Raw genomic sequence first — 72,089 nt, forward strand, 5'->3', positions numbered from 1 at the left:
TTGCAAAGTTGTGAATTTTTTTAGGCACTTTAAACAAATTGTATAATGGCACTCATCTGGAGAATCACGTCATCATTTCATTTTTACTGCTCGATAAATGCTGTTTTTTTCCCCCATTTACCAATGAATGGTAAAATGAACAGTGTCAATCAGAACTACAGCGAGCCTCACATGGCGACACAGACGAGAAAATATATGAAAGCTATGGCTCGAGGGAAGAAGAGAGAAAAACCAAAGTGCTGAAATGAAAAAGGTCTCCGTCCTTGAAGGGGGATTCCCAGCGCCAAGATCCTTTTCAATGTCTAGTAGATATAGTAATAATAATATTAGCAAATACCTCCAATTAGAAATGTCGTATAGTTCTTCTGATTATTATGCCTCTTACCTCATGTGCAGGGCATTGCAGTAGCTTAGGCTGGTTTTACACTTGCCATGTTTTTGAAGGCCATTTTTGAGCCCCAAATACATTCCTATGGGGCTGCAAAAATTAGGAGGGCCGTGCTCCGTATGGCCGATATTTTTCACAGCTTACAGACATGGACGCAATGCATTTCAATGGTACAGCAAAAACGTTAGCTTGTTTTTGCGTTACACTGTATTTGCGGATCGCCGTTTTTTCCCATCAACTTGTTGTAACAGGGGAAAAAAGGTGATCCAAGGTGTTTTGCGGCCCGTTTTTGTGGAAGAACGTGGAAATTACGGCCATACGGCCCACAACAACCAGCCGTGTAAAACCAGCCTCAGGTGTCCATGGCTATGACCACTAACGGCTTACTGTCACTATACGTATATATATATATATGTGCTGCCTACCTGGCGCTCGAGTCCGACACATCGCTGATCGGGTTGACAGATTACTGGGAGGGGCTGGAGAGGATCCAGCGGTCATGGTGCACATTGGCACAAATGACAAAGTTAGAGGTAGGTGGAAGGTCCTTAAAGATGATTTCAGGGAATTAGGCTGTAAGCTTAAAGCAAGGACCTCCAAGGTGGTATTTTCGGAAATACTTCCTGTACCACGTGCCACGCCAGAGAGGCAACGGGAGATTAGGGAGGTTAATAAGTGGCTCAGGAATTGGTGTAGGAAGGAGGGGTTTGGGTTCCTGCAGAACTGGGCCGACTTCTCAGTTGGCTACAGGTTCTACGCTAGGGACGAGCTGCACCTCAATGGGGAGGGTGCAGCTGTGCTGGGGGAGAAAATGGCTAGAAGGTTGGAGGAGTGTTTAAACTAGGGACGGGGGGGGGGGGGAGGGTATTCCTTTTATAGGAGGGGAAGACAGTGCAGATAGAGACCTGGGCACAAATAATGACATTGGGGGTGGAGGTGGCATGGGGGGTGGGGTTAGAACAGTTAATAATTTTAGAAAGAATAGAGGTACAGAGAGACACATAAAGTGCATGTATACTAATGCCAGAAGTCTCGCCAACAAAATGGAGGAACTGGAGTTAATGTTGTTGGAACATAATTATGACATGGTGGGGATATCTGAGACATGGCCGGACGAGAGCCATGACTGGGCTGTTAATTTACAGGGCTATAGTCTGTTCAGAAATGACCGAACAAATAAGCGAGGGGGAGGCGTGTGTTTATATGTAAAATCATCCTTAAAACCCATCCTTCGTGATAATATATATGAATCTAATGAAAATGTAGAGTCCCTGTGGGTAGAGATAAGGGGAGGGGGGAAAAATAATAAACTACTGATAGGGGTTTGTTATAAATCTCCAAAAATAATGGAAGCAACAGAGAATATCCTCATAAAGCAAATAGATGAAGCAGCGACTCAAGGAGAAGTCATTATTATGGGGGACTTCAACTACCCTGAAATACATTGGGGAACCGAAACCTGCAGTTCCAGCAAAGGTAATAGGTTTCTGACAACTGTGAGAGACAATTACCTTTCACAACTGGTTCAGGACCCACAAGAGGGGGGGCACTGCTAGACCTAATATTAACCAACAGGCCAGACCGCATATCAAATGTAAGGGTTGAGGGTCACTTGGGTAATAGTGATCACAAATTAATAAGTTTTCATGTATCCTTTAATAAGATGTGTAGTAGAGGTGTTACAAGGACACTAAACTTCAGGAAGGCAAATTTCCAACGGATGAGAGATGATCTTGGTGCAATTAACTGGGACGATATCCTGAGACATAAAAATACACAAAGAAAATGGGAGACGTTTATTAGCATCCTGAATAGGACCTGTTCACAATATATACCGTATGGGAATAAATATGCGAGAAATAGGAGGAAACCACTATGGCTAAATAGAGCTGTAAGGGGCGCAATAAGAGATAAAAATAAAGCATTTAGAGAATTAAAGCAAGTAGGTAGTGATGAGGCATTAAATAAATACAGAAGATTAAATAAATTCTGTAAAAAGCAAATCAAGACAGCAAAGACTGAGACAGAGAGACTCATTGCCAGAGAAAGTAAAAATAATCCCAAAATATTCTTTAACTACATAAATAGTAAGAAACTAAAAAATGATAGTGTTGGTCCCCTTAAAAATAGTCTGGGTGAAATGGTGGATGAGGATGAGGAAAAAGCCAATATGCTAAATGACTTTTTTTCAACAGTATTTACACAAGAAAATCCCATGACAGATAACATGAACAGGGATAAAAATTCTCCATTAAATGTCACCTGCTTAACCCAGCAGGAAGTACGGCGGCGTCTACAAATCACTAAAATTGACAAATCCCCGGGCCCGGATGGGATACACCCCCGAGTACTGCAGGAACTAAGCACAGTCATAGATAGACCACTATTTTTAATCTTTAAAGATTCCATAATAACAGGGTCTGTACCACAGGACTGGCGTATAGCAAATGTGGTGCCAATATTCAAAAAGGGGACAAAAACTGAACTTGGAAATTATAGGCCAGTAAGTTTAACCTCAACTGTGGGTAAAATCCTGGAGGGTTTTCTAAGAGATACTATACTGGAGTATCTGGAGAAGAATAACCTTATGACCCAATATCAACATGGGTTTACAAGAGACCGTTCCTGTCAGACTAATCTGATAAGCTTTTATGAAGAGGTAAGTTCCGGACTGGACCAAGGGAATGCAGTGGACGTGGTGTACATGGACTTTTCAAAAGCTTTTGATACGGTGCCACACAAAAGGTTGATACATAAAATGAGAACAATGGGGATAGGGGAAAATATGTGTAGGTGGGTTAAGAGCTGGCTCAGGGATAGGAAACAAAGGGTGGTTATTAATGGAGCACACTCGGACTGGGTCACGGTTAGCAGTGGGGTACCACAGGGGTCAGTTTTGGGCCCGCTTCTTTTTAACATATTTATTAATGACCTTGTAGGGGGCATAGAGAGTAGAATTTCAATATTTGCAGATGACACTAAACTCTGCAGGGTAATTAATACAGAGGAGGACAATTTTATATTACAGGAGGATTTATGTAAACTAGAAGCTTGGGCTGATAAATGGCAAATGAGCTTTAATGGGGATAAATGTAAGGTCATGCACTTGGGTAGAACGAACAAGTTGTATAATTATGTGCTTAATTGTAAAACACTGGGCAAAACAGTCACTGAAAAAGACCTGGGTGTATGGGTGGACGACAAACTCACATTTAGTGGCCAGAGTCAAGCAGCTGCTGCAAAGGCAAATAAAATAATGGGATGCATTAAAAGAGGCATAGATGCTCATGAGGAGAACATAATGTTACCTCTATATAAGTCACTAGTGCGACCACACTTAGAATATTGTGTACAGTTCTGGTCTCCGGTGTATAAGAAAGACATAGCTGAACTGGAGCGGGTGCAGAGAAGAGCGACCAAGGTTATTAGGGAACTAGGGGGTCTGCAATACCAAGACAGGTTATTACACTTGGGGTTATTTAGTTTGGAGAATCGAAGGCTTAGGGGTGATCTTATTACAATGTATAAATATATGTGGGGACAATACAAAGACCTTTCTAATGATCTTTTTACTCTTAGACCTGTGACGGGGACAAGGGGGCATCCTCTACGTCTGGAGGAAAGAAGGTTTAAGCATACTCACAGACTCGGATTCTTTACTGTAAGAGCAGTGAGACTATGGAACTCTCTGCCGTATGATGTTGTAATGAGTGATTCCCTACTAACATGTAAGAAGGGACTGGATGCCTTTCTTGAAAAGTATAATATTACAGGGTATATACACTAGTCTCCTTAATATTGCGTTGATCCAGGGAGCTAGTCTGATTGCCGTATGTGGAGTCGGGAAGGAATTTTTTTCCCCAATGTGAAGCTTACTGTTGCCACATGGGTTTTTTTGCCTTCCTCTGGATCAACATGTTAGGGCAAGTTAGGATAGGATATGGGTTGAACTAGATGGACTTAAAGTCTCCCTTCAACCTTAATAACTATGTTACTATGTTACTATACGAGTGGTTGTAACCATGGATACCTAATACTGTAATGCCCTGCATATTGGGCAAGGGACATAACTAATCAGAACTATATTGCATTTCTAATTGGAGGTATTTGCTAATATTCTTAATGTTATACCTACTACATATTGGGAGAGGACCTTGGAGATGGGAACATCCCTGCAGGATTGTAAGTAAAAATAAAGTGTCAATGAACAGCTGAGGTTTCCTGGAGAGACCTGTGGCGCCCACTATCCTCTTTCCCTCCCAGATGCTGTGCTCGGACCCCCGGCTGATTACATCAGTGCTATAGACACTTACCACCACACAGGCTGCACAGGCCTCTGAGGAGTAGGCCCTTGTTGCCCCTGGTAACCAATCAAATTCAAGCTTTCATTTTCTGATTCTTGATGATCCCAATAATCAATCATTTTCCAGCTTTCGTACTAACCGTAACCAATCAGAGTTCAGCTTATATTGTAGAGTGCAATGTTGGGAAAAAAATCTGGTTATGTGAGAAATAAGAGGATGTCCGAGGACGGCGGCTGCTTCAGTCTGACTCATTAGACGTCTGAGCGCAGATGGTCGGGTTCTGTGTCTTGGTTTTCATTTTAGTGTCACCATGAAACTTGTTACTTTTTTCAGTTTTGTCATCATTTCCTTTAATGGCCATTTTACATGTATGTGGTATTGAGGCGGATGCATCCAATCCTGCCAAGTGTGATTGATACTGACTGCTAAGCCACGTATCTAATCCTCTCCTGTGTGATACTATCTGCTGAGCCGTGTATCTAATCCTCTCCTGTGTGATACTGACTGCTGAGCCATGTATCTAATCCTCTCTTGTGTGATACTGACTGCTGAGCCGTGTATCTAATCCTATCCTGTGTGATACTGACTGCTGAGCCGTGTATCTAATCCTCTCTTGTGTGATACTGACTGCTGAGCCGTGTATCTAATCCTCTCCTGTGTGATACTGACTGCTGAGCCGTGTATCTAATCCTCTCCTGTGTGATACTGTCTGCTGAGCCGTGTATCTAATCCTCTCCTGTGTGATACTGTCTGCTGAGCCGTGTATCTAATCCTCTCCTGTGTGATACTGTCTGCTGAGCCGTGTATCTAATCCTATCCTGTGTGATACTGACTGCTGAGCCGTGTATCTAATCCTCTCCTGTGTGATAATGTCTGCTGAGCCGTGTATCTAATCCTCTCCTGTGTGATAATGTCTGCTGAGCCGTGTATCTAATCCTCTCCTGTGTGATACTGTCTGCTGAGCCGTGTATCTAATCCTCTCCTGTGTGATACTGACTGCTGAGCCGTGTGTCTAATCCTCTCCTGTGTGATACTGTCTGCTGAGCCGTGTGTCTAATCCTATCCTGTGTGATACTGTCTGCTGAGCCGTGTATCTAATCCTATCCTGTGTGATACTGACTGCTGAGCCGTGTATATAATCCTCTCCTGTGTGATACTGTCTTCTGAGCCGTGTATCTAATCCTATCCTGTGTGATACTGACTGCTGAGCTGTGTATCTAATCCTCTCCTGTGTGATACTGTCTGCTGAGCCGTGTATATAATCCTCTCCTGTGTGATACTGTCTTCTGAGCCATGTATCTAATCTTATCCTGTGTGATACTGACTGCTGAGCCGTGTATCTAATCCTATGTGATACTGTCTGCTGAGCCGTGTATCTAACCCTATCCTGTGTGATACTGTCTGCCGAGCCGTGTATCTAATCCTATCCTGTGTGATACTGACTGCTGAGCCGTGTATCTAATCCTATCGTGTGTGATACTGACTGCTGAGCCGTGTATCTAATCCTATCCTGTGTGATACTGACTGCTGAGCTGTGTATCTAATCCTACCATGAGTGATACTGACTGCTGAGCCGTGTATATAATCCTCTCCTGTGTGATACTGAATGCTGAGCCGTGTATCTAATTATATCCAGTGTGATACTGACTGCTGAGCCGTGTATCTAATCCTATCCTGTGTGATACTGTCTGTTGAGCCGTGTATCTAATCCTATGTGATACTGACTGCTGAGCCGTGTATTTAATCCTCTCCAGTGTGATACTGTCTGCTGAACCGTGTATCTAATCCTATCCTGTGTGATACTGACTGCTGAACCGTGTATCTAATCCTCTCCAGTGTGATACTGACTGCTGAGCCGTGTATGTAATCATATCCTGTGTGATACTGACTGCTGAGCCGTGTATGTAATCCTATCCTGTGTGATACTGACTGCTGAGCCGTGTATCTAATCCTATCCTGTGTGATACCGTCTGCTGAGCCGTGTATCTAATCCTATCCTGTGTGATACTGTCTGCTGAGCCATTTATCTAATCCTATCCTGTGTGATACTGACTGCTGAGCCGTGTATCTAATCCTCTGCTGTGTGATACCGTCTGCTGAGCCATGTATCTAATCCTATTCTGTGTGATACTGACTGCTGAGCCGTGTATCTAATCCTATCCAGTGTGATACTGACTGCTGAGCCGTGTATCTAATCCTATCCTGTGTGATACTGACTGCTGAGCCGTGTATCTAATCCTATCCTGTGTGATACTGACTGCTGAGCCGTGTATCTAATCCTATCCTGTGTGATACTGACTGCTGAGCCGTGTATCTAAGCCATCATGCAGTGTTGCAGCTCTCCTTATGACGGATTCAGAGAATGGGTGTAATTATTTATTAAACTGTAACAAGCTATGAAATAATGTCTTCTGTCTATAACCACAAACTACACAGATTTTTATTACTCAGCGGTTTCTTTTGCGTCTAAGGGCAATGCAAAGAGTACCTGCAGTCCTATGTAACATTACACTGGGTACAGATAACAGATTGTGTGATAATGCAGTCCTATGTAACAGTACACTGGGTACAGACAAAATGTCAGGGGATACCCGGGGTTGAAGTGAAAAGCATCCTACCTTACATAGGACTGCAGGCGACATCTACCACTCTGTTCCTCCTTTCAACAAATTCAACTCTGCCAAAAGTTTTATGGACTCGTGCACATGTTTCTTCTGCAGACCTCCCACTAGTGGAAATGGTGGGGTAAGGCTACAGATTTCACACTCTGCATTGCAAAGCGTGACATCCACATCACATACACATGCCGATGGTTTCAGCTCCACAGCGATATTATGGGAGGTCATTTCCAGGATCACCTTCTCTGACTGGCCGAGAGGTTTGATCTTGCAGATCCTGCTGCATCTTACTGTTTTCCACTACCTGTGACACGGGAATCATGTCCGGTCTGTCGCTCTCTCGACCTTCCACCTGATGCCCCGGGATGTGTAGAAGTACGGCTATTTGTAGCCAAGTTCTTACTGTCCGTCCCTATCGTGAAGGATCGGGGGGAGCCGGACCTCTCAGAGTTATTTTGTACCATTTTGCCTCCAGTTCCTTTCCACTCCTGTAAAAAACGTAGAATTTCTTCGGAAGGGCCGATAATCTTCAGCGATCTGGGGGCTGTTTTATATGAACAGATGTTACGTTGGAGTAAATCGTCCTCTACTTTATTAATTTCTTCTTTCGAGTCAGTCACCAACTCAATGTTTTCTGCTCGAAGGAGATTTTGATAATTGTCAAAAATGGTTTTAATTTGATCACAAGCCATGTTAAAGTGTTCTGGTTTCTCTGGTGGCCGTGAGGTCAGCGTGATGCTGGTGAAGCCTTCGTAGTCCTCTTTCTTTATATCAACACTGTATTGTCTTAGGATCGGTTCAATCGTCTTTCGCTCGAATGCTTGTACATATCTGAAGACGGTGTCGTCTACATGGAAGCTAACGGGCTCGGAGAGCTTCTGACCATGTGTTGGCGATGTTGCTCCAGAACCTGCTGCATCCTGCTGTCTTCCTGTGACGTGGGTATCCTGTCCGGTCTCTCGCCTTTTCGACCTTCCACCTGATGCCTCGGGATGTGTAGACATCTCTTTAGTTGTAGCCAAGTTCTTACTGTCCATCCCTATGGCGGAGGATTGGGGGAAGCCGGACTTCTCAGAGTTACTTTGCACCACTTTGCCTCCAGCTACTTTCCACTCTTGCAAAAAGTTTAGAATTTCGTCTGAGAGGCCGATAATCGTCAGCGATCTTGGGGATGTTTGAAACAAACAGATATTACGTTTGAATAAACAGTCCTGTATTTTAATAATTTCTTCTTGCGAGTCCATTGACAACTCAATGTTTTCTGCTCGAAGGTATTTTTGATAATAATCAAAAATTGTTTTAATTTGATCACAAGCCAATTTAAAGCGTTCTGGCTTCTCTGGTGCCCGTGAGGTCAGAGTGATGCTGGTAAAGCCTTTGTGGTGTTCTTCATTTATATCAGTATCATGTTCTCTTAGAATCGTATTAATCATCTTTCCTTGGAATCTTCCTACATATCTGCAGACTGCACCGTCTGCAAGGAAGCTAACGGGCTCGGAGACTTTTCGGACAGGTGTTGGCGCCATCGCTGTCCTTGTAGGTGTCTCACGGGAACTCGTCGTTGTAGCGGAATGATGGGTTGGACTCTTTGTATTTCTTGTGACATTATCTTGTGCCAAGTGTCCTCTTTCTTCAGACTGTCGTGTGTTGAGACGGGATGATGATGATGACCCGCGTTCTGGGGTTAGAGGAACATTCTGGGGTGCTCTTCGGCCCATCTCTTCTGACAGATGTTTTCTTGCTGTAGGCTCCAGTGGGGAGAATTGTTTCTCTATAGGTTCCTCTCTAGAGAGGATTCCATACAGATCCATGCGACATCTTCCCAAATCACTGAAGTCCCCTTTGATGGTGAGTACTAAGCCTTTCTCTTTGTAAATACAAAGCCTGTGCCGCTCCAGGAGCCTCTTTACCTCGGACATATTGCGGAAATGTGACAAGTCCAAGAACGTTGTAATCGGCATGGAGAACTGCAGCGAAAGAAACAATGAAAAAAAGTGTAATATCAACTGAAAGGGTTAAAGATGATCGTCCTCTAAATAGAGAAAAGTTCGGCAAATTTCTCACATACTTTGCTTCAATTCCTCACTTGCTGTAAACGGATGAAAACATTCCTGTTTACAGTCAGAGGCTGCAACCAATCCTCACCTTGTCCTGATGACACAAGAGAAGCTTCGTTACAATGTATCAGTACAGGTAACATTGCAGCTTCTGAATGCACAAATCATTGACAGCAAGCAGGTGTTGGAAATGGTGAGAAGTATTGAAGCATACAGTTAGGTCCATATATATTTGGACAGAGACAACATTTTTCTAATTTTGGTTCTAGACATTACCACAATGAATTGTAAACAAAACAATTCAGATGCAGTTGAAGTTCAGACTTTCAGCTTTCATTTGAGGGTATCCACATTAAAACTGGATGAAGGGTTTAGGAGTTTCAGCTCCTTAACATGCGCCACCCTGTTTTTAAAGGGACCAAAAGTAATTGGACAATTGACTCCAAGGCCATTTCATGGACAGGTGTGGGCAATCCCTTCGTTATGTCATTCTCAATTAAGCAGATAAAAGGCCTGGAGTTGATCTGAGGTGTGGTGCTTGCATTTGGAAGGTTTTGCTATGAAGGAAACATGCGGTCAAAGGAGCTCTCCATGCAGGTGAAACAAGCCATCCTTAAGCTGCAAAAACAGAAAAAACCCATCCGAGAAATTGCCACAACATTAGGAGTGGCAAAATCTACAGTTTGGTACATCCTGAGAAAGAAAGAAAGCATTGGTGAACTCAATGCAAAAAGACCTGGGCGCCCACGGAAGACAACAGTGGTGGATGATCGCAGAATAATCTCCATGGTGAAGAGAAACCCCTTCACAACAGCCAACCAAGTGACCTACACTCTCCAGGAGGCAGGCGTATCAATATCCAAATCTACCATAAAGAGAAGACTGCAAGAACGTAAATACAGAGGGGTCACTGCACGGTGCAAGCCACTCATAAGCATCAAGAATCAAAAGGCTAGACTGGACTTTACTAAAAAACATCTAAAAAAGCCAGCACAGTTCTGGAAGAACATTCTTTGGACAGATGAAACCAAGATCAACCTCTACCAGAATGATGGAAAGAGAAAAGTATGGCGAAGGCGTGGTACAGCTCATGATCCAAAGCATACCAAATCATCTGTAAAACATGGCGGAGGCAGTGTGATGGCTTGGGCATGCACGGCTGCCAGTGGCACTGGGTCACTAGTGTTTATTGATGATGTGACACAGGACAGAAGCAGCCGGATGAATTCTGAGGTATTCAGAGCCATACTGTGTGCTCAGATCCAGCCAAATGCGGCCAAACTGATTGGTCGTCATTTCATACTACAGATGGACAATGACCCAAAACATAAAGCCAAAGCAACCCAGGAGTTTATTAAAGCAAAGAAGTGCAATATTCTTGAATGGCCAAGTCAGTCACCTGATCTCAATCCAATTGAGAATGCATTTCACTTGTTAAAGACTAAACCAGACAGAAAAGCCCACAAACAAACAGCAACTGAAAACCACCGCAGTGAAGGCCTGGCAGAGCATCAAAAAGGAGGAAACACAGCGTCTGGTGATGTCCATGAGATCAAGACTTCAGGCAGTCATTGCCAACAAAGGGTTTTCAACCAAGTACTAGAAATGAACATTTTATTTACAATGATTTAATCTGTCCAATTACTTTTGGTCCCTTTAAAAACAGGGTGGCACATGTTAAGGAGCTGAAACTCCTAAACCCTTCATCCAATTTTAATGTGGATAACCTCAAATGAAAGCTGAAAGTCTGAACTTCAACTGCATCTGAATTGTTTTGTTTAAAAATTCATTGTGGTAATGTCTAGAACCAAAATTAGAAAAATGTTGTCTCTGTCCAAATATATATATGGACCTACAGTTGTGGTCAAAAGTATTGACACCCCTGCAATTCTGTCAGATAATACTCCGTTTCTTCCTGAAAATTATTATTATTTATTGTTATAGCGCCATTTATTCCATGGCGCTTTACATGTAAGGAGGGGTATACATAATAGAAACAAGTACAATAATCTTAAACAATACAAGTCATGACTGGTACAGGAGGAGAGAGGACCCTGCCCGCGAAGGCTCACAATCTACAAGGGATGGGTGATAATACAGTAGGCGAGGGTAGAGCTGGTCGTGCAGCGGTTTGGTCGATCGGTGGTTACTGCAGGTTGTAGGCTTGTCGGAAGAGGTCGGTCTTCAGGCTCTTTTTGAAGGTTTCGATGGTAGGTGAGAGTCTGATATGTTGTGGCAGAGAGTTCCAGAGTAGAGGGGATGCGCGAGAGAAATCTTGTATGCGATTGTGGGAAGAGCAGATAAGAGGGGAGTAGAGAAGGAGATCTTGTGAGTATCGGAGGTTGCATGCAAGAAAGTACCGAGAGACGAGGTCACAGATGTATGGAGGAGACAGGTTGTGGATGGCTTTGTATGTCATGGTTAGGGTTTTGTAATGGAGTCTCTGGGCAATTGGGAGCCAGTGAAGGGATTGACAGAGGGGAGAAGCTGGGGAATAGCGGGGGGACAGGTGGATTAGTTGGGCAGCAGAGTTTAGAATAGATTGGAGGGGTGCGAGAGTGTTAGAGGGGAGGCCACAGAGCAGGAGGTTGCAGTAGTCAAGGCGAGAGATGATGAGGGCATGGACTAGGGTTTTTGCAGATTCTTGGGTGAGGAATGAACGGATTCGTGAAATATTTTTGAGTTGAAGTCGGCAGGAAGTGGAAAGGGCTTGGATATGTGGTTTGAAGGAGAGATCAGCGTCAAGGATTACTCCGAGGCAGCGAGCTTGTGGGACTGGGGAGAGTGGGCAGTCATTTACTGTAATTGATAGGTTCGTAGGGGGGGTCATGTGAGATGGGGGAAAGATGATGAATTCTGTTTTGTCCATGTTGAGTTTCAGAAATCTAGCGGAGAAGAAGGATGAAATAGTGGACAGTAGAGATGATACTGAAAGCCATGAGATTCTATGAGCTGTCCCAGGCCAAAGGTGTAAATAGAGAACAGCAGGGGCCCAAGGACTGAACCTTGTGGGACTCCGACAGATAGGGGGCGAGGTGAGGAGGTGGTGTGTGAGTGGGAGACGCTGAATGTCCGGTCTGTTAGGTATGATGAGATCCAGGATAGGGCCAAGTCTGTGATGCCAAGGGATGAGAGGGTCTGTAATAATAGGGAATGGTCCACTGTGTCAAAGGCAGCCGACAGGTCCAGGAGGAGGAGGATTGCAAACACAAATTCTTTGTTATTATTATCTTCATTTAATTTGTCTTAAATGAAAAACACAAAAAGAATTGTCCTAAAGCCAAATTGGATATAATTCCACACCAAACATAAAAAAGAGGGTGGACAAAAGTATTGGCACTGTTCGAAAAATCATGTGATGCTTCTCTAATTTGTGTAATTAACAGCACCTGTAACTTACCTGTGGCACCTAACAGGTGTTGGCAATAACTAAATCACACTTGCAGCCAGTTGACATGGATTAAAGTTGACTCAACCTCTGTCCTGTGTCCTTGTGTGTACCACATTGAGCATGGAGAAAAGAAAGAAGACCAAAGAACTGTCTGAGGACTTGAGAAACCAAATTGTGAGGAAGCATAAGCAATCTCAAGGCTACAAGTCCATCTCCAAAGACCTGAATTCCTGTGTCTACCGTGCGCAGTGTCATCAAGAAGTTTAAAGCCCATGGCACTGTGGCTAACCTCCCTAGATGTGGATGGAAAAGAAAAATTGACAAGAGATTTCAACGCAAGATTGTGCGGATGTTGGATAAAGAACCTCGACTAACATCCAAACAAGTTCAAGCTGCCCTGCAGTCCGAGGGTACAACAGTGTCGACCCGTACTATCCGTCGGCGTCTGAATGAAAAGGGACTGTATGGTAGGAGACCCAGGAAGACCCCACTTCTTACCCCGAGACATAAAAAAGCCAGGCTGGAGTTTGCCAAAACTTACCTGAAAAAGCCTAAAACGTTTTGGAAGAATGTTCTCTAGTCAGATGAGGCAAAAGTAGAGCTTTTTGGGCAAAAGCATCAACATAGAGTTTACAGGAGAAAAAAAGTGTCATTCAAAGAAAAAAACACGGCCCCTACAGTCAAACATGGCGGAGGTTCCCTGATGTTTTGGAGTTGCTTTGCTGCCTCTGGCACTGGACTGCTTGACCGTGTGCATGGCATTATGAAGTCTGAAGACTACCAACAAATTTTGCAGCATAATGTAGGGCCCAGTGTGAGAAAGCTGGGTCTCCCTCAGAGGTCATGGGTCTTCCAGCAGGACAATGACCCAAAACACACTTCAAAAAGCACTAGAAAATGGTTTGAGAGAAAGCACTGGAGACTTCTAAGGTGGCCAGAAATGAGTCCAGACCTGAATCCCATAGAACACCTGTGGAGAGATCTAAAAATGGCAGATTGGAGAAGGCACCCTTCTAATATCAGGGACCTGGAGCCGTTTGATGGAATTTTAGACCATTCTTCTTTGGCAGAACATTGTAAGAAACTCATTGATGGTTACCAGAAGCGGTTGGTCGCAGTTATTTTGGCTAAAGGTTGTGCAACCAAGTATTAGGCTGAGGGTGCCAATACTTTTGTCTGGCCCATTTTTGGAGTTTTGTGTGAAATGATCAATGTTTTGCTTTTTGCTTCATTCTCTTTTGTGTTTTTTCATTTAAGACAAATTAAATGAAGATAATAATACCAAAGAATTTGTGTTTGCAATCATTTTCAGGAAGAAACTGAGTATTATCTGACAGAATTTCAGGGGTGTCAATACTTTTGGTCACAACGGTAACTGTATTAGAAAATCTACATAACTTGCAATAAAAATCCAAATACTCAGCAAAGAAGTAGTAAGATCAAAAGGGTCACACGTAATGCTAGATGATTGGGGTCTTGGGATGTTATACATGATTCCCCCAGCGTCAGATTTCCCCTTCAGAAACTAGCAGAGTCTGGGAATTGGACCATACTGGCTCATTGAGAAGGTTACACTATATGTAAAGTTATTGTACCAACTATAAGATTCACCTGTGAAAGAAACAATTAGTGAGAAGGTGCATGGACACTTACCTGTGAGTCATGAGGTTGAGGACGCCTCACCTCCAGCGGGTGGCTGCAGTCATGTATTATCAGATTGTGGTGACGGCTCAAAACTCTCTTTGCCACTATAATTGAAAAAAAAATGTTAATACGTGCAGTGAAACAGAGTGGACACAGGAGAGCTAAATATAGTGAATGGATTGAGCTCTGTGTGTCTCTCCATGTAGTATACGGGCTTGATGTGAGCTCTGCATGTCTCTCCCAGTAATATAGGCTGGATGTGAGCTCTGCATGTCTCTCCCAGTAATATAGGCTGGAGATGAGCTTTGCATGTCTCTCCCAGTAATACTGGCTGGATGTGAGCGCTGCATGTCTCTCCCAGTAATACTGGCTGGATGTGAGCGCTGCATGTCTCTCCCAGTAATACTGGCTGGATGTGAGCGCTGCATGTCTCTCCCAGTAATACTGGCTGGATGTGAGCGCTGCATGTCTCTCCCAGTAATACTGGCTGGATGTGAGCGCTGCATGTCTCTCCCAGTAATATAGGCTGGAGATGAGCTTTGCATGTCTCTCCCAGTAATACTGGCTGGATGTGAGCTTTGTATCTATCTCCTGGTAATATAGGATGGATGTGAGCTCTGTGCGCCTCTCCCAGTAATATAGGCTGGGTGTGAGCTCTGCGTGTCCCTCCCAGTAATATAGGCTGAATATGAGCTCTGTGTGTCTCTCCCAGTAATATAGGCTGGATGTGAGCTCTGTGTCGCTCTCCTGGTATTATAAGCTTGATATGAGCTCTGTGCATCTCTCCCGATACTATAGACTGAATGTGAGCTCTGTGCAGCCCTCCCAGTAATATAGACTGGATGTGAGCTCTGCAATTCGCTCCCAGTAATATAGGCTGGATGTGAGCTCTATGTGTCCCTCCCATTAATATAGGCTGGATGTGAGCTCTGAGTGTCCCTCCCATTAATATAGGCTGGATGTGAGCTCTGAGTGTCCCTCCCAGGAAAATAGGCTGGATGTGAGCTCTGTGGCTCTCTCCCAGTAATATAGGTTGGATGTGAGGTGTATATCTCTCCTATTAATATAGGCTGGACTTGAGGTGTATGTCGATTCCAGTAATATATGCTAGATGTGAGGTGTGTGTCTCTCCAAGTAATAAAGGATGCATGTGAGTTCTGTGTTTTTTTCCAGTAATACAGGTTGGATATGATCTCTGTGCAGCCACTGAGATTAGTGTAGCTGCGATCTGTAGTGCTGTTTAGGACAGGGTCACCCTTGAGAGTGCAATGTGAGAAACTCGTGTGACTCTCTCACTTCAATACTCGGGACCGGACTGTGCGGCTGAATGTATTTCTATGCAGCTGAACGCTCTGGTCCTTAGTGCCAGGTATTGAAGTGCGAGTTTCTCGCATTGCACTCGCAAGTGTAACCCTGGCAGTAAATGAGTGTGTGTGTTGTCCAGCTGGCGAATTCAGCTCCCCACTTTGGACTGGACCACACCCCACTAGACTTCCCAGGTTACTGCTAATAGCTGCCAGACATAGTTTTTACTCTGGTTTGCTGTGGCTTCTCAATCCTGTTTTGTCTGTTGGATTCTTGTTCTACCAGCTGCCCATTTACTGACTATTTTTCTGCCTTCTGATTTTGTACCTTGTCTGTTCTCTTCATTCTGACACTGCTGCAAGCCACCTCCACAGGCAAGCAGCCCACTCTGTGGCCCCAATCCTGGAGCCCCTGTTCAGGTGTTAAAGGGTGAAGGCCAGGACAACTCCTGGGATCCATTAGACTAATGGCTAGTGCTAAGCCATTTTTTTGAGATGCCAGACGACCACTGACAGAGCCCCATTAAAAGGAGGTGCAAGTAATTTAAATACAACCCACTTCCACTCCATGCAAAACTTATTTTTGGGTTCTAAAAACTGACACATAACAGAATCCAGACAAACCCCATAATAATATTAAATAATTAAAGGAGTCCTTCTGCTTATGTTTGCCACAGTCATGCAATAGATTCATTTTGGACATTAATCCCTTTTGTATGTTTTTAAATCGGAACAGACAAATTGGCTTTGAGAGCACAGGTGTGAACAGAGCGTAACAGACACTTGGCATCAGCAGAAAATGATATAACATTGTTAATAAAGATAATTTGGAATGTTGCCTAAGTTTGCATTTAGGAAGCAATGAAAAAATAAACTTCTATGCAAAGGTGAATATAAAAATTAAATTTAAAATATTTTAATTTATGAGAATTTAGGGATATTCCATCTACAAACTGAAAAAAATTTCAATATTCTCCATTTTCATACGTGTAAAGACGTCAGCAAAATAATAGACAGAGAGCGCCACCTTTGTGTACAGGTTGTGTGCAGTATTGCAGTTCAGTTCTATTCACTTCCATGGAGCTGAGCTGTAATACTAGATACAATCCACGGACAGCTGTGGCGCTGTTTCTTGGGTGGAAGCAATTATATCAGGTCTGCTGTTACTCCTCCTCGAGGCAGCCCTAATGCCTCTCCTCCACCCCCGTTAGGTCTAGGAGACGGACATGCTGGATACTGTGAGGGGTCTCAGTACAGAGAAGCTCGTATAACTGGTAATGATTGGAATCTTACTGGAACTCGGGCTACGTGAGCCCGGACACAAAGTACAAGATTGTGCGGAAAAATGAATGAAGTGAAGGAATGAATGGGGCCATGTGAAGCTTGGAGTCATTGTACTTGATGTAGGAGTCATTTTTTGTACATTATTGCATTCAATGCAGCTAAAATAAAACATAATGCAACTTAATAAATAGCACGGATTAAATAAAAAAAAAAAATGTCCGTTTGCTGTATACAGCTCCAGTGCAGACCTATGCTTACATCCAGCACACAAACCCTGTGGAAAGCAGTCAATTTCCCTTCCATCCAATCCCCACTTCTTAGTAATATACATTCAAGAGGATAGAGAAGGACGACTACAGCGGGAATATCTGCTGTTACCACAGAGACACATGAGTCTGCAGAGGAGCTGCATACATAAAACCAGAGGAGACTTGTAATCAAAGCCATAAGTTGCTTCATTTCTCATCCCTCGGACCACTTCTTACACGTCAGACCCTGGATCTTGTCTAACACCAGAGCCATTTGAATATAATCACCTTTTTCGTCTTTAAACTCCAGTAAGGCCACGCCGTCCTCCTCTGTGGGGTAATGAGCAGTGACTTCGCCGTCGCCGCCATGTTTTTCTTGCAGGAAGTGTATTAAAAGCTTATCTCTGATGAGATCATCGTCATCGCTCTGATGGCGGGGGAGACCGGACACTTTAAGAACTTGTGTAGCCATGAAAACGGCAGATGACACAGGGTCTAATCCAAAAAGAGATATCCCCAGATTAATCCCAGCTTGGATCATATCATGACAGGGAGTGGAGAAAATGCCAAGAAACTCCACCTCACTGCATCTTATATCAGAGCGGTTACCAGGGATGTGAGACCGGACAACCCCATTAAAAGACCCCCAGATGTTAAGTAGCATATCCAGGACTAGCAACAGGCTTAGAAAGTTCAGTTCAATGTCGCGAAGGCCGGTGTCACACGTCAGTGTCTCCGGTACGTGTAGTGACAGTTTCCTCACGTATCGGAGACACTGACACAAGTAGACACGTCAAAATGAATGTGTCTCTGCACATGTCAGTGTTCATGGGAGTGCACAGTCCGCAAAAGTGCTGAACACGTGCACACGGAGAGCAGTTCACACAGTCCTCCGTGCTCACGGATGGCCGCTGGGGAAGAAGTGCTATTGTAAGCGCTGTTCCTCTGCGGCTGGTGCTGAACGCAGCTGGTCATTCTTCTCTCCTGCTCTGCCGGCAACAGCGAGCAGGAGAGAAGAATGAATGAAAACCCGACGTGGGGTCCCCCTCTGTTTGTGAACCAACCTGACTAAAGTTGACAGCTGGGGGCTGCTATTCTCAGGCTGGTAAAGGGCCATTGATCTTGGCCCCCACCCAGCCTAAAAACAGCAGCCCCCAGCTGCCCAGAAAAGGCTGGAGATTTGCCTGGTTCTTCCCACTTGCCCTGTAGTGGTGGCAAGTGGGGTAATAAGGGGTTAATGTCAGCTTTCTATTGTAAGGTGACATTAAGCCCAGATTAGTAATGGAGAGGTGTCAATAAGACACCTCTCCATTACTAATCCTAGAGTTATTCAAGGTTTAAATAAACACACACATAATAAGAGTGTTACACCCGGTCCCCATCGTGGCGCTGCGCTCAGGTCTGCCGCTGTTACACCTGACCCCCGTCCAGGCCTGCCGCTGCTCTCCGTTCTGGGCACTCACCTCGAGCCTCTCATGCTGCTGCTCAGTGTTCTGTCCTCCCTCCTCCTCCTGTGAGGAGATCTATAGCTAAGGCTATTAGGGCACGCCCACCAGCTCTCTTGCCTTCTTAAAGGGGCGGCGTGTATTATTCAAAAAATGCAATCAACCAATGGCAGAGCACTGGCTGCTATTTCTGGCCTCTCCGCCCTAGGGAGAGCGCTGGAGCAATGAGTATCTACCATTGGTTCACATGCTAACCTGGCTGTGCTGCATCTGCAGTCTGTGCATTGTCTAATGCTCTCTATTTCCACAGCATATCAGTATCCTGTGTTACATCAGCAACCATCTGGGCCTAAGCCATCCCGTTCTGCCTACAGCCATCTGAGTCCAAGGACTGTGTGAAGGTCACTGGAACCGACTCCTTACCAGCTAACCGGATCCAGGACCCAGCGCATTACGGACTCTGCTGTAACTTTTATCCCTTTTGGTCCCGCTGGGACAGCTGCCATGTGTTCGGGGGTCTAACTGGAGGTAGCAACTGTGTCCTCTGGGTATTCCATTCTGAATACCTGAGGGGCTTTACTACGGGTGCCCGGGGCTCACTAGTCACGCCCCCTTCAGAGCCGCCGGGACCGTGGTCCCGAGGTTCCACTTAAAAAATAAAAACGAATGTGAACTTCACCATCTCTGCCTCTGCTTCCATTCGTTACAAAGAGCGAAGTATTTTAATGAAAGAATACACCACACACATTGTTTAAATATTTATTACAGTCCTAATTCCATTCCGATGCCCTCGTTCTCTTGTAGTAAAAAAAAAAAAAGTGATAATAATAAACCAAAAATATACATTACCTGTCCGGCGCTCAGCCAGGTCCCACGGCGTAATCCATCTTGGGGGTTAATCAGTTTACAGGCAGAGCGCTGCTAACACAGCTGCTCCTACTGTAAACTACTGTAGAATGAATGGAAGCAGAGCGCAGACTCCGTGATGAGCGGTGACATCACTGCTAGTTACTGAGCATGCGCTGGCTGCTTCCATTCATTCTACAGTAGTTTACATTTGGAGCAGCTGTGTTAGTATTCTTTCATTAAAATACTTTGCTCTTATGGTGTGTGTTTATTTAACCCTTGAGTAACTCTAGGATTAGTAATGGTGTCTCTATTACTAATCCGGGCTTAATGTCACCTTACAATAGAAAGGTGAAATTAACCCATTATTACCCAACTTGCCACCGCTACAGGTCAAGTGGGAAGAACCGGGCAAAGCTCCAGAATAGGCCCATCTAACAGATGCACCTTTTCAGGGCAGCTGGGGGGGCCAAGATCAATAGCCCATTACCTGCCTGAGAATACCAGCCCTCAGCTGTCAGCTTTAGTCAGGTTGGTTGTCAAAAAGGGGGGGGGGGGAACTCCACGCCATTGTTTTTTAATTATTTACTTAAGTTTCGTCTGCTTGGTTCACAAACAGAGGGGGACCCCACGTTGGGTTTTCATTCATTCTTCTCTCCTGCTTACTGTTGCCGACAGTGCAGGAGAGAAGAATGACAGCCGCGTTCAGTACCAACCGCCGGGGAACAGCGCTTACTGTAGCGCTTCTTCCCCAGCGGCCGTCCATGTGGTCCAGATGAGGCACACGGTTGTACCACGTATCCACACGGACAGCTCCGGTACCGTGTTATCTGGACGTGTGAGACCGGCCTAAAGGGGACCTCCACCTTTAGGCTGGAGTCACACACAACGAATAAAAAATCGGTCCCATTTTAACGGTACGAAATCGCACAAAGGTTTCTTGCCCAGGGATCCGTCTGTCATCCCATTTTCCGGCGATGAACCGATTTTATTCGCATCTAAGCATCAAATTGACATCCAAAGCCTGATGCTCTTTCCTGTTGACCTGGAGAAGTCTTGCGATTTAATCGCAGGTCACATGTGTGGTGCGTTTTCAATGGGATTTTTAATCGCATCCATAGACTTGCATTGTCGAATCCAATCCGAAAATCGGTGACAATCGCAGTATGCTGAGATTGTCTCGGTCCGAGGAACGGATCCGATAAAAAAAACGCATGATGGGAGCAGCACCATAGCATAATATTGGGACGAATGCAATGCGATTTTTTTATCGCATTGCATTCGTCCGATTTAATCGCTAGTGTGACTCCGGCCTTAGACATTTATAGGTATATCTGAAATGATTGAGTGTTCACCATCTAGGACCTCTATTGCTATAAAAGCCTCCAAAGCTGTATATATAGAGACTGGCGGTGCAGGGATAGCTGTATATATAGAGACTGGCGGTGCAGGGATAGCTGTATATATAGACACTGACGGTGCAGGGATAGCTGTATATATAGAGACTGGCGGTGCAGGGATAGCTGTATATATAGAGACTGACGGTGCGGGGATAGCTGTATATATAGGGACTGGCGGTGCAGGGATAGCTGTATATATAGAGACTGACGGTGCAGGGATAGCTGTATATATAGGGACTGACGGTGCGGGGATAGCTGTATATATAGAGACTGGCGGTGCAGGGATAGCTGTATATATAGGGACTGACGGTGCAGGGATAGCTGTATATATAGGGACTGACGGTGCAGGGATAGCTGTATATATAGAGACTGGCGGTGCAGGGATAGCTGTATATATATAGAGACTGACGGTGCAGGGATAGCTGTATATATAGGGACTGACGGTGCAGGGATAGCTGTATATATAGAGACTGACGGTGCGGGGATAGCTGTATATATAGGGACTGACGGTGCGGGGATAGCTGTATATATAGAGACTGGCGGTGCAGGGATAGCTGTATATATAGGGACTGACGGTGCAGGGATAGCTGTATATATAGAGACTGACGGTGCGGGGATAGCTGTATATATAGGGACTGGCGGTGCAGGGACAGCTGTAAATATAGAGACTGGCGGTGCAGGGATAGCTGTATATATAGACACTGACGGTGCAGGGATAGCTGTATATATAGAGACTGGCGGTGCAGGGATAGCTGTATATATAGAGACTGACGGTGCGGGGATAGCTGTATATATAGGGACTGGCGGTGCAGGGATAGCTGTATATATAGAGACTGACGGTGCAGGGATAGCTGTATATATAGGGACTGACGGTGCGGGGATAGCTGTATATATAGAGACTGACGGTGCGGGGATAGCTGTATATATAGGGACTGGCGGTGCAGGGATAGCTGTATATATAGGGACTGACGGTGCGGGGATAGCTGTATATATAGACACTGACGGTGCAGGGATAGCTGTATATATAGAGACTGACGGTGCGGGGATAGCTGTATATATAGGGACTGGCGGTGCAGGGACAGCTGTATATATAGAGACTGGCGGTGCAGGGATAGCTGTATATATAGAGACTGACGGTGCGGGGATAGCTGTATATATAGGGACTGGCGGTGCAGGGATAGCTGTATATATAGAGACTGACGGTGCGGGGATAGCTGTATATATAGACACTGACGGTGCAGGGATAGCTGTATATATAGAGACTGACGGTGCGGGGATAGCTGTATATATAGACACTGACGGTGCAGGGATAGCTGTATATATAGAGACTGACGGTGCAGGGATAGCTGTATATATAGAGACTGACTGTGCGGGGATAGCTGTATATATAGACACTGACGGTGCAGGGATAGCTGTATATATAGAGACTGACGGTGCAGGGATAGCTGTATATATAGAGACTGACGGTGCAGGGATAGCTGTATATATAGAGACTGACGGTGCAGGGATAGCTGTATATATAGGGACTGACGGTGCAGGGATAGCTGTATATATAGACACTGACGGTGCAGGGATAGCTGTATATATAGAGACTGACGGTGCAGGGAGAGCTGTATATATAGAGACTGACGGTGCGGGGATAGCTGTATATATAGAGACTGGCGGTGCAGGGATAGCTGTATATATAGAGACTGACGGTGCGGGGATAGCTGTATATATAGGGACTGGCGGTGCAGGGATAGCTGTATATATAGAGACTGACGGTGCGGGGATAGCTGTATATATAGACACTGACGGTGCAGGGATAGCTGTATATATAGAGACTGACGGTGCGGGGATAGCTGTATATATAGACACTGACGGTGCAGGGATAGCTGTATATATAGAGACTGACGGTGCAGGGATAGCTGTATATATAGAGACTGACGGTGCGGGGATAGCTGTATATATAGACACTGACGGTGCAGGGATAGCTGTATATATAGAGACTGACGGTGCAGGGATAGCTGTATATATAGAGACTGACGGTGCAGGGATAGCTGTATATATAGGGACTGACGGTGCAGGGATAGCTGTATATATAGACACTGACGGTGCAGGGATAGCTGTATATATAGACACTGACGGTGCGGGGATAGCTGTATATATAGAGACTGACGGTGCAGGGAGAGCTGTATATATAGAGACTGACGGTGCAGGGATAGCTGTATATATAGGGACTGACGGTGCAGGGATAGCTGTATATATAGACACTGACGGTGCAGGGATAGCTGTATATATAGAGACTGACGGTGCAGGGAGAGCTGTATATATAGAAACTGACGGTGCAGGGATAGCTGTATATATAGGGACTGACGGTGCAGGGATAGCTGTATATATAGAGACTGACGGTGCGGGGATAGCTGTATATATAGGGACTGACGGTGCAGGGATAGCTGTATATATAGAGACTGACGGTGCAGGGATAGCTGTATATATAGAGACTGACGGTGCAGGGATAGCTGTATATATAGAAACTGACGGTGCGGGGATAGCTGTATATATAGGGACTGACGGTGCAGGGATAGCTGTATATATAGAGACTGACGGTGCGGGGATAGCTGTATATATAGGGACTGACGGTGCAGGGATAGCTCTATATATAGAGACTGACGGTGCAGGGATAGCTGTATATATAGAGACTGACGGTGCAGAGATAGCTGTATATATAGAGACTGACGGTGCAGGGATAGCTGTATATATAGAGACTGACGGTGCGGGGATAGCTGTATATATAGAGACTGACGGTGCAGGGATAGCTGTATATATAGAGACTGGCGGTGCAGGGATAGCTGTATATATAGAGACTGACGGTGCAGGGATAGCTGTATATATAGAGACTGACGGTGCAGGGATAGCTGTATATATAGACACTGACGGTGCAGGGATAGCTGTATATATAGAGACTGACGGTGCAGGGATAGCTGTATATATAGAGACTGACGGTGCAGGGACAGCTGTATATATAGAGACTGGCGGTGCAGGGATAGCTGTATATATAGAGACTGGCGGTGCAGGGATAGCTGTATATATAGAGACTGACGGTGCAGGGATAGCTGTATATATAGAGACTGACGGTGCAGGGATAGCTGTATATATAGAGACTGACGGTGCAGGGATAGCTGTATATATAGAGACTGACGGTGCAGGGATAGCTGTATATATAGAGACTGACGGTGCAGGGATAGCTGTATATATAGTGTGACGCCTGTGACGCCTCTGGCTAATACGTCCAAGAGTGGACCCTCTGGGTCGCGGATCCGGAGCCCCTGGGCCGAGCGCACCTGGTGAAGACCGACCCCTGTACAGGGATCGTTAGGGGCAGGACCGCAGGGGGCGGAACCGCGACAGCCGGAGCCAGCAGGGACGACTCGGAGGACAGGCAGACAGAGCAGGAATAGCGGGGTGGAAAGGCGGAAGGTAATGGCTAGGAGACTACAGGAAAGGTTCAGCGGGGACCACGGGGAGGAGACAGACAGACGGAAATGGACCAGGGAAAGGGCAGACAATGAGAACAGCAAGGATAGGCAGGGTACACTAGAAAAGGTATGGCCGATGGGTGCTGAAAGTCACAAACAATCACCAGGCGCCCTCAGAATAGAGCGGACGCCTGATATATGCGGAGACCGGAAGTGCGCCCTACAGACCCTCCCCTAGCGACGCCCCCTACCAACAGAAGAGGCCGGGGGAACGCGCGTGCGCGGCCTAAGACCGGCGCGGTTACCCGTAGCAGAGCGGTGAGCAGCGCGGAAGAGCGCGCGGACAGGGGGACGCAGGTGAGAGGAAGCTGCGGCGGGCACCGCCGCTGAAGGGGCATCGGCGGGCACGGCCGCCGATGTCACAGTACCCCCTCCCATATGTCCTCTCCTTCTGAGGTTGGTCAGAAATCTTTTCATGATAAGGGGGGCATCGACATTCTCTCGGGGCTCCCAGGACCTCTCCTCTGGGCCAAAACCCTTCCAGTCGATAAGAAAAAGAGTCTTACCCTTGACCCTTTTCATAGCCAGAATGTCCTTTACTTCAAAGACATTGTTAGAACAAATTGGCGAGGGAGGGGACATGGAGGTTGGTTGGAACCGATTCAAGACCACAGGTTTAAGGAGCGAGATATGGAAGGCGTTAGGGACCCAGAGTGATGCCGGCAACCTCAATTTGTAGGCTACTTTGTTAATGCGCCCAAGTACTTCAAAAGGCCCGATGTACCGAGGACTTAATTTGTAAGCAGGGACTTTCAGGCGGATATGTTTGGTAGAAAGCCAGACTTTGTCCCCGGGATGGTACGGGGGTAGATCCCTTCGTCTCTTGTCCGCGTGTTTCTTAATTCGGATGTTGGCTAGCTCGAGCGCCTCTCTGGTCTCCTTCCAAATTTGCGAAAACTCCTTGGCGAGAGTGTCTGCTGCAGGAACTCCCGACGATGCGGAAAAGGGCAAAGGAACCCCAGGATTTAGCCCAGTTACCACAAAGAACGGTGTCTTGGACGTTGATTCGCTGGAATGATTATTATGAGCGAATTCCGCCCAAGGTAGAAGAGAGACCCAATTATCCTGATGGGCGTTAGAAAAGTGGCGTAAGTAGGTGGTCAGAATTTGGTTAATCCGTTCCACTTGGCCGTTGGTTTGAGGATGATACGCTGAGGAGAAGTCGAGAGACGTGCCCAGGAGCCGACAGAGGGCCCTCCAGAATCGGGAAGTAAACTGGACCCCTCGATCGGTCACGATTCGCAGAGGAAGACCATGTAGCCTGAACACGTGGTGGATAAAGATCTCGGCCAACTTTGGAGCAGATGGCAGTCCGACCAAGGGAATAAAGTGGGCCATCTTGGAAAAGCGGTCTGCGACGACTAAGATGGTAGTACATCCAGCAGAGCGAGGCAGATCAGTCACGAAATCCATGGCGATTTGCTGCCAAGGGGCCTCTGGCACAGGCAACGGATGAAGGAGACCGGAGGGCAGAGTCCTTGGAACCTTGTTCTGAGCACAAGTCCTGCAGGAGGCTACAAAGTCCTTTGCATCCTGGTGGAGAGAGGGCCACCAGTAATACCGGGAAAGAAGCAAAAGAGTCTTCTTAATCCCAACGTGCCCAGCAACCTTGGAAGAATGTCCCCAGCGCAGTACTTCCAGACGTTTGTTTGAAGGGACGAAGGTCTTGCCAGGCGGAAGGGTAGAGAATCTCACGGGGGCCACGGAGATAACTTTGGCCGGCTCGATAATATATGATGGATCCTCCTCCTTCTCCGGTGGCTGCAAAGACCTGGAAAGCGCATCAGCCTTGATGTTCTTACTGCCGGGCCGGAAGTGGAGCTTAAACTCAAAACGGGAAAAATACAGAGCCCACCTGGCTTGTCTGGAGTTGAGTCTCTGGGCAGATTGCAGGTAGGCCAGGTTCTTGTGGTCCGTGAAGATAGTAAAGGGATGCACTGCCCCCTCGAGCAGATATCGCCATTCCTCCAGCGCCATCTTAATGGCCAATAATTCCCGGTCCCCAATGGAGTAGTTGCCCTCCGCCGGAGAAAAGGATTTGGAGAAGAACCCGCAGGGGACTAAACGTCCAGATGGAGCCTGTTGGGAGAGAACCGCCCCAGCTCCAGTGGAGGAGGCATCAACTTCCAGGATGAAGGGCCTACTAGCCACTGGACGGTGTAAGATCGGAGCAGAGGCAAACGAGCGTTTCAGGGCAAGAAAGGCGTCCTCGGCTTCGGAAGACCAGACGTTAGACTTCGTCCCCTTACGGGTCAGGACCGTGATGGGCTTGGTGACTGTAGAGAAGTGGGGTACAAACTGTCGGTAATAGTTAGCGAAGCCGAGGAAACGCTGGATGGCCTTTATGCCAACTGGACGAGGCCACTGGAGTACCGCGGACAGCTTCTCCGGATCCATCTTAAGACCGGAATCCGTGATGATATACCCCAAAAAGGGTAACGCTGTTTGCTCGAAGAGGCACTTCTCGATCTTGGCGTAAAGACGATTTTCTCGAAGGCGCTGCAGGACCATGCGTACACTTCTCCGATGGGAGGAGAGGTCGGTCGAGAAAACGAGGATATCATCCAAATACACCACCACGCAGGAATAGAGTAGGTCCCGGAACACCTCATTTACGAATTCCTGAAACACCGCCGGAGCATTGCAGAGACCGAACGGCATGACCAAGTATTCATAATGGCCGTCCCGGGTATTGAAGGCCGTCTTCCACTCATCCCCCGCTCGGATTCGGATTAAGTTGTAAGCTCCCCGCAGATCCAACTTCGTGAAGATTCTGGCCCCCCTCAGCCGGTCGAAGAGTTCAGGAATCAGCGGGAGCGGGTACCGGTTTTTAACAGTGATGTTGTTCAGGCCCCGGTAATCAATACAGGGTCGCAGGGACCCATCTCTCTTCCGGACGAAGAAGAAACCTGCGCCCGCAGGGGACGAGGACTTCCGGATGAACCCCTTGGCCAGATTCTCCTGTATATATTCCGACATAGCCGAGGTCTCTGCTGGGGACAAAGGATAAGTTCTCCCTCTGGGAGGAGTGGCTCCGGGAACCAGGTCGATAGGGCAGTCATAGGAGCGATGAGGGGGTAAGGAGTCCGCCTCCTTTTTGCTGAACACATCGGCAAACGTGTGATAGGGTGCGGGTAGGCCCGGAAGGTCGGCAGGCTTCGAGCATGGACGGGGACGAGTGAGAGCCCGTAGGCAGTGCTCCTGGCAGGAGTGCCCCCAACGGAGAACTTCCCCAGAGCGCCAGTCAATCACCGGCTCGTGCCGTCTGAGCCAGGGTAGCCCTAGAAGAACAGCATGGGCTAGTTGTGGCAGGACATAAAAGGCTATCTTTTCGAGGTGGAGAGCTCCGATTTGGAGGTCTACTTCGACGGTAACCATGGTGATGAGTCCGGGTAAAGGTTTACCATCAACGGAGGAAATAGCGCGAGGGTTCTTCAATACCAACACCGGAATCTGGAGTTTGTCAACCTCCTCCTGGCGGATGAAATTACCGGCAGCACCCGAGTCCACATACGTCTCCACAGATCCACGCTCCCGACCTGTAATTAGCAAAGCTGAAAGGGTAAGGGGAAGAGAGGAATTTTGATCACCTAGGGGGTCCTCTCTTACCTGACCTAGGTGGAGGCATTTCCCGACCTCTCTGGCTTCTCCGGACAAGAACGCACAAAATGGTTGGCACCTCCACAGTACAGGCAGAGACCCTTGGTCATCCTCTCCCTGCGGCGTTGCTCGGACAGTCTGACACGATCAATCTGCATAGGCTCAGGAGCGGTACTAACAGGAGATACGGGGACACGGGGGACAGGAGCCTGATACAGCCTAAAGGACCTTCTCTCTCCGACTGCCTCTCGATCGCGCTCCTGAAAGCGTAGATCAATGCGAGTGGCCAGCGAAATAAGGTCCTCCAGAGTGGTGGGGGTGTCTCGCCCGGCAAGCTCATCCTTGATCTTACTGGAGAGGCCTCTCCAAAAGGCTCCCACAAGAGCCTCATTGTTCCACCCCAACTCTGAAGAGAGGGTCCGGAAGCGGATGGCGTATTGCCCCACTGTGAGGGAACCCTGGCGGAGGTTAAAAAGGGCCTCCGTGGAGGATGCTAAGCGACCCGGTTCATCGAATATCTTGCGAAAGGTTTCCAAGAAGGTCTGTATACTTAACACTACGGGGTCATCTCTCTCCCACAAGGGGTTCACCCAGGACAGGGCCTCACCCTCGAGATGGGACACAATGAACGCCACCTTGGCGCGGTCAGTGGGGTACTGAAGGGGGGCCAGCTCAAAATGTAGCCTGCATTGATTTAGAAAACCCCGGCATAACTTGGGATCTCCGCTGTACCTGGGGGGTTTACCCAGACGGGGAGCCGGAGTAGAGACTACGTCCGGGGAGGAAGTTGCAGCGGCAGCAGAGGATTGCAGAGCAAGCAATCGATCATCCACGGATGCCATGTAACCTAAGATGTGGGATTGAGCGTCGCGCTGCTGCGCGAGCTCCTGCTGGAGGCTGACTAAGAGGGGAGCGTGCCCGGGGTCAGAGGTCTGCAGGGCGGACAACCGGGTGTCCATAGACTTCATAAAGGACATTATCCGGGTCTGATTTTCACGAAGAAAAAGCAATTCCTTTTGTGTGGCGGCTGCGGCACCGGCGGGATCCATGGCCTGGTGATACTGTGACGCCTGTGACGCCTCTGGCTAATAGGTCCAAGAGTGGACCCTCTGGGTCGCGGATCCGGAGCCCCTGGGCCGAGCGCACCTGGTGAAGACCGACCCCTGTACAGGGATCGTTAGGGGCAGGACCGCAGGGGGCGGAACCGCGACAGCCGGAGCCAGCAGGGACGACTCGGAGGACAGGCAGACAGAGCAGGAATAGCGGGGTGGAAAGGCGGAAGGTAATGGCTAGGAGACTACAGGAAAGGTTCAGCGGGGACCACGGGGAGGAGACAGACAGACGGAAATGGACCAGGGAAAGGGCAGACAATGAGAACAGCAAGGATAGGCAGGGTACACTAGAAAAGGTATGGCCGATGGGTGCTGAAAGTCACAAACAATCACCAGGCGCCCTCAGAATAGAGCGGACGCCTGATATATGCGGAGACCGGAAGTGCGCCCTACAGACCCTCCCCTAGCGACGCCCCCTACCAACAGAAGAGGCCGGGGGAACGCGCGTGCGCGGCCTAAGGCCGGCGCGGTTACCCGTAGCAGAGCGGTGAGCAGCGCGGAAGAGCGCGCGGACAGGGGGACGCAGGTGAGAGGAAGCTGCGGCGGGCACCGCCGCTGAAGGGGCATCGCCGGGCACGGCCGCCGATGTCACATATAGAGACTGACGGTGCAGGGATAGCTGTATATATAGAGACTGACGGCGCAGGGATAGCTGTATATATAGAGACTGACGGCGCAGGGATAGCTGTATATATAGAGACTGACGGCGCAGGGATAGCTGTATATATAGAGACTGACGGTGCAGGGATAGCTGTATATATAGAGACTGACGGTGCAGGGATAGCTGTATATATAGGGACTGACGGTGCAGGGATAGCTGTATATATAGGGACTGACGGTGCAGGGATAGCTGTATATATAGAGACTGACGGTGCAGGGATAGCTGTATATATAGAGACTGACGGTGCAGGGATAGCTGTATATATAGAGACTGACGGTGCAGGGATAGCTGTATATATAGAGACTGACGGTGCAGGGATAGCTGTATATATAGAGACTGACGGTGCAGGGATAGCTGTATATATAGGGACTGACGGTGCAGGGATAGCTGTATATATAGGGACTGACGGTGCAGGGATAGCTGTATATATAGAGACTGACGGTGCAGGGATAGCTGTATATATAGGGACTGACGGTGCAGGGATAGCTGTATATATAGGGACTGACGGTGCAGGGATAGCTGTATATATAGACACTGACGGTGCAGGGATAGCTGTATATATAGGGACTGACGGTGCAGGGACAGCTGTATATATAGGGACTGACGGCGCAGAGATAGCTGTATATATAGAGACTGACGGTGCAGGGATAGCTGTATATATAGGGACTGACGGTGCAGGGATAGCTGTATATATAGGGACTGGCGGTGCAGGGATAGCTGTATATATAGGGACTGACGGTGCAGGGATAGCTGTATATATAGGGACTGACGGTGCAGGGATAGCTGTATATATAGGGACTGGCGGTGCAGGGATAGCTGTATATATAGAGACTGGCGGTGCAGGGATAGCTGTATATATAGGGACTGACGGTGCAGGGATAGCTGTATATATAGAGACTGACGGTGCAGGGATAGCTGTATATATAGAGACTGACGGTGCAGGGATAGCTGTATATATAGAGACTGACGGTGCAGGGATAGCTGTATATATAGAGACTGACGGTGCAGGGATAGCTGTATATATAGAGACTGACGGTGCAGGGATAGCTGTATATATAGGGACTGACGGTGCAGGGATAGCTGTATATATAGGGACTGGCGGTGCAGGGATAGCTGTATATATAGGGACTGACGGTGCAGGGATAGCTGTATATATAGAGACTGACGGTGCAGGGATAGCTGTATATATAGAGACTGGCGGTGCAGGGATAGCTGTATATATAGAGACTGACGGTGCAGGGATAGCTGTATATATAGAGACTGACGGTGCAGGGATAGCTGTATATATAGGGACTGACGGTGCAGGGATAGCTGTATATATAGGGACTGGCGGTGCAGGGATAGCTGTATATATAGAGACTGACGGTGCAGGGATAGCTGTATATATAGGGACTGGCGGTGCAGGGATAGCTGTATATATAGGGACTGACGGTGCAGGGATAGCTGTATATATAGAGACTGACGGTGCAGGGATAGCTGTATATATAGGGACTGGTGGTGCAGGGATAGCTGTATATATAGGGACTGGCGGTGCAGGGATAGCTGTATATATAGGGACTGACGGTGCAGGGATAGCTGTATATATAGGGACTGGCGGTGCAGGGATAGCTGTATATATAGGGACTGACGGTGCAGGGATAGCTGTATATATAGGGACTGACGGTGCAGGGATAGCTGTATATATAGAGACTGACGGTGCGGGGATAGCTGTATATATAGAGACTGACGGTGCGGGGATAGCTGTATATATAGGGACTGACGGTGCAGGGATAGCTGTATATATAGAGACTGACGGTGCAGGGATAGCTGTATATATAGAGACTGACGGTGCGGGGATAGCTGTATATATAGGGACTGACGGTGCAGGGATAGCTGTATATATAGAGACTGACGGTGCAGGGATAGCTGTATATATAGGGACTGACGGTGCAGGGATAGCTGTATATATAGAGACTGACGGTGCAGGGATAGCTGTCCTATGTATATCCATCTATCTCACATTTATGGCCCTATATACAGTGCAGTTCCCGGTGCCGTCGCTCGCTGATTGGCTGATGACAGTTGTATCTACAGAAGCCTCCTGGGGGAAGATGAGACCCCCGAGATCCGTCCATACACCTGAAAACTCCCCTAGAGGAAGTACCCAGCCCCCTCATCTAGGAGCCGGCCGACCCCCGGGCCCTCACCTCAGCGCTGCTCTCCGGGTGCTGCAGCTCGGGAAACTCCAGCCCTCAGCACCGACGTCACGGGTCTGAGTCCTGCGAAAAGTGAAAGTGAAAACTGCCAAGGTCTCCTCCCACATTAACTGACTGCGGAGAAGCCCCGCCTCCATGTACAGGACCCAACATACAGTACAGGACCCTATATACAGTACAAGACACTATATACAGTACAAGACCCTATATACAGTACAGGACACTATATACAGTACAGGACACTATATACAGTACAAGACACTACCTAATGTACAGGACCCAACATACAGTACAGGACCATATATACAGTACAGGACACTATATACAGTACAAGACCCTATATACAGTACAGGACACTATATACAGTACAAGACACTATATACAGTACAGGACACTATATACAGTACAAGACACTACCTAATGTACAGGACCCAACATACAGTACAGGACCCTATATACAGTACAGGACCCTATATACAGTACAGGACCCTATATACAGTACAGGACACTATATACAGTACAAGACCCTATATACAGTACAGGACACTATATACAGTACAGGACACTATATACAGTACAAGACACTACCTAATGTACAGGACCCAACATACAGTACAGGACCCTATATACAGTACAAGACCCTATATACAGTACAGGACACTATATACAGTACAAGACACTACCTAATGTACAGGACCCTATATACAGTACAGGACCATATATACAGTACAGGACACTATATACAGTACAAGACCCTATATACAGTACAGGACACTATATACAGTACAAGACACTATATACAGTACAGGACACTATATACAGTACAAGACACTACCTAATGTACAGGACCCAACATACAGTACAGGACCCTATATACAGTACAGGACCCTATATACAGTGCAGGACCCTATATACAGTACAAGACCCTATATACAGTACAGGACACTATATACAGTACAGGACACTATATACAGTACAAGACACTACCTAATGTACAGGACCCAACATACAGTACAGGACCCTATATACAGTACATGACACTATATACAGTACAAGACCCTATATACAGTACAGGACACTATATACAGTACAGGACACTATATACAGTACAAGACACTACCTAATGTACAGGACCCTATATACAGTACAGGACACTATATACAGTACAAGACCCTATATACAGTACAGGACACTATATACAGTACAAGACACTACCTAATGTACAGGACCCAACATACAGTACAGGACACTATATACAGTACAAGACCCTATATACAGTACAGGACACTATATACAGTACAAGACACTACCTAATGTACAGGACCCTATATACAGTACAGGACCCTATATACAGTACAGGACACTATATACAGTACAAGACCCTATATACAGTACAGGACACTATATACAGTACAAGACACTATATACAGTACAAGACACTACCTAATGTACAGGACCCAACATACAGTACAGGACCCTATATACAGTACAGGACCCTATATACAGTACAGGACACTATATACAGTACAAGACACTACCTAATGTACAGGACCCAACATACAGTACAGGACACTATATACAGTACAAGACACTACCTAATGTACAGGACCCAACATACAGTACAGGACACTATATACAGTACAAGACCCTATATACAGTACAGGACACTATATACAGTACAAGACACTACCTAATGTACAGGACCCTATATACAGTACAGGACCCTATATACAGTACAGGACACTATATACAGTACAAGACCCTATATACAGTACAGGACACTATATACAGTACAAGACACTATATACAGTACAGGACACTATATACAGTACAAGACACTACCTAATGTACAGGACCCAACATACAGTACAGGACCCTATATACAGTACAGGACCCTATATACAGTGCAGGACCCTATATACAGTACAAGACCCTATATACAGTACAGGACACTATATACAGTACAGGACACTATATACAGTACAAGACACTACCTAATGTACAGGACCCAACATACAGTACAGGACCCTATATACAGTACAAGACCCTATATACAGTACATGACACTATATACAGTACAAGACCCTATATACAGTACAGGACACTATATACAGTACAGGACACTATATACAGTACAAGACACTACCTAATGTACAGGACCCTATATACAGTACAGGACACTATATACAGTACAAGACCCTATATACAGTACAGGACACTATATACAGTACAAGACACTACCTAATGTACAGGACCCAACATACAGTACAGGACACTATATACAGTACAAGACCCTATATACAGTACAGGACACTATATACAGTACAAGACACTACCTAATGTACAGGACCCTATATACAGTACAGGACCCTATATACAGTACAGGACACTATATACAGTACAAGACCCTATATACAGTACAGGACACTATATACAGTACAAGACACTATATACAGTACAGGACACTATATACAGTACAAGACACTACCTAATGTACAGGACCCAACATACAGTACAGGACCCTATATACAGTACAGGACCCTATATACAGTACAGGACACTATATACAGTACAAGACACTACCTAATGTACAGGACCCAACATACAGTACAGGACACTATATACAGTACAAGACACTACCTAATGTACAGGACCCAACATACAGTACAGGACACTATATACAGTACAAGACCCTATATACAGTACAGGACACTATATACAGTACAAGACACTACCTAATGTACAGGACCCAACATACAGTACAGGACACTATATACAGTACAAGACCCTATATACAGTACAGGACACTATATACAGTACAAGACACTACCTAATGTACAGGACCCTATATACAGTACAGGACCCTATATACAGTACAGGACACTATATACAGTACAAGACCCTATATACAGTACAGGACACTATATACAGTACAAGACACTATATACAGTACAGGACACTATATACAGTACAAGACACTACCTAATGTACAGGACCCAACATACAGTACAGGACCCTATATACAGTACAGGACCCTATATACAGTACAGGACACTATATACAGTACAAGACCCTATATACAGTACAGGACACTATATACAGTACAGGACACTATATGCAGTACAAGACACTACCTAATGTACAGGACCCAACATACAGTACAGGACCCTATATACAGTACAAGACCCTATATACAGTACATGACACTATATACAGTACAAGACCCTATATACTGTACAGGACACTATATACAGTACAGGACACTATATACAGTACAAGACCCTATATACAGTACAGGACACTATATACAGTACAGGACACTATATACAGTACAAGACACTACCTAATGTACAGGACCCAACATACAGTACAGGACCCTATATACAGTACAAGACCCTATATACAGTACAGGACACTATATACAGTACAAGACACTACCTAATGTACAGGACCCTATATACAGTACAGGACCATATATACAGTACAGGACACTATATACAGTACAAGACCCTATATACAGTACAGGACACTATATACAGTACAAGACACTATATACAGTACAGGACACTATATACAGTACAAGACACTACCTAATGTACAGGACCCAACATACAGTACAGGACCCTATATACAGTACAGGACCCTATATACAGTGCAGGACCCTATATACAGTACAAGACCCTATATACAGTACAGGACACTATATACAGTACAGGACACTATATACAGTACAAGACACTACCTAATGTACAGGACCCAACATACAGTACAGGACCCTATATACAGTACATGACACTATATACAGTACAAGACCCTATATACAGTACAGGACACTATATACAGTACAGGACACTATATACAGTACAAGACACTACCTAATGTACAGGACCCTATATACAGTACAGGACACTATATACAGTACAAGACCCTATATACAGTACAGGACACTATATACAGTACAAGACACTACCTAATGTACAGGACCCAACATACAGTACAGGACACTATATACAGTACAAGACCCTATATACAGTACAGGACACTATATACAGTACAAGACACTACCTAATGTACAGGATCCTATATAAACTACAGGACCATATATATAGTACAGGACACTATATACAGTACAAGACCCTATATACAGTACAGGACACTATATACAGTACAAGACACTATATACAGTACAAGACACTACCTAATGTACAGGACCCAACATACAGTACAGGACCCTATATACAGTACAGGACCCTATATACAGTACAGGACACTATATACAGTACAAGACACTACCTAATGTACAGGACCCAACATACAGTACAGGACACTATATACAGTACAAGACACTACCTAATGTACAGGACCCAACATACAGTACAGGACACTATATACAGTACAAGACCCTATATACAGTACAGGACACTATATACAGTACAAGACACTACCTAATGTACAGGACCCTATATACAGTACAGGACCCTATATACAGTACAGGACACTATATACAGTACAAGACCCTATATACAGTACAGGACACTATATACAGTACAAGACACTATATACAGTACAGGACACTATATACAGTACAAGACACTACCTAATGTACAGGACCCAACATACAGTACAGGACCCTATATACAGTACAGGACCCTATATACAGTGCAGGACCCTATATACAGTACAAGACCCTATATACAGTACAGGACACTATATACAGTACAGGACACTATATACAGTACAAGACACTACCTAATGTACAGGACCCAACATACAGTACAGGACCCTATATACAGTACAAGACCCTATATACAGTACATGACACTATATACAGTACAAGACCCTATATACAGTACAGGACACTATATACAGTACAGGACACTATATACAGTACAAGACACTACCTAATGTACAGGACCCTATATACAGTACAGGACACTATATACAGTACAAGACCCTATATACAGTACAGGACACTATATACAGTACAAGACACTACCTAATGTACAGGACCCAACATACAGTACAGGACACTATATACAGTACAAGACCCTATATACAGTACAGGACACTATATACAGTACAAGACACTACCTAATGTACAGGACCCTATATACAGTACAGGACCCTATATACAGTACAGGACACTATATACAGTACAAGACCCTATATACAGTATAGGACACTATATACAGTACAAGACGCTATATACAGTACAGGACACTATATACAGTACAAGACACTACCTAATGTACAGGACCCAACATACAGTACAGGACCCTATATACAGTACAGGACCCTATATACAGTACAGGACACTATATACAGTACAAGACACTACCTAATGTACAGGACCCAACATACAGTACAGGACACTATATACAGTACAAGACACTACCTAATGTACAGGACCCAACATACAGTACAGGACACTATATACAGTACAAGACCCTATATACAGTACAGGACACTATATACAGTACAAGACACTACCTAATGTACAGGACCCAACATACAGTACAGGACACTATATACAGTACAAGACCCTATATACAGTACAGGACACTATATACAGTACAAGACACTACCTAATGTACAGGACCCTATATACAGTACAGGACCCTATATACAGTACAGGACACTATATACAGTACAAGACCCTATATACAGTACAGGACACTATATACAGTACAAGACACTATATACAGTACAGGACACTATATACAGTACAAGACACTACCTAATGTACAGGACCCAACATACAGTACAGGACCCTATATACAGTACAGGACCCTATATACAGTACAGGACACTATATACAGTACAAGACCCTATATACAGTACAGGACACTATATACAGTACAGGACAATATATGCAGTACAAGACACTACCTAATGTACAGGACCCAACATACAGTACAGGACCCTATATACAGTACAAGACCCTATATACAGTACATGACACTATATACAGTACAAGACCCTATATACAGTACAGGACACTATATACAGTACAGGACACTATATACAGTACAAGACACTACCTAATGTACAGGACCCTATATACAGTACAGGACACTATATACAGTACAAGACCCTATATACAGTACAGGACACTATATACAGTACAAGACACTACCTAATGTACAGGACCCAACATACAGTACAGGACACTATATACAGTACAAGACCCTATATACAGTACAGGACACTATATACAGTACAAGACACTACCTAATGTACAGGACCCTATATACAGTACAGGACCCTATATACAGTACAGGACACTATATACAGTACAAGACCCTATATACAGTACAGGACACTATATACAGTACAAGACACTATATACAGTACAGGACACTATATACAGTACAAGACACTACCTAATGTACAGGACCCAACATACAGTACAGGACCCTATATACAGTACAGGACCCTATATACAGTACAGGACACTATATACAGTACAAGACCCTATATACAGTACAGGACACTATATACAGTACAGGACACTATATACAGTACAAGACACTACCTAATGTACAGGACCCAACATACAGTACAGGACCCTATATACAGTACAAGACCCTATATACAGTACAGGACACTATATACAGTACAAGACACTACCTAATGTACAGGACCCTATATACAGTACAGGACCATATATACAGTACAGGACACTATATACAGTACAAGACCCTATATACAGTACAGGACACTATATACAGTACAAGACACTATATACAGTACAGGACACTATATACAGTACAAGACACTACCTAATGTACAGGACCCAACATACAGTACAGGACCCTATATACAGTACAGGACCCTATATACAGTGCAGGACCCTATATACAGTACAAGACCCTATATACAGTACAGGACACTATATACAGTACAGGACACTATATACAGTACAAGACACTACCTAATGTACAGGACCCAACATACAGTACAGGACCCTATATACAGTACATGACACTATATACAGTACAAGACCCTATATACAGTACAGGACACTATATACAGTACAGGACACTATATACAGTACAAGACACTACCTAATGTACAGGACCCTATATACAGTACAGGACACTATATACAGTACAAGACCCTATATACAGTACAGGACACTATATACAGTACAAGACACTACCTAATGTACAGGACCCAACATACAGTACAGGACACTATATACAGTACAAGACCCTATATACAGTACAGGACACTATATACAGTACAAGACACTACCTAATGTACAGGATCCTATATAAACTACAGGACCATATATATAGTACAGGACACTATATACAGTACAAGACCCTATATACAGTACAGGACACTATATACAGTACAAGACACTATATACAGTACAAGACACTACCTAATGTACAGGACCCAACATACAGTACAGGACCCTATATACAGTACAGGACCCTATATACAGTACAGGACACTATATACAGTACAAGACACTACCTAATGTACAGGACCCAACATACAGTACAGGACACTATATACAGTACAAGACACTACCTAATGTACAGGACCCAACATACAGTACAGGACACTATATACAGTACAAGACCCTATATACAGTACAGGACACTATATACAGTACAAGACACTACCTAATGTACAGGACCCTATATACAGTACAGGACCCTATATACAGTACAGGACACTATATACAGTACAAGACCCTATATACAGTACAGGACACTATATACAGTACAAGACACTATATACAGTACAGGACACTATATACAGTACAAGACACTACCTAATGTACAGGACCCAACATACAGTACAGGACCCTATATACAGTACAGGACCCTATATACAGTGCAGGACCCTATATACAGTACAAGACCCTATATACAGTACAGGACACTATATACAGTACAGGACACTATATACAGTACAAGACACTACCTAATGTACAGGACCCAACATACAGTACAGGACCCTATATACAGTACAAGACCCTATATACAGTACATGACACTATATACAGTACAAGACCCTATATACAGTACAGGACACTATATACAGTACAGGACACTATATACAGTACAAGACACTACCTAATGTACAGGACCCTATATACAGTACAGGACACTATATACAGTACAAGACCCTATATACAGTACAGGACACTATATACAGTACAAGACACTACCTAATGTACAGGACCCAACATACAGTACAGGACACTATATACAGTACAAGACCCTATATACAGTACAGGACACTATATACAGTACAAGACACTACCTAATGTACAGGACCCTATATACAGTACAGGACCCTATATACAGTACAGGACACTATATACAGTACAAGACCCTATATACAGTATAGGACACTATATACAGTACAAGACGCTATATACAGTACAGGACACTATATACAGTACAAGACACTACCTAATGTACAGGACCCAACATACAGTACAGGACCCTATATACAGTACAGGACCCTATATACAGTACAGGACACTATATACAGTACAAGACACTACCTAATGTACAGGACCCAACATACAGTACAGGACACTATATACAGTACAAGACACTACCTAATGTACAGGACCCAACATACAGTACAGGACACTATATACAGTACAAGACCCTATATACAGTACAGGACACTATATACAGTACAAGACACTACCTAATGTACAGGACCCAACATACAGTACAGGACACTATATACAGTACAAGACCCTATATACAGTACAGGACACTATATACAGTACAAGACACTACCTAATGTACAGGACCCTATATACAGTACAGGACCCTATATACAGTACAGGACACTATATACAGTACAAGACCCTATATACAGTACAGGACACTATATACAGTACAAGACACTATATACAGTACAGGACACTATATACAGTACAAGACACTACCTAATGTACAGGACCCAACATACAGTACAGGACCCTATATACAGTACAGGACCCTATATACAGTACAGGACACTATATACAGTACAAGACCCTATATACAGTACAGGACACTATATACAGTACAGGACAATATATGCAGTACAAGACACTACCTAATGTACAGGACCCAACATACAGTACAGGACCCTATATACAGTACAAGACCCTATATACAGTACATGACACTATATACAGTACAAGACCCTATATACAGTACAGGACACTATATACAGTACAGGACACTATATACAGTACAAGACACTACCTAATGTACAGGACCCTATATACAGTACAGGACACTATATACAGTACAAGACCCTATATACAGTACAGGACACTATATACAGTACAAGACACTACCTAATGTACAGGACCCAACATACAGTACAGGACACTATATACAGTACAAGACCCTATATACAGTACAGGACACTATATACAGTACAAGACACTACCTAATGTACAGGACCCTATATACAGTACAGGACCCTATATACAGTACAGGACACTATATACAGTACAAGACCCTATATACAGTACAGGACACTATATACAGTACAAGACACTATATACAGTACAGGACACTGTATACAGTACAAGACACTACCTAATGTACAGGACCCAACATACAGTACAGGACCCTATATACAGTACAGGACCCTATATACAGTACAGGACACTATATACAGTACAAGACCCTATATACAGTACAGGACACTATATACAGTACAGGACACTATATACAGTACAAGACACTACCTAATGTACAGGACCCAACATACAGTACAGGACCCTATATACAGTACAAGACCCTATATACAGTACAGGACACTATATACAGTACAAGACACTACCTAATGTACAGGACCCTATATACAGTACAGGACACTATATACAGTACAAGACCCTATATACAGTACAGGACACTATATACAGTACAAGACACTACCTAATGTACAGGACCCAACATACAGTACAGGACACTATATACAGTACAAGACCCTATATACAGTACAGGACACTATATACAGTACAAGACACTACCTAATGTACAGGACCCTATATACAGTACAGGACCCTATATACAGTACAGGACACTATATACAGTACAAGACCCTATATACAGTACAGGACACTATATACAGTACAAGACACTATATACAGTACAGGACACTATATACAGTACAAGACACTACCTAATGTACAGGACCCAACATACAGTACAGGACCCTATATACAGTACAGGACCCTATATACAGTACAGGACACTATATACAGTACAAGACCCTATATACAGTACAGGACACTATATACAGTACAGGACACTATATACAGTACAAGACACTACCTAATGTACAGGACCCAACATACAGTACAGGACCCTATATACAGTACAAGACCCTATATACAGTACATGACACTATATACAGTACAAGACACTACCTAATGTACAGGACCCTATATACAGTACAGGACACTATATACAGTACAAGACCCTATATACAGTACAGGACACTATATACAGTACAGGACACTATATACAGTACAAGACACTACCTAATGTACAGGACCCAACATACAGTACAGGACCCTATATACAGTACAGGACACTACCTAATGTACAGGACCCAACATACAGTACAGGACCCTATATACAGTACAAGACCCTATATACAGTACAGGACACTATATACAGTACAAGACCCTATATACAGTACAGGACACTATATACAGTACAAGACACTACCTAATGTACAGGACCCAACATACAGTACAGGACCCAACATACAGTACAGGACCCTATATACAGTACAGGACACTATATACAGTACAAGACCCTATATACAGTACAGGACACTATATACAGTACAAGACCCTATATACAGTACAGGACACTATATACAGTACAAGACACTACCTAATGTACAGGACCCAACATACAGTACAGGACCCAACATACAGTACAGGACCCTATATACAGTACAAGACACTACCTAATGTACAGGACCCTACATACAATACAGGGCCCTATATACGGTACAGGACCCTCCCTACATACTGTACAGGGCCCTATATACAGTACAGGACCCTACATACGGTACAGGACACTATATACAGTACAAGACACTACCTAATGTACAGGACCCTACATACAGTACAGGACCCAACATACAGTACAGGACCCAACATACAGTACAGGACCCTATATACAGTACAGGACGCTACCTAATGTACAGGACCCTACATACAATACAGGGCCCTATATACGGTACAGGACCCTCCCTACATACTGTACAGGGCCCTATATACAGTACAGGACCCTACATACGGTACAGGACACTATATACAGTACAAGACACTACCTAATGTACAGGACCCTACATACAGTACAGGACCCAACATACAGTACAGGACCCAACATACAGTACAGGACCCTACATACAGTACAGGACCCAACATACAGTACAGGACCCAACATACAGTACAGGACCCTATATACAGTACAGGACACTACCTAATGTACAGGACCCTACATACAATACAGGGCCCTATATACGGTACAGGACCCTCCCTACATACTGTACAGGGCCCTATATACAGTACAGGACCCTATATACAGTACAGGACACTATATACAGTACAAGACACTACCTAATGTACAGGACCCTACATACAGTACAGGACCCAACATACAGTACAGGACCCAACATACAGTACAGGACCCTATATACAGTACAAGACCATATATACAGTACAGGACACTATATACAGTACAAGACACTACCTAATGTACAGGACCCTACATACAGTACAGGACCCAACATACAGTACAGGACCCAACATACAGTACAGGACCCTATATACAGTACAGGACCCTATATACAGTACAGGACACTATATACAGTACAAGACCATATATACAGTACAGGACACTATATACAGTACAAGACCCTATATACAGTACAGGACCCTATATACAGTACAGGACACTACATACAGTACAGGACACTGTATGCTGTACAGGACCCAATAACCTGTACAGGACCCTACATACTGTACAGGGCCCTATATACAGTACAGGACCCTATATACAGTACATGGCACTATATACTGTATAATGTGCTATATGCTGTACAGGACATAGTGCCATATATACTGTATGGGATCCTATATACTGCACATGGCCCAGTGCCCTATATACTGTACAGGGTATTATATGCTGTACATGGCCCTATATACTGTAGAGAGCACTATATACTGTACATGGCCCTATATGCTGTACAGGACACGGCTTTATATACTGTGCAAGGCAATATATATTGTACAGTAAACAGGGCCCTATATGCTGTACAGGGCAATATATACTGTAAAGGAAATGGGGAAATATATACTTTACAGGACACGGGGCACTGTATATATTGTATTCTCCACCCTTATTGGTACGGAAAGTATTCAGACCCCTTTACATTTTTCACTCTGTTTCATTGCAGCCATTTGGTAAATTCAAAAAAGTTCATGTTTTTCTCATTAATGTCCGCGCTGCACCCCATCTTGACTGAAAAAAAAAAACAGAAATGTAGAAATTTTTGCAAATTTATTAAAAAAGAAAACCTGAAATCTCACATGGTCATAAGTATTCAGACCCTTTGCTCAGTATTGAGGAGAGGCACCTTCTGAGCTAGTACAGCCATGAGTCTTCTTGGGAATGATGCCACAAGTTTTTCACCCCTGGGTTTGGGGATCCTCTGCTATTCTTCCTTGCAGATCCTCTCCAGTTCCGTCAGGTTGAATGGTGAACGTTGGTGGACAGCCATTATCAGGTCTCTCCAGAGATGCTCAGTTGGGTTTAGGTCAGGGCTCTGGCTGGGCCAGTCAGGAATGGTCAGAGTTGTTCTGAAGCCACTATCCTTTGTTATACTAGCTGTGTGCTTAGGGTCATTGTCTTGTTGGAAGGTGAACCTTCGGCCAAGTCTGAGGTCCAGAGCACTCTGGAAGAGGTTTTCATCCAGGATCTCTCTGTACTTGGCCGCATTCATGTTTCCTTCAATGGCAACCAGTCGTCCTATCCCAGCAGCTGAAAAACACCCCCATAGCATGATGCTGCCACCACCATGTTTCACTGTTGGGATTGTATTGGGCAGGTGATGAGCAGTGCCTGGTTTTCTCCACACATACTGCTTAAAATTATCACCAAAAAGGTCTATCTTCATCTCATCAGAGCAGAGAATCTTATTTCTCATAGTCTGGGAGTCCTTCATGTGTTTATTAGCATACTCTATGTGGGCTTTCATATGTCTGGCACTGAGGAGAGGCTTCCGTCGGGCCACTCTGCCATAAAGGCCTGACTGGTGGAGGGCTGCAGTGATAGGTGACTTTGTGGAACTTTCTCCCATCTCCCTAATGCATCTGTGGAGCTCAGCCACCGTGATCTTGGGGTTCTTCTTTTCCTCTCTCACCAAGGCTCTTCTCCCACGATTGCTCAGTTTGGCTGGACGGCCAGGTCTAGGAAGACTTCCTGTGGTCCCAAAATTTTTTCATTTAAGGATTATGGAGGCCACTGTGCTCTTATGAACCTGGAGTACTGCAGAAATTCTTTTGTAACCTTGGCCAGATCTGTACCTTGTCAGAATTCTGTCTCTGAGCTCCTTGGCCAGTTCCTTTGACCTCATGATTCTCATTTGGTCTGACATGCACTGTGAGCTGTGAGGTCTTCTATAGACAAGTGTGCGCCTTTACACATCAAGTCCTATCAATTTAATTACACACAGCTGGACTCCAATGAAGGAGTAGAACCATCTCAAGGAGGATCACAAGGAAATGGACAACATGTGACTTAAAGTGAACCTGTCAGCAGTTTCAGCCACTATAAGCTGCGGCTGCTGCCTTTCAGGGCTGATATACAGCAATCTATAATGCTGTAGATAAGCCCCCGGTCAGACCTGAAAGATAAGAAACATGGATTTTTGTGATAACTCACCGTAAAATCCTTTTCTCCGAGACGCTCATTGGGGGACACAGATACTGTGGGTGTATGCTTCTGCCGCTAGGAGACTGACACTAAGTGAAAAAAAAGAGGTTAGCTCCTCCTCCGCCGTATACATCCTCTCCCCTATTGCGGGCGGAAATCAGTTTGGTGCCAAAGCAGTAGTAGGACAACAAAATCAGCCTTAATACAGGTATAACATGTCCAAAACACCACCCTTATATCAAATTAGTAAATGCATATAAATTTAAACAAAACAAGAGCCAACTGGCTAATAGGGTGGGTGTTGTGTCCCCCAATGAACGTCTCGGAGAAAAGGATTTTACTGTGAATACTCACAAAAATCCCTGTTTCTCCTTCGCCTCATTGGGGGACACAGATACTGTGGGACATCCTAAAGCTGTCCCTGGATGGGAGATTGACTCACCGATCCAAGCTACATGCACCTCTTGTGTAAAGGTGCGCCACCGCTGCTTGGAGGATCCTTCTACCCAGGCTCGCATCCGCCGAGGCCTGAGTATGGATATTATAATGTTTGGCAAATGTGTGCAGGCTGGAGCAGGTTGCTGCCTTGCAAATCTGTTCCGTCGAAGCCTGGCGCCGAAGCGCCCACTGCCCGAGTAGAGTGCGCTCTGATCCCTGCTGGAATCGGCGTGCCTTTAATGCAGTAGGACTCCTGAATAGTCAAATGAATCCATCTGGCTATGGTCGATTTTGAGGCAGCGAGTCCCTTCCTGTGCCCTTCGGGGAGCACGAACAGCGTGTCCGTCTGACGAAAGGGTGCCATCCTCGACACGTACCTCCGGAGGGCTCTTACCAGTTCTAACGTGTGAAGAGCCTTTTCCACACGGTGCACCGGTGCTGGACAAAATTAAGGCAAGACAACATCTTCATTAATGTGAAAAGAGGACACGACTTTCGGCAGAAAAGGAGGGGCTGGTCTGAGCACCACCTTGTCCTTATGGAAAGTGAGGAACAGGGCTTGGCAGGATAGGGCCGCCAGTTCTGAAACCTGCCTGATAGAAGTGATGGCCATTAGGAACACCATTTTCCAGGAGAGGTATCTCAAGGAGATATCCTGAAGCGGTTCAAACGGAGCTTCCTGCAGAACACTTAGGACCAGGTTAAGGTCCCAAGCGTCCATAGGCGCCTTATATGGAGGTACCAAGTGGGAGACTCCCTGGTTGAAAGTCTTCACCTGCAGATTGGTAGCAATTCTGCGCTGGAACAGGACGAATAAGGACGATATTTGTCTCCTGAGGGAACTTGGGGCTGTGCCCGATTCTAGGCCCGACTGGAGAAAAGTCAAGATGTTGGGGCTCGAGAATCTCAGCAGAGAAACACCGCGGCCTCGACACCAAGCAAAAAACAGCTTCCAGGTGTGGTGGTAAATTCGTGCTGAAGCAGGCTTCCGGGTGCTAATCATTGTAGCGACCACCTTGCTCCCGAACCCTGCCTGGGTTAGAATCCAAGATTCAACGGCCATGCCATCAAACACAGGGCCCCTGAGTTCGGGTGGCAAATCAGCCCTTGAGAAAGTAGATCTGGGCGCTCTGGCAGGCGCCAAGGAACGTCGGCGATTCACTGGGACCCCTTCCGTCTTGATCTTCTTGATGACCCTTTGGAAGTAGTGGCAGCGGGGGAAATAGATATGGGAGGCGAAACTGGTTCCATGGCAGAACCAATGCGTCCACAGCGATTGCCTGCGGGTCCCTGGATCGAGCGACATATGTGGGCACCTTGGCGTTCACTCTGGACGCCATCAGGTCCACATCCGGAGTTCCCCACAGCTGACAAATCTGCCAGAAGACTTTGGGATGTAGAGACCACTCTCCAGACGCAAGACCCTGCCGGCTGAGAAAGTCTGCCGCCCAATTTTCTACGCCTGGGATGTGGACAGCCGAAATCACTGAGTGGTTTGCTTTGGCCCACTGCAGAACGTGCCCCACCTCGCGCATGGTTGCTCTGCTGCAGGTGCCCCCTTGGTTATTTATGTAAGCCACCGCCGTGGCGTTGTCCGACTGAATCCGGATGGGGCAGCCTGCTAGAAAGTGATGAAACTTTTGCAGAGCCAGTCGAATTGCTCGTATCTCCAATAAGTTGATTGGGAGGCGTGCGTCCTGTGGCGAGCACTGTCCCTGGGTCGTGTGGTGGCGAAACACCGCTCCCCAGCCGAGGAGACTGGCGTTGGTTGTCATCACCAACCAATGGTCTGGGGAAAAGGTTTCCCCTGGTCAGAGAGGAACTGGTTAACCACCATCAGTGCGACTGCCTGACTTGAAAGGACAGTCGGCACTGCCGGTCGAGCTTGAAGGGATTCTTGTCCCAAGCTGACAAAAGGGCGTGCTGCAGGGGGCGAAGATGGAACTGGGTGAATGGTACCGCTTCCATTGTTGCCACCATTTTCCCTAGACTCCTCATTCCGGATCGGATGGTATGAGGGACTGGTTGCCGAAGAGTCCGGACTCCCTGACGGAGCGCTAGCACCTTTTCCTGAGGGAGAATTACCAACCCTCGGCGAGTGTCGAGAATCATTCCTAGGAAGGAGATCTTTTGAGCTGGCACAAGGGATGACTTCTTCGCATTGACCAACCACCCTAAGCGGGCAAGAGTATCTAGCGTGATGTTGACATTTTCCTCGCATGCCCATATTGAAGGGCCTTTGACCAAGAGGTTGTCCAGATAAGGCAAGACGACTATGCCTCGAGAATGCAGTATGGCCATGACAACCGCCATAACCTTTGTGAACACTCTGGGAGCCGTGGCTAGCCCGAAGGGTAGTGCTACGAACTGAAAATGTAGATCGCTGATGGCGAAGCGTAGAAACCTCTGATGAGGAGGAAAAATGGGAATATGCAGATATGCGTCCTGGATATCTATTGAGGCCAAGTATTCTCCCTGCTCCATGGCCGATATGACTGACCGGAGAGACTCCATCCGGAAATGTCTGATCCTGATGAATTTGTTCAGAAGCTTCAGGTCCAAAACAGGCCTGACAGACCCGTCCTTTTTGGGAACCGCAAAAAGGTTGGAATAGAACCCCTGATTTTTTTCGTGTTCCGGCACTGGATCAATGACTCCATTGTGCTGGAGCGATTTGATGGCTCCCAATAGAGCCCTTGCCTGGGCATCCACCCTGGGAAGCCGGGAAAGAAAAAAATCGTCTTGACGGGTATCTGACAAATTCTATTTTGTAACCTGAGGCCACCAATTCCTTTACCCATGCGTCGTGAGCGACATTGGCCCAGACGTGGAAAAACCAGAGTAGGCGGCCCCCCACCTTGCTGGTGGCCGAGTCATTTGGCCGACGATCTTTGGGATCTGGATCCCCTCGATCTTGGCTGCTGAGCATGCAATCTCCCCAATGGGTTGGATCTATATGAGACCTGCCGCTCCCTATCCTGGTTGGGGTGGCCTGAGGCGGCGGAATTGGCCGCTGTAGTCGACCCGGTGTTGCGAAAGGCCCGAAAACGTGCCTGAAATGGGTGACGAAAAAGCGGTTTGACCCTTTGTTGAGGGAGAAACCCGCTCTTTCCTCCTGTGGAGTCGGAGATAAGTTGATCCAACTTCTCCCCAAATAGGCGGCCACACTGATAAGGCAGGGAATTCAAGGACTTCTTAGAACAAGAATCGGCTCGCCATGTCCTTAACCATAGGGCTCTTCTGATCGAAATTGTCATTAGCGGCAGCAAGTGCCGAGTAATTGGCCGCATCCAAAGACGCATTGATTACATAGTCTCTGGCCATCGCCATCTGACCTGCGACCTCCGAAATCTCTGCAGGTAGATCCTGCTCCTGCGCGACATTGTTTAATGTTTCTGACCATGATATCATAGCCTTGGCTACCCAAGTTGCTGCGAACGAGGGAGTGAGAGCAGACCCTGACGCCTCATATACTGAACGAGCTAGGCTCTCTATAAGGTGATCAGTGGAATCCTTAATCGAGGAAACACTAGGGATGGATAGCAGGGTCTTAGTGGCCAGGCGCGAAACCGGAGGATCCACTATCGGGGATTCCATCCATCTTTTACGGAGGTCCGGAGCAAACGGATACCTCGTTTCGAGTGCCTTTTGACCCAAGAAACGCCTGTCTGTACATTCTCTGTGCCGCTGCACTATGTCCTCAAACTCCGGGTGAGAGGAAAAAACTCTGTGCCGCCGCTTCACTCGCTTAAATGCCACTTTATGCCCCGTAGCCGCTGCAGGATCATCCTCAATCCCCAGGGTCTGATTGACGGCTTCTATGAGGCTGTCCACTGTTTCACGTGACCCTGGAGTGTCCAGGTCACGGGGCTCGTCTGAGTCGCAATCTGAGGTCTGCTCGCTATCAACCACTGGTGACGGGGAGCGAGAAGCACAACTTACGGATGCCAAGGCACCTGATGGACTGGGCGACACCGTGTGGATTCGTTTCCTCCGGGTCTGCCTGGAGTGAGAGCGGCCCCTGCAGGGCGGAGGCTTTTGTGAGGTGGAGGTTCCCTCTAAGGCTAGTTTCACACTAGCGTTTTTTTGCGCTGCGTTAGGAGCGCACATCAAACGCATACAAAAAACGCTTACAAACGTTTGTAAACGCAGCATTTTTTTGGGACATATTCGTGCGCGGTAAGCCAAAAAAACGCAGCGATTATATGCGTTTGTAAACGTTTTGCATGCGTTTGCGTGATTAGTGCGCATAATGTCACAATCACAGGATTTTACAAATCATTGACCAATTATGACTCATACTCCACCAATTGGACAGCAGTGGGCGTGTGTTATTGGAATTCCTTATCTAGACCCAGTTTACAGCTATTCTTCCCAATTGCTAGTAGTTTTTGATGAAGACATGGATCTGCGCTGGAAAAGCTTTCACTTCAACTTGGATCTGGACATCGCGATGGCTCAGGCTTACGCAGTTGCTTGCCATGAACAAAGAGAGAGAGAGACAGCGAAGACGGCAGCGGCGGCATTTGTGGATTCATCCTATTGTTGAACTCCGGGAGTTCCGTGGAGCGTACCACACCCTCTACAGCGCGCTACAGGCAAGCCCTGATAAATTTACGGATTACACACGGATGTCCCAACAAAGCTTCATGTATTTACTTGGTCGTGTACAAGATGTCATCCGGAGACAGGACACACAGCTCCGTCGTGCGATTCCTCCCGAGGAACGGCTCCTGGTCACATTACGGTACGTAACCACTGACTGCATGAAAGTATTGGTTCTTTGATGTAGTAGTATATTATGGCAGAATTCTTGATCTGCTATGTACTAAAAGTATGCTGCACTGGTTTGAGGTATTTTTTTAAAGAAAAGGATGCATATTTATTTATTGGTGCGGCCTTTTTTTTTTTTTAATGTGCTAAAAATCCCTATACACAAATATCAATTCTTGTTGTTTCTTTGTATCCCAGATTCCTGGCTACTGGAGAGACCCTCTCTTGTCTGCACTTCCAGTTCCGTCTTGGAATCTCCACCTTGTCTGGAATAGTTGCAGACACCTGCCGGGCTTTGTGGGACGTTCTCTGTCCAGAATTTATGCCCCTTCCCACCGTGGAAAAGTGGCTTGAAAATGCAGAAAGATTCTGGACAGTCTGCAATTTCCCTAATTGTTTGGGTGCGGTGGATGGGAAACACATCAGGAATATAAAACCCAAGAGAACTGGATCAGAGTACTACAACTATAAAAAGTACTTCTCTACAGTACTAATGGCCATTTCTGATGCAGACTGTAAGTTTGTTGCTGTGGACGTTGGTGCATTTGGGCGTGGAAATGACTCCCAGGCTTTTAAGAACTCGGACATGGACCGGAGGTTGTATGGCAACCAGTTCAATTTCCCCATGCCACGACCTCTTCCCAACACCGAAGGTCCGCCACAGCCCTTTGTAATGGTTGGGGATGAGGCATTCCAGATGTGCCAACACCTGCTCAAACCCTACTCCAGCCGGGACTTGGACCACACTAAAAGAATTTTTAATTACAGGTTGACCAGGGCCAGAAGAACTGTAGAGTGTGCCTTTGGTATATTAGTATCCAGATGGCGAATTCTCTCCACAGCCATTAATCTTAAACTAGAAACTGTGGATGAGGTGGTGAAGGCCTGTGTGGTTCTACACAATTTTGTGATGGACAGAGAGCACCCTAGTTTTGAACTAGATGATTCCTCTCCTAACCCCTTGCCAGAATTCAATCAGCACCCTCTACGGTCATATGTTCAAGTAGGGCAAATGAGGGACCAATTTGCGACCTGCTTCACGTCTGATGTTGGACGGGTGGCCTGGCAAGAGCAAATGGTGTAACCTAATTTTTATGTGTTGTGTATGTTAATAAAACACCTGTGTTTATACCTGTATGGTTTTTTTTCTTCAAAGTATGATACAACGCCAGGTTCATGACCATATGATGTGTATTTTCAACATCATCTCCTCACTTTGTAAACACACATTAAATAGAGGATGAGGTTGTTTAGAACTTGGTTCACCAACTCCAGTCCTCAAGGCCCACCAACAGGTCATGTTTTCCGGATTCCCTTTGTATTGCACAGGTGAAGCAATTATCACCTGAGCAATACAGGAAATCCTGAAAACATGATCTGTTGGTGGGCCTTGAGGACTGGAGTTGGGGAACCCTGATTTACAAGGTCTATCTATAATAACCTTGGATTGTATTCCAAACAGTAAAATGATGTTACAAAACACCATAGTAGATTAACTGATAAGAATACAATAGCTGGTCCTTGCAATCAACACCATCATCTATTACGTTACCTGAGCAAAGACACCGAGGCCATGTAAAAAATGAACGTATATTGAGTTTTTCTTGTTTGCAGATACAGATCTCCAAAATTGACACACGAAACATGTGTAATTTCTGGAGCTATGTGTACACAAAAAAGAAAAGTGTACGGCACAGTGTGTGTACCGCGCAGTGTGTGTGCGGCGCAGTGTGTGTATACCGCGCAGTGTGTGTGCGGCGCAGTGTGTGCGGTGCAGTGTGTGCGCGGTGCAGTGTGTGCACGGCGCAGTGTGTGTACGGCGCAGTGTGTGTACGGTGCAGTGTGTGCGCGGTGCAGTGTGTGCACGGCGCAGTGTGTGTGCGGCGCAGTGTGTGTAGGCGCAGTGTGTGTACGGCGCAGTGTGTGTACGGCGCAGTGTGTGTAGGCGCAGTGTGTGTAGGCGCAGTGTGTGTAGGCGGCGAAAGACACATTAACCAAACATTATTTGAACACAAAATATTCAATGTTTATTTATTTTTTTTAATAAAATTATTTTCACTTTGAAGGACGTATGGGAGAAGTGTTGGATACTTTGGGGGTGTGGAGAGAGGATGAACGGCTGGAAACTGAGGAAGGGGTTCTAGGTGAAGGTGCTACTAAATTACTGGGGGAAGGGAGGTCAGGCATGATAAATGAGGAAGGTTGTGAAACATTGGAAGGAGAGGGGGGATTGAGTAACAAAGTCTTTTGGTTTTTTTTTCTTTGGGGCAGGAGTCACCTGCCTGGACCAACTACCACCGTGCGACCGCCTTCCATGGCTTGACCGCCTAGAGCTGCTGGTCCGTGGACGACGTGAATAAAAAACAGAATGAGGGTCTCCCCTAGGGTGCTCTGTGGTGGCGCTGGCGGTGCTCCTTGTAGGTGAAATGGTGGTGACGGTGCTCATGGAAGGTGAATTACGCCCGGTGCTTCTGGTGGGAGAAGTGTGGGCGGTGCTCCGACTGGTGAAGTGGTGGCGGTGCTACTCTGATGTTGAGTTTTGGAGGTGCCATGAGGAGGCGAAGTGTTGGCGGTGATACTCTGTAGAGTAGTGGTGGCGGTGCTCCTATGAGGAGATGAGGTGGTGGTGGTCCTCTGAAGAGTGGTGGTTGGGGTGCTCCTTGTATGGTGCGGAGTTGTGGTGGTGCTCTCATCCATTGGAGAAGTGGCGGTGCTCCGATCCGGAGATGTTCTTTCTGTGCGAACAGGTGAAGAGGTGGTGTCCCAACGAGATTTAGCGCTGGAGGTGCACCAAGATGTGGTAACGGTGGCAGTACTGGTGCTCCAGACAGGAGCAGCGCATGACATGGTGGTGGCGGCGGGGGTGGAGTGTCCAGCAGCACTCAACATTGGTGTGGTGTAATGGTGCCCAGCTTGGCGAGAAATGCAGGTGGCTGTGCAGAGATATGCAGCAGAAGTCGGTACTGTGGTGAAGCGAGTCAGTTGGGGCACAAGTGGGAATGACAACACTGACTGCTGCACGTACTGATTCTGCTGCATAGCCTGCAAGTAAGCAGTGTTGCAGGCGTGTAAGACAGTCAGCTGTTGCTCAGGACTAAGGTGATCCGCCATGCCCCGTTCAATTTTACTAAAGAAACGGTGCGCTGGTCTGATGAGGTCGGCCTCCAGCCAGTCAAGGCGCTGCGCGGAAGAGTGGAAGCGGTGTTCCATGTAGTTAAAACCACATTCCATTAGAGAAAATCCACTTTCCACTCTTTGGGACAGCGTCTTGAGACTATCATGAAAGGCCTCGCTCAAGTACATGAACTCGGGCAAGACAGGCCTGTCCGAGGCCCTCTGCCGCTGGCGGGTAGTGCCCGCATAACCAGTGGCAGAGACCTGGGACAGGGGAACACCTGATGGACCAGCTTCCTGGTCACCAGCTGTCTGTGTTGCTGACCTGCAAGATGCTTCCTGGCTGTCGGATGGCTGGAAGGGGTCCGAGGTCGATCGATGAAGAACTGCTCCCGGGACAGGTTGCAGGGTGCTGCTCCAGGTGCTGTGGAAAAAAAAGGTAAACATTAGTATCCAGCATTAACAAGACGGATCAGCTGTGGAATATAAATTAGGGTTAATAAGCCAAAAATTAAAAAAAAAAAAAAATACTTACGCTCTGGTGGCAAGTACTGGTCGTAAGAATTCCAAGTCGCGATGATACCGATACGTGGTTCTTGTCCTTGCAGAAGAGCCACTGCGAACCTGTCCCTCAGCACGAACATCAGTGTTGAAACGGTCCTTCACCGAGCGCCAACGTGTGCGGACTTTGTTCACTGTTGAAACAATGGAAAAGAAAAACAAAATTAGGTTGGACAACACAATGATGGTAACATCTGTATTACCACACACACCTGAGCTGTCATCAATGCTGAATCCCCATTAATTCAAATACAAATGCATTCACTATTGAACCTGAGGACACGTGTGTTTACTGCAAGCAGATCTCTTGCAGTAAACCCACATGTATCATCAGGATCAAGAGTGAACCATAAAAAAGACACAGCATTCAATACACAATGCGTACACTATTGAACCTGAGGGCACATGTGTGTTTACTGCAAGCAGATCTCTTGCAGTAAACCCACATGTATCATCAGGATCAAGAGTGAACCATAAAAAAGACACAGCATTCAATACATAATGCGTACACTATTGAACCTGAGGGCACATGTGTGTTTACTGCAAGCAGGTCTCTTGCAGTAAACACACATGTATCATCAGGATCAAGAGTGAACCATAAAAAAGAGACAGCATTCAATACACAATGCGTACACTATTGAACCTGAGGAAACATGTGTGTTTACTGCAAGCAGATCTCTTGCAGTAAACCCACATGTATCATCAGGATCAAGAGTGAACCATAAAAAAGACACAGCATTCAATACACAATGCGTACACTATTGAACCTGAGGGCACATGTGTGTTTACTGCAAGCAGATCTCTTGCAGTAAACACACATGTATCATCAGGATCAAGAGTGAACTATAAAAAAGACACAGCCTTCAATACACAATGCGTACACTATTGAACCTGAGGACACATGTGTGTTTACTGCAAGCAGATCTCTTGCAGTAAACCCACATTTATCATCAGGATCATGAGTGAACCATAAAAAAGACACAGCATTCAATACACAGCATTCAATACACAATGTGTACACTATAGAACCTGAGGAAACATGTGTGTTTACTGCAAGCAGATCTTTTGCAGTAAACCCACATGTATCATCAGGATCATGAGTGAACCATAAAAAAGACACAGCATTCAATACACAATGCGTACACTATTGAACCTGAGGACACATGTGTGTTTACTGCAAGCAGATCTCTTGCAGTAAACACACATGTATCATCAGGATCAAGAGTGAACCATACAAAAGACACAGCATTCAATACACAATGCGTACACTATTGAACCTCAGGACACATGTGTGTTTACTGCAAGCAGATCTCGTGATAGGATTAGATGCACGGCTCAGCAGATAGTATCACACGGGATAGGATTAGATACGTGGCTTAGCAGTCAGTATCAATCACACTTGGCAGGATTGGATGCATCCGCCTCAATACCACATACATGTAAAATGGCCATTAAAGGAAATGATGACAAAACTGAAAAAAGTAACAAGTTTCATGGTGACACTAAAATGAAAACCAAGACACAGAACCCGACCATCTGCGCTCAGACGTCTAATGAGTCAGACTGAAGCAGCCGCCGTCCTCGGACACCCTCTTATTTCTCACATAACCAGATTTTTTTCCCAAATTTCAGGAGAGCAGTGTACTGGTCTATGGGAGGCACAGAGGGAGACATATGGTGGAGGAGCAGGGAGACAGCAGCACAGAGTATTTCAGGATAGCAGTGTACTGGTCTATGGGAGGCACAGAGGGAGACATATGGGGGAGGAGCAGGGTGATAGCAGCACAGAGTATTTCAGGAGAGCAGTGTACTGGTCTATGGGGGGCACAGAGGGAGATATATGGTGGAGGAGCAGGGAGACAGCAGCACAGAGTATTTCAGGAGAGCAGTGTACTGGTCTATGGGGGGCACAGAGGGAGATATATGGGGGAGGAGCAGGGTGATAGCAGCACAGAGTATTTCAGGAGAGCAGTGTGCTGGTCTATGGGGGGCACAGAGGGAGATATATGGTGGAGGAGCAGGGAGACAGCAGCAGAGTATTTCAGGAGAGCAGTGTGCTGGTCTATGGGAGGCACACAGGGAGATATATGGTGGAGGTGCAGGGTGACAGCAGCACAGAGTATTTCAGGAGAGCAGAGCGCTGGTCTATGGGGGGGCACAGAGGGGGATATATGGGGGAGGAGCAGGGTGACAGCAGCACAGAGTATTTCAGGAGAGCAGTGTACTGGTCTATGGGGGGCACAGAGGGAGATATATGGTGGAGGAGCAGGGAGACAGCAGCACAGAGTATTTCAGGAGGGCAGTGTGCTGGTCTATGGGAGGCACACAGGGAGATATATGGTGGAGGTGCAGGGTGACAGCAGCACAGAGTATTTCAGGAGAGCAGAGCGCTGGTCTATGGGGGGGCACAGAGGGGGATATATGGGGGAGGAGCAGGGTGACAGCAGCACAGAGTATTTCAGGAGAGCAGTGTACTGGTCTATGGGGGGCACAGAGGGAGATATATGGTGGAGGAGCAGGGAGACAGCAGCACAGAGTATTTCAGGAGAGCAGTGTGCTGGTCTATGGGAGGCACACAGGGAGATATATGGTGGAGGTGCAGGGTGACAGCAGCACAGAGTATTTCAGGAGAGCAGAGCGCTGGTCTATGGGGGGCACAGAGGGGGATACATGGGGGAGGAGCAGGGAGACAGCAGCACAGAGTATTTCAGGAGAGCAGTGTACTGGTCTATGGGGGGCACAGAGGGAGATATATGGGGGAGGAGCAGGGAGACAGCAGCACAGAGTATTTCAGGAGAGCAGTGTACTGGTCTATGGGGGGCACAGAGGGAGATATATGGGGGAGGAGCAGGGTGATAGCAGCACAGAGTATTTCAGGAGAGCAGTGTGCTGGTCTATGGGGGGCACAGAGGGAGATATATGGTGGAGGAGCAGGGAGACAGCAGCAGAGTATTTCAGGAGAGCAGTGTGCTGGTCTATGGGAGGCACACAGGGAGATATATGGTGGAGGTGCAGGGTGACAGCAGCACAGAGTATTTCAGGAGAGCAGAGCGCTGGTCTATGGGGGGGCACAGAGGGGGATATATGGGGGAGGAGCAGGGTGACAGCAGCACAGAGTATTTCAGGAGAGCAGTGTACTGGTCTATGGGGGGCACAGAGGGAGATATATGGTGGAGGAGCAGGGAGACAGCAGCACAGAGTATTTCAGGAGAGCAGTGTGCTGGTCTATGGGAGGCACACAGGGAGATATATGGTGGAGGTGCAGGGTGACAGCAGCACAGAGTATTTCAGGAGAGCAGAGCGCTGGTCTATGGGGGGGCACAGAGGGGGATATATGGGGGAGGAGCAGGGTGACAGCAGCACAGAGTATTTCAGGAGAGCAGTGTACTGGTCTATGGGGGGCACAGAGGGAGATATATGGTGGAGGAGCAGGGAGACAGCAGCACAGAGTATTTCAGGAGAGCAGTGTGCTGGTCTATGGGAGGCACACAGGGAGATATATGGTGGAGGTGCAGGGTGACAGCAGCACAGAGTATTTCAGGAGAGCAGAGCGCTGGTCTATGGGGGGGCACAGAGGGGGATACATGGGGGAGGAGCAGGGAGACAGCAGCACAGAGTATTTCAGGAGAGCAGTGTACTGGTCTATGGGGGGCACAGAGGGAGATATATGGGGGAGGAGCAGGGTGATAGCAGCACAGAGTATTTCAGGAGAGCAGTGTGCTGGTCTATGGGGGGCACAGAGGGAGATATATGGTGGAGGAGTAGGGAGACAGCAGCACAGAGTATTTCAGGAGAGCAGTGTGCTGGTCTATGGGAGGCACACAGGGAGATATATGGGGGAGGAGCAGGGTGATAGCAGCACAGAGTATTTCAGGAGAGCAGTGTGCTGGTCTATGGGGGGCACACAGGGAGATATATGGTGGAGGAGTAGGGTGACAGCAGCACAGAGTATTTCAGGAGAGCAGAGCGCTGGTCTATGGGGGGGCACAGAGGGGGATATATGGGGGAGGAGCAGGGTGACAGCCATACAGAGTATTTCAGGAGAGCAGTGTACTGGTCTATGGGGGGCACAGAGGGAGATATATGGTGGAAGAGCAGGGAGACAGCAGCACAGAGTATTTCAGGAGAGCAGTGTACTGGTCTATGGGAGGCACAGAGGGAGACATATGGGGGAGGAGCAGGGTGATAGCAGCACAGAGTATTTCAGGAGAGCAGTGTACTGGTCAATGGGGGGCACAGAGGGAGATATATGGTGGAGGAGCAGGGAGACAGCAACACAGAGTGTTTCAGGAGAGCAGTGTGCTGGTCTATGGGGGGCACAGAGGGAGATATATGGGGGAGGAGCAGGGTGACAGCAGCACAGAGTATTTCAGGAGAGCAGTGTACTGGTCTATGGGGGGCACAGAGGGAGATATATGGGGGAGGAGCAGGGTGACAGCAGCACAGAGTATTTCAGGAGAGCAGTGCACTGGTCTATGGGGGGCACAGAGGGAGATATATGGGGGAGGAGCAGGGTGACAGCAGCACAGAGTATTTCAGGAGAGCAGTGTACTGGTCTATGGGGGGCACAGAGGGAGATATATGGGGGAGGAGCAGGGTGACAGCAGCACAGAGTATTTCAGGAGAGCAGTGTACTGGTCTAGGGGGGGCACAGAGGGAGATATATGGGGGAGGAGCAGGGTGACAGCCATACAGAGTATTTCAGGAGAGCAGTGTACTGGTCTATAGGGGGCACAGAGGGAGATATATGGGGGAGGAGCAGGGTGACAGCAGCACAGAGTATTTCAGGAGAGCAGTGTGCTGGTCTATGGGGGGCACAGAGGGAGATATATGGTGGAGGAGCAGGGTGACAGCAGCACAGAGTATTTCAGGAGAGCAGTATCACACAGGATAGGATTAGATACACGGCTCAGCAGTCAGTATCACACAGGATAGAATTAGATACACAGCTCAGCAGTCAGTATCACACAGGATAGGATTAGATACACGGCTCAGCAGTCAGTATCACACAGGAGAGGATTAGGTACACGGCTCCGCAGTCAGTATCACAAAGGAGAGGATTAGATACACAGCTCAGCAGTCAGTAGCACACGGGATAGGATTGGATACACTGCTCAGCAGTCAGTAGCACACGGGATAGGATTGGATACACGGCTCAGCAGTCAGTATCACACGGGATAGGATTAGATACACGGCTCAGCAGTCAGTATCACACGGGATAGGATTAGATACATGTCTCAGCAGTCAGTATCACACAGGATAGGATTAGATACACGGCTCAGCAGTCAGTATCACACAGGATGGGATTAGATACACGGCTCAGCAGTCAGTATCACACAGTAGAGGATTAGATACACGGCTCAGCAGTCAGTATCACACAGGAGAGGTTTAGATACACAGCTCAGCAGACAGTATCACACAGGATAAGATTAGATACACGGCTCAGCAGACAGTATCACACAGGATAAGAATAGATACATGGCTCAGCACACAGTATCACACAGGAGAGGATTAGATACACGGCTCAGCACACAGTATCACACAGGAGAGGATTAGATACACGGCTCAGCAGTCAGTATCACACAGGAGAGGATTAGATACACGGCTCAGCACACAGTATCACACAGGAGAGGATTAGATACACGGCTCAGCAGTCAGTATCACACAGGATAGGTTTAGATACACGGCTCAGAAGTCAGTATCACACAGGAGAGGATTAGATACACAGCTCAGCAGTCAGTATCACACAGGATAGGATTAGATACACAGCTCAGCAGTCAGTATCACACAGGAGAGGATTAGATGTCCAGCAGACAGTATCACACAGGAGAGGATTAGATGTCCAGCAGATTGCCAAGGGTGTTTTGGAAAGTGCAGCTCGGTCTCCAGGAGCTCGTCCTGGTTCCTCTCCTGCAGCTGGTATGTGCAGAGTGAACATCCAAGCCCTGTTGTGGTGGAACAGTACAGCATCCAGGGATTGCAATAGAGTGTAAATGTAAATGGAGCTAAAAGGAAAGCACTGGGCTCTAATAATATGGCGCCTGGCCACACCTACAGCTGTGAATTGAGCTGCCCACAGAGGCGCGCCCAGTTCACTCCTGATGCAGCTGCAATGAAAGAGATAGGGTCGGCAGCCGACTATTGTCTCTTATGCCCAGGGACTGCCGTAAATGAGCATGGAAAGTTCAGCAGCCAGAGAGGTTAGATGGCAGCCCCCAGTGGCTGCATTACTACAGAAAAAAAAAAAATCCATACACACCACTGAGTCAAGCTTAGGGGACAATATCTTTTTATACTATTTTCTTTTTTACATTAAATTATGAAAAAACACGGCACCTTCCCTTTAAAGGGGTCTGAATACTTTCCATACCTACTGTATACCTCAGGCTGTGCCCCCTATGTGCCATATACCTCAGGCTGTGCCCCCTATGTGCCGTATACCTCAGGCTGTGCCCCCTATGTGCCGTATACCTCAGGCTGTGCCCCCTATGTGCCGTATACCTCAGGCTGTGTCTCATATGTGCCGTATACCTCAGGCTGTGTCTCATATGTGCTGTATACCTCAGGCTGTGTCCCATATGTACCGTATACCTCAGGTTGTGTCTCATATGTACCGTATATCTCAGGCTGTGTCTCATATCTGCTGTATACCTCAGACTGTGTCTCATATGTGCCGTATACCTCAGGCTGTGTCCCCTATGTGCTGTATACCTCAGTCTGTGTCCCATATCTGCTGTATACCTCAGGCTGTGTCCCCTATGTGCTGTATACCTCAGCCTGTGTCCCCTATGTGCTGTATACCTCAGGCTGTGTCTCATATGTGCCGTATACCTCAGGCTGTGCCCCCTATGTGCTGTATACCTCAGGCTGTGCCCCCTATGTGCCGTATACCTCAGCCTGTGTCCCATATCTGCTGTATACCTCAGGCTGTGTCCCCTATGTGCCGTATACCTCAGGCTGTGTCTCATATGTGCAGTATACCTCAGCCTGTGTCCCATGTCTGCTGTATACCTCAGGCTGTGTCCCCTATGTGCTGTATACCTCAGACTGTGTCTCATATGTGCCGTATACCTCAGGCTGTGCCCCCTATGTGCTGTATACCTCAGGTTGTGTCTCATATGTGCTGTATACCTCAGGCTGTGTCTCATATGTGCTGTATACCTCAGCCTGTGTCCCATATCTGCTGTATACCTCAGGCTGTGCCCCATATGTGCAGTATACCTCAGCCTGTGTCCCATATCTGCTGTATACCTCAGGCTGTGTCCCCTATGTGCCGTATACCTCAGGCTGTGTCTCATATGTGCAGTATACCTCAGCCTGTGTCCCATGTCTGCTGTATACCTCAGGCTGTGTCCCCTATGTGCTGTATACCTCAGGCTGTGTCTCATATGTGCCGTATACCTCAGGCTGTGCCCCCTATGTGCTGTATACCTCAGGTTGTGTCTCATATGTGCTGTATACCTCAGGCTGTGTCTCATATGTGCTGTATACCTCAGGCTGTGTCCCACATGTGCTGTATACCTCAGGCTGTGTCCCACATGTGCTGTATACCTCAGGCTGTGTCCCACATGTGCTGTATACCTCAGGCTGTGTCCCACATGTGCTGTATACCTCAGGTTGTGTCTCATATGTGCTGTATACCTCAGGCTGTGCCCGATATCTGCTGTATACCTCATGCTGTGTCCCACATGTGCTGTATACCTCAGGCTGTGTCTCATATGTGCTGTATACCTCAGGCTGTGTCTCATATGTGCTGTATACCTCAGGCTGTGTCTCATGTACCGTATACCTCAGTCTGTGTCTCATATGTACCATATACCTCAGGCTGTGTCCCCTATGTACCGTATACCTCAGGCTGTGCCCCACATGCACTGTACACAGACCAGAGGCGTAGCTAGGTGTTCAACTTGGGGGGGCAAAAAATCTGAGTGAGCCCCTAACCGGTAACCCTGATTACAATTGAGGTTGGTACACTTTAGTCGTGGGTATAGGGGAACCTTAGATGACCGCGCTGTAACTGAAACAAATCTCTATGCAAAAAACAATACTGATATTACCGCCATATGGTGACCTCCATAGTGGTAGATGCCAGTCCTGCAGAATATACAAGAGTTTACTATACAGTTACAGATGATAGCTTACAGGAGACGTTCTTTCTGATAATCGTTCACTTTTACATCTCAGACCGACCTGACGACTTCTCCAGCCAGGACTCATCTGCAGAGATTACAACAAAGACACATCTGAATTCTCACATTTCCAGGCCAGTACCCATCTATCTCCAACGTGCACAAACTACTCAACCCAATACTGAGCCCCTGCTGCCATATGTGTCCCTATTACTGCACCCGACACCCCAATACTGAGCCGCTGCTGCCGTATGTGTCCCTATTACTGCACCTGATACCCCAATACTGAGCCGCTGCTGCCGTGTGTCCCTATTACTGCACCTGATACCCCAATACTGAGCCGCTGCTGCCGTATGAGTCCCTATTACTGCACCTGATACCCCAATACTGAGCCGCTGCTGCCGTATGTGTCCCTATTACTGCACCTGATACCCCAATACTGAGCCACTGCTGCCGTAATTGTCCCTATTACTGCACCTGATACCCCAATACTGAGCCTCTGCTGTCGTATGTGTCCCTATTACTGCACCCGATACCTCAATGCCGAGCCGCTGCTGTATGTGTCCCTATTACTGCACCTGATACCCCAATACTGAGCCGCTGCTGCCGTATGTGTCCCTATTACTGCACCTGATACCCCAATACTGATCCTCTGCTGCCGTATGTGTCCCTATTACTGCACCCGACACCCCAATACTGAGCCGCTGCTGCCGTATGTGTCCCTATTACTGCACCCGATGCCCCAATACTGAGCCGCTGCTGCCGTATGTGTCCCTATTACTGCACCCGATACCCCAATACTGAGCCGCTGCTGCCGTATGTGTCCCTATTACTGCACCTGATACCCCAATACTGAGCCTGTGCTGCCGTATGTGTCCCTGTTACTGCACCTGATACCCCAACACTAAGCCGCTGCTGCCGTATGTGTCCCTCTTACTGCACCTGATACCCCAATACTGAGCCGCTGCTGCCGTGTGTCCCTATTACTGCACCTGATACCCCAATACTGAGCCTCTGCTGCCGTATGTGTCCCTATTACTGCACCCGATACTTCAATGCCGAGCCGCTGCTGTATGTGTCCCTATTACTGCACCTGATACCCCAATACTGAGCCGCTGCTGCCATATGTGTCCCTATTACTGCACCTAATACCCCAATACTGAGCCGCTGCTGCCGTATGTGTCCCTATTACTGCACCTGCTGTGTGGTACTAAAGCAGAGCTCCTCTAACTGCCTCACATAATAATGCCACCATTGTGCCCTATACATAGCAGAATGTCTCTTTTGTGCCCTCACAATAGCGCCCATACTGTATATAACCCCCAGGTTATGACAGACCCCACAGTAGCTCCCACATTGTATATAGGCCCGCATACTGTATAATGGCCCCCACATGAGCTCCCATGCTGTACAATGACCCCCGCATTAGCTCATCGGCTGTGTAATGGCCCCCAAATTAACCCTAACACTGTATAATGGCCCCTGCATTAGCTCTCACGCTGTATATTGGCTCTCGCATTAGCTCATCCATTGTACAATGACCCCCGAATTAGCCCTAACACTATCTAATGGCCCCTGCATTAGCTCCCATACTGTATAATGACCCCCGCCATACACTGGCCCCACATTGGCTCCCATACTGTATAATGACCCCTGCATTAGCTCTCACGCTGTATATTGGCTCTCGCATTAGCTCATCCATTGCACAATGACCCCTGAATTAGCTCTAACACTGTATAATGGCCCCCGTTGTAGCTCCCATTCCTTTGATTCTGGCCTCTGTCGGTCTCTGTCTGTGGGATACAACTTGCACAGCTCTGATATATATTACAAAGAACTAAATAGAAGAAAATAGAAACAGATAGTGGGTGTGTATAGAGGCGTCGTATGGGTACAGCTCCCTGAATGTACCCAGGTGACCCTAAAAGAAAGTCTTAGTTACTCACCGGTTAACGGTATTTTTCGGAGTCCATGACAGCACCACCTGAGAGAGGGGATCCACCCTTCAGGAACAGGAAACCTACAGATACAAAAGGGCGGCACCTCTCCCACGCATCAGTTGGATTACAGAGCACGAGAGGACCTCCAAGGTTAATGCATGATTTATGTACAGTATTATTATTACCTAAATATTTATCACCAGTTGACATATACAAGAGGAAGACTTGCACACCCGATTTAGCTAAGGGAAGGGAATATACTGTACGGGTGCTGTCATGGACTCCGAAAAATACCGTTGACCAGTGAGTAACTAAGACTTTATTCGGTCGTCCATGACAGCACCACCTGAGAGAATTACAGCGAATAATAACTATTTAGGGAGGGACTACAGCCTGCAGCACCCTTATACCAAAAGAGAGGTCTGTGGAAGCACCCAAGTCTAGCCTATAATGACTATAAAAGGTGCTCGGAGAGGACCAAGTAGCCGCCTTACATATCTGGTCAATGGAGACTTCTGATCTCTCGGCCCACGTGGTCGCCATGGCTCTGGTGGAATGCGCCCTCAGCTTCCCGGGTGGCAGCCTGCCTTTTGAGGTGTATGCTATTGAAATCGCCTCTCTAATCCACCTGGCTAGTGTGTTTTTTGAGGCTCTACACAATTCCTAGGGCCTTGATGGGAGACAAACAGGGCATTATCTTTTCTCCAGAGATCGGTAACTGCCAGATATTCTATGAGGCACTTCCTAACATCCAGGGTGTGTAGTTTCTCTTCCTTCTCGTTAGTTGGATTAGGGAGGAAGGATGGAAGGACTATTTCCTGTGTCCTATGAAAGCTAGAAACTACCTTAGGTAAGTACGCTGGATCAGGTCTGAGTATTACCCTATCCTCTTTGAACTGTATATAAGGAGGACGCCTAGATAATGCCTGGATGTCGCTTACTCTGCGAGCTGACGTCAGAGCTACCAGGAAGGCTACTTTGAGGGACAGGTTTTTTATGGAAGCTGATGAGATAGGTTCGAATGGGGTTTCCGTCATAGCTGTGAGGACTAGGTTCAAGTCCCACGGCATGAATCTATCCTTCACTATTGGCCTGGATCTACCTGCCGCCTTAATGAACCTGCTGACCCAGTAATTACCCGCGATGTTGCAGCTAAAGAGGGCCCCCAAGGCTGATACTTGTACTTTTAGGGTACTGGTAGAACGCCCCATGTCCAGACCTTTCTGTAAAAACTCTAGGATCTGAATTATAGGCGCAGAATTCCCAGCGACTACTCCTGAGTTCTGAAGGAATTTTTTCCAAATTCTTACGTAAATTTTTGTAGTAATGATTTTTCTACTTTTAAGTAGGGTGCTAATCAGGTCTGGGGAGAAGCCTTTATCTATTAGCAGTGACCGTTCAAACTCCACGCCGTCAGATGTAGGCCAGTCACCTGAGGATGGAAGGCTGGGCCCTGGGATAGGAGATCCGGGATGTCCGGAAGAACCCAAGGATCGGACACTGACATGGTCCTGAGGCATGAGAACCATGCCCTCCTGGGCCAAAATGGAGCAATAACTATCACCCTTGCTCTGTCCTTTCTGATTTTCCTCATCACCAGGGGTAGTAGAGATAGGGGAGGGAAGGCGTAGGCTAGCCTGAAGTCCCACTTTATCAGAAAGGCATCTACCGCCAGAGGATTCTCTCTGGGATTTAGGGAGCAGAATTGTCTTAATTTCCTGCTTTCCTTGGTGGCGAAGAGATCTACCTCTGGTTGTCCCCACTTTTATACAATCAGGTCGAAGATGGAGTTTTTTAGGGCCCATTCTCCTTGCTTTAGCAGATTGCGGCTTAAAAAGTCTGACGTGATGTTTTCTTTCCCTTTTATATGTAGAGCTGTTAAAGATAGAAAATGCTGCTCTGCTAGCCGGAACAACCGCTCTGCTACAGTCATCAGGGGTTTGGAACGAGTCCCGCCTTGGTGGTTGATATAAGCCACGGTGACCTGATTGTCGGAGAAGACTTGCACATGATGGCCCTGTAGATACACAAGTAGCTTCTTAGCTGCCTGCTCTACTGCTGTCAACTCTTTCAGGTTAGATGACATTTCTATCTGATGATGCTCCCATAGGCCCTGGACCAGAATCTCACCCATATGAGCCCCCCAACCGGAAGGGCTAGCATCCGTGGTGACTATGCGGGATATGTCATACTCCCAGGGAACCCCTCTGGATAAATTATCCTTGTCTAGCCACCACTCTAGGGACTCCCTTGTGTTTCGGGACAAGGTTAGCTGGCCCTCTAAGTAACCCCCAAGGACTCTTTGATGCACTAAAACCTCGCCCTGTAGTGTTCTTGCATGAAACTGGGCCCACTGGACCGCCGGGAACTGAACCGTCACTCTGAGGAAACGATGATGAGCTGCATGAATGGGTATATGGTAGTAGGTGTCTTTTAAATCTAACACCACCATAAAGCAATTTTGAAACAGCAATTTTAATGTTGAATTAATTGTCTCCATTTTGAACGGGCATATGACCAGGAATTCGTTGAGGGACTTAAGATTTAATATAGTCCTAAAGGAGCTGTCTGGCTTGCGGACCAGGAACAGAGGGGAGTAGAAACCTTTCCCCCTTTCTCCCTCTGGAACCATAGTTAGGACCTTCTTGCGGCAAAGATCATGAACCTCGGCCTCCAGGGCAGCTTGTTCTGATGTGGAAGACCTGAGTGGGGTGACCTTAAATCGATCTTGGGGAACCCGGGCGAATTCTAGTCGTAGACCCGCAGCCATTACCCCCAGTATCCCGTTACTACTAGAAATCATAGACCAGGCTGGGTAGAAGGCAGCTATTGTCCCCCCTACCGGAGCAACTAGTCATTGGGGCGGCTTTTTAGTGTCACGTGCTGGACCTTCCTGGCGCCCCCCTCCTCCGAACATGAATCCTGTACCTTTCCTTCTTTTGTCATCCCATCTGCCCTGATCCCTGGACGGCCTTCTACGGAAATATCCTTTCCTGGTAAAGGGACGTCTATAAGAAGGGTTCGGCAGACTGGGGAACTTCTTTTTATCATCCCCGGCTTTCTCTAAAAGTTCATCCAGGACGGGGCCAAACAGATATTCCCCCTCACACGGAATGGAGCAGAGTCATGACCTGGCCTGGATATCTCCTGGCCAGCATTTTAACCAGAGAGCCCTTCGAGCTGCGTTAGATAAACCCGCGGTCCTAGCCGCCATTCTCGCAGAGTCTGCCGAAGCATCAGCCAAAAAAGCAGCAGCCCTTTGGATGATCGGTAGAGTTTTTCGAATGGATGCTCTTGAGGCTCCGTCCTTCAGCTGTGAATCCAGTTGATCTAGCCAGACCATCATGGATCTGGCCGTACATGTGGCAGCTATCGCTGGTCTTAGAGCGCCTGCTGACATCTCCCATGTTCCCTTTAAAAAAGAATCCGCTTTTTTATCCAGCGGGTCTTTTAAGGAGGCCATGTCGTCGAAAGGTATGGAGAACTTTTTGGAGGCTTTGGCTACTGCCGCGTCCAGCTTAGGGGCCTTATCCCATCTGTTTACCACTGGGTCATCAAAAGGGTACCTCCGCTTGAAGGCAGGTGGCAAGGAGCCCCTTTTTTCAGGTCTTTTCCATTCCCTATCTATCAGGCTCTGGACCTTATCATTTAATGGAAAGGGCCTGCGCTTTCTGGGATCTAGACCTCCGAACATCATGTCCTGTGCCGAAAGTTCTGGCTTTGCGTCTGCTACCCCCATGGTGGACCTTATTGCTTTAACTAAGGCTAGTTTCACACTAGCGTTTTGGAGCGCAGCGACGGCCTGCGCACGGCCGCCGCTAAGCCCCGCCCCCTGCCGCTCCCCCGCCGGTAGCTCCGCCCACCGGCGCATGACGCTGCATGCGCCCTGCGTCCCCTATCTTTATCACAGGGGGCGCAGGCCGTGCGCAGTATGCGTTTGGCGGCGCATGCGCCTTTTTGACGGTGCGCCGACGCAACCAAACTGCAGCAGGTTGCGCAGGTCGGCGCACCGTCAAAAGGACGCATGCGCCGCCAAACGCATACTGCACACGGCCTGCGCCTCCTGTGATAAAGATAGGGGACGCAGGGCGCATGCAGCGTCATGCGTCGGTGGGCGGAGCTACCGGTGGGGGTGCGGCAGGGGCGGGGCTTAGCGGCGGCCGTGCGCAGGCCGTCGCTGCGCTCCAAAACGCTAGTGTGAAACTAGCCTAACCTATCCATTTGGTCTAAGGGGAAGCAGAATCGGCTAGAGTCTTCCTCCGAAGAAGGCGAAGTGGAGGCCGGGGAATCTGAGGAGTCATCGTTCCTAGGGGCGGCCGAGGACTCCGAATCTGAGAAACTAATTTCTCTCCTCCTAGAAGAGATAGATAGGGCCTTCATCTCTGTCCTGATTATCTCCCTCAGGCTTGTGGTGAAGTCCGGCGTTTATTCCGCTACCTGTATGGACTGGGGAGAGTGTAAGGGGGCCTGTCAATCTACCCCTGGGCCATCGTCCCCTTTCAACCCCTACCGTTTGTCGCACGCATGGCTGACACAACTTTTTAGGGTGGCCATCTGGCAAGGGGCAACTACAGAGGGCACATTCCCTGTGCTTCTGTTTTCCCGTAGCTTTCCTCCCCTGCGAAAAAATGTAAGGGAACACTGCATCAGGGTAAATTCACGGAGATCTCTTACCCATGCAGATGAGGCAGGTACCGGATCACGGAGGGAGGGTCCTTTAGTCTGGAGGAACTTCTGCGGTTCTGTCCGCTCGTTCGTTCCTGTTTCTTCTGCTGGCCACTCGAATGAGGCTTCACCGTGGCCTGGTTCTGTGGGCGCTCCTACACCTCGTCCTGCTGCTCTATGGGGGCTTCTGTCGTATCCATTGCTGGGCCCTCAGAAGCACCCCAGCAGAGTCACCTCCTGCCTTATAAGGCCTCCCGGTGTCCGGGTCAGTAGGGTTCTGGCCGCGGCACCTCCCACCCGGGACCACCCCGCCCCATGCTCCGGCCCCCCTCCCCGCCTCGGGCGCCACGCGCCACCCCGGGCAGCCGCGCACAGCGGAAAGCCGGCCGGCACCCGACTTCCGGTTTCGCGTTCCCGGCCCCGCCCCTTCCGCCGCTCGACTGAGACCGCGGGAGTATGCGGAAAGGAGCCGGCACGGCGCCCCCGGCTCAGACATGCCCGCAGCCCCCACGTGCGCCGCCCCGTGCCCGGGCGCAACCACCGGCCCGGACGGAAAGGGAGACCGGACCCCGGGGGGAACGCACCAGGAGGGGCCCGGGGCATACATACCTCCTGGTGCCGGCACTCTGGAGGCGGCTGTCCACTGGACCCTCTGCTCCAACCACTGCCGTGGCGACCTACCCGGCCCCACCGTGGCGCTTCCAGGGACCCTGAACTTGACCGAGGTAGGAGATCCCCCCGCTACCTGGGTCGGTCAGCCGGCATGGGAATCCCTCGACGACTCCATGACGGACAATCTGAAGGAAGTCCCGTCCTCTAGGAACAGGAAACCAACTGATGCGTGGAGAGGTGCCGCCCTTTTTGTATCTGTAGGTTTCCTGTTCCTGAATGGCGGATCCCCTCTCTCAGGTGGTGCTGTCATGGATGACCGAATACTCTTGTCTCAACAAGACCCCAAAAAGGGAACCAGAAAGAAAGAGGGAATTAGAAGAGAGGGAGGTAAAATATTAATCATGTTAAGAAGAAAGTGCCCCCCTGGTACGTCTTCTCTGTTATTCCCTTTTCCGCCTTTGGGGGAGGTCTTGTCCAGACTGAGTATACGTTCAGGGGTCTATATGTAATCATCTATACGCACCTGCTGGCTGTTTATATTTTCTTCTATTTGGCTCTTTATCATATATATTCATCCTCAACTTTGTGGGGATTATTTTTTTTAATAAAAAGTTATACACCGTAATTGGGTTTTCATGCTTGCCACCCTGGATTTACAATACGAGATGATAGGACCCTCACCGGCTACAGGACGACCAAGTCACAGAGTGTGTGTGTATACTGTATATGTAGAGAGCTATTTGAAATATACAGCTGCCAGGCATTTACCGATCTTCAATATAGCAGCAAAAAAAATGAAAGCGGCACACCATTTAGACATAATGAAAAAAATGAGTTTTGGTTCTCCTGGTAAGTTTTCAGTAGAACCGAAACATTGCTGAGCCCCAATGAGCTATTAAAACACTTTAATTTTGTTAATGGAGCTCTGCCTTCATTTTTTTGCTACTATAGATTTTTACATTTACCCGTGTATATATTATATGTATATGAAGAGGGAAAGTCACATATTCTTCTCTGTGCTGTCCTGCAGCCGAGGTGACATCTATTAGGGCAGTGCATGATACTGACTACTCATGTCAGTCGCTCTGAAGCACAAGATTTGTGGCAGCTGATTTGCACTGACAGAGACGCCTTCTGAGCTGTATAAAAGTTCAAGTAGCCGCCACAAATCTACTGTGCCTCAGATACAAGACCACAAACAATAAACCATCCAGAACTTGCCAGGAGGTGAGCAGCGTCCTGCCCCTCATCACTGCACAGACACCTCAGGGGCCATGATGCACGCAGCAGAGTTCTCACAGCATCTTGTCTTGCTCTGAAGGCTGCTGGTGATGTCTCTCCTGCACACACAGGGAGCAGTGTGGGCGTGCCTACAGTTTGCTGGAGGAAGCCTAAAGGTATAGCGTCCCTGCACTATCCAGAGAAGCTTAACTACATCGGTCAGCTGCACACATTGACATGCTCAACACTGGCAGAAGCTCTGGGTGTGGGTGGGCCCCCTCAGAGCAAGGGGCCTGGGGCAACCACTCCCTCTGCCCCCTTGCTAGCTACACTACTGACACAGACTCAGCAATGCATCACATTGGGTACACAGCCTGTGATATACTGACCCTCGGAGGTGGGAGGAAATTTGATCACTGCAGCCTGTCTGATGCCCCAGGAGCTGATTTAGGTGTTGGGGAGAACAGAAGAGCAGAACGCGTAAACACCGTAAATAGAGCCAGCGTCAGACATGATATTGCACGTGCATCTCAAGAATTAAAAGGGCCACAGCCCTTTAGTGGTTGCCTGTTTTGCAGGTCTCAGCACTTTGGCACCGCAGTAGCCAGATTTCCCTGGAGCGTGCTGTAAGCGTTCTCCAGAGAATGTGAGTGTGGATCGGATGGCAGACCGCAGGCTCATGAC

The 72,089-nt window shown here is 47.1% G+C and overlaps 1 protein-coding gene across 4 annotated transcripts; it reads right to left on the reverse strand.

Moving 5' to 3' along the window:
• Positions 1-7,055: 7,055 nt before the first annotated feature.
• LOC141054040 (uncharacterized) lies at positions 7,056-32,113 on the reverse strand. Of its 4 annotated transcripts, none has more exons than XM_073551199.1 (4): positions 32,007-32,113; positions 17,527-17,733; positions 14,412-14,506; positions 7,056-9,277 (listed from the first exon to the last, which is right to left on the reverse strand). In XM_073551199.1, the coding sequence occupies exons 2-4, from the start codon at positions 17,708-17,710 to the stop codon at positions 7,598-7,600; spliced, it is 1,959 nt and encodes a 652-aa protein (XP_073407300.1). In that variant the 5' UTR covers positions 17,711-17,733; positions 32,007-32,113; the 3' UTR covers positions 7,056-7,597. The 4 variants fall into 4 exon arrangements, with proteins under 4 accessions (XP_073407300.1, XP_073407299.1, XP_073407302.1 ...); XM_073551198.1 differs by lacking the exon at positions 32,007-32,113 and adding an exon at positions 18,702-18,799; XM_073551201.1 differs by lacking the exons at positions 17,527-17,733; positions 32,007-32,113 and adding an exon at positions 18,702-18,773.
• Between the last annotated feature and the right edge of the window lie 39,976 nt (positions 32,114-72,089).

The sequence above is a fragment of the Dendrobates tinctorius genome, unplaced genomic scaffold (assembly GCF_039654945.1).
Source record: "Dendrobates tinctorius isolate UK_male_01 unplaced genomic scaffold, ASM3965494v1 ptg000173l, whole genome shotgun sequence".
Classification (NCBI taxonomy): Eukaryota; Metazoa; Chordata; class Amphibia; order Anura; family Dendrobatidae; genus Dendrobates; species Dendrobates tinctorius.

Coding starts and splice junctions, on each gene's coding strand:
- LOC141054040 (XM_073551199.1), bottom strand. CDS start 17,710: ATGGCTACACAAGTTCTTAAAGTGTCCGGTCTCCCCCGCCATCAGAGC. Junction 14,507..17,526: donor GGAGTTTAAAGACGAAAAAG/GTGATTATATTC, acceptor TTTCAATTATAG/TGGCAAAGAGAGTTTTGAGC. Junction 9,278..14,411: donor CTCAACCTCATGACTCACAG/GTAAGTGTCCAT, acceptor CTTTCGCTGCAG/TTCTCCATGCCGATTACAAC.